Below are 61,736 nucleotides of genomic sequence, written 5' to 3'. Positions count from 1 at the left end.
TCCAGCTTTGCGTCGTAGTACTCCGTACGCATACTAGCTACGGTAGCCATAGACAATGAAACCAAACAGGACCACCACACAGCCAGTCACCTCATGTCCTCCGCGGTGGCCTGCAGCCGGCTAATAACGCGCCGATGGGGAAGCTACAATTAACTCGCGTGGACGTGTACGCGTACAGCGTACTACTCTTCTTCGAAAATTGTCTACACTCGTCTAGGTCGTCCTTACCTGTCAGTACTTGATTCAACTCCAACCATGCATCTCCCATCTCTTCCCGTAAGATGTACTCCTACTCTGTACAGTGTACTAGCAATCCACTAAAACCCTAAAAACCGTGGCAACATGTAATGCCTTGACGACCTGGATGGCAATTGACAAGTGCCTTAGAAAAAAAAAATCCTTGTCCAGCGGCAGACGTTCGTACGCCCGTGCTCCCGGTGGCACGGCAACTCGTCGCGTCAAACGCTCTGCCATCGCTGAGAGATTGTCCGGGCCTTTTTGAGCACCAGAAGCGCCACGGAGTTCGCTGCTTCCGAACCAACATGTCACATGTGAGTGACATGTCGTAGTCGCATCAAAATTGAGGCCCGTGCCGCTGTCGGCGTAGCGGCCCAGCCATTGTACCCGTACGCCGGTGAGGAGCGCATGCTTTTAGGTTCAGAAAATGGCTAGTGTTTTTTGTGCAGGCACTCGTGTTTGTGTTTAACTTTGGCCCTGTTTGAATCCAATGGCTATTTTTTAGCCCTCTCTCAAATAGCCTAAATAGCCCTAAAAGATCCAAAAGGGTGCTATTTGAGGGCTATTTGGAAATAGCCCACCCAAAAAAACTATCTCACCCAAAGGGTGCTAATTGGAGCTATTTTGAGTGGGGCCCACTGAAAAGTGTCTTTTCTCTCTCCCATAGGCTCACGGGATTAGAAAACGCGACCTCCTCTCTCTCTCTCTCTCCGCACGACCACGCGCGCGCAGGCGCGGGGCATTTTCGCCGCCGCCGCCTCCACTCCTCGCCGGCCCCCAGCAGCGCCGCCGCCCCCACCTCCTCCCCACCAGCGCCGCCGGCCCCGCTCCTTGCCGACCGTCAACCACGTCGCCGCCCTCCCCCACTTGAGCCACCACCGGCCCCCACTGCTCGATTTGTTTTCTTGTCCATGGAGGGTGGTGGCTTCGATTTCTTCTCCGAACCCCACTGCTCGATTTGTTTTCTTGTCCATGGAGGGTGGTGGCTTCGATTTCTTCTCCGAACCCCACTGCTCGATTTGTTTTCTTGTCCATGGAGGGTGGTGGCTTCAATTTCTTCTCCGAAGATCCAAATCCAAGCGTCTGGCCGTCGGTGATCGGCCCCGGCCATGCTCCTCCTCCCCATGCCGGCGTGGATGCGTTGGATGGATCAGTGCTTATGCAATGGAATGAGCAGTACACGCCTCCACAGAGCAATTTGATCTCTCTTTTTTAAAGAAAAAACTTTATTGTTTTCTCCCTTTATGCTACAAGCATACGAGATAGAGCACTGTCCTAGTGATAGAGCACAACAGCATGGCATATGCAGCCGGCCACACCAAGACACATGCACAAAAGATCTAGTGGAGAAAGAGAGAAAATGGGTAGTTATGATTGGGAAAGTGTACTAAAGGTCAAGTAGCTCTTGCATCCAAACAGCTCAAGGGCTATTTCATTGAAGGGCTATTTCTTGAGCTAAAAAAATAGCTCTTAAAATAACTCTCGGCTACTCCTCCAAACAGGGCCTTTGTGTGGTTTTCCTTTCTTTGGTGCTTTGCCAATTCGTCAAAGCTAGTGGGGGCGATCAAAGGATGAGGAAGATGGCTACTGCCTTTGTGTGCTTTATCAAAAGCGATGGATCCAGTATCCACTACGAATCTAGTCTAGGAAGAAAAACAAGGCAGAGCAAGTCAATTCAGGAAAGGGTTAAAAAAAACGAAAAGAAGAGCAAAGAACATACCAAAGCCGGTAGGTCCAAAGTGCAAAGTCCAAACTTTATGTCAAAGGTGGGCGCTGCTTTTCTTCGCTAGTGCAGTTTTTTCAGCGTGACAACTCTGTAATTCTTCCACGGAGAAGAATTACGGGTCCACAGGCCGTGCCGATTGGGATAAGCAACCCAATGCGCTTAACAGACCAGTCCGCGTATCAATTATTGCATGATTCTGTTCAATTTTGCGCACACTTCAACATTTTTTATCATCTTATCAAACCATAATTCAAACACGAACTGAAAAGTCTACTTGTCTTGGCATTCAAAACTTACATATGTCATTTGCATGTACAGTGGCGTCTTACTTCTTAGGTGGTGTTTTGCAAATGGGAAAGGGAAATGATTTTCAACCCATCTTTAAATTCTAACCATTCATTCTCCCTCTTATATTTAATCCTAACCCTTCATTCATTTTCCAATCCTAATCCCACCCCCCATTTCCCATTATTCAAACACGTCCTTAGTGTCCAAAACATCTTACGTATAATAAGAAAAAAAAATTATCTCACCTTGAGACAGAGTTTGTCACCAAATTATAGAGGGGGAATAAAACAGACAGCATATGTCAAGTTGTCGACCACCAACGAGTGAATTGGCAGTTTGACACAGCATGAGAAATTTTAAGCTCAGCCCATGAGATCAACCTCCCTCCCCTGGGCCTGTATACTTTGCCTTGGGCCGTCGCTTGGCGTGAGATCAATGAAGGCCCGCTACAAGTAATGAACTCAGTGTTGCTTGCTTAAAGTTTTTTTTTTTTGGGACGCATGGCATTAGCACCCGTTAAACTATCACCATCGACGTTCCACGTCAAACCAACACAACTTATAGGCCCTCTGCAAGGCTGGTACACACTCACTCTCTTTTTAAGGCAAATGGAATAACATTATGGTGCACAAATTGAATCATTTTCATTAATAATTTGCATGAAACATTTAAGATTTTTCATAAAATAGTATGAGATTTTTTACAACGTTGTAAAAATATATACATTGACTAACATAAAAAATATCAAAAACGAAAATTTCGGAACAAAGCCTTGATACTTTTTTTATGTTCCGGTATTACCGATATCACTATCGTTTCCATTTATGTTATTTCGATTCTATTTAAATAGTAATAATAGCGTAACTGGTTTGAAGATTCCTATTACCATACTCGACAATTTCCATTGCCTAGAAAAATGATCCTAAAATGTTTAAGATTGAGCATTCGACACAAGATGGAATATTGGGTGCATTAGGGACTCCATGCATTTCATCACCATACAACCTCCAATCTTATCTTCTCTTCCCTGTTACCTCGTGCTCCTCTTGCCCTAAAGTTTGCTTGCGCAGCTCCGTCACTAGGAACGATCTCACAAACGACGCTACAAAGGGAGAAGGAGATGCGGAGGGATAAGGAAGATTGAGCGATGGCGGTGGCTTGGCCATTGGCTCAAGTGCGATGAGGCGAAGCACAACGATAGTTGGCTACGATCGAGGAGCTTGTCGATGAGGACCGCCATGAGTTCCAAGAAGGTAGCATGACCACTGCTTCCTGTGGGTAGACATGCGAACCCCCGTGCCCCTTGCTCCACGGCTTTGCCGGTTGTCATGTCAACAAGATGTTGGTTGTGACCTCCTTGATAAGGCCCAGATACGACTCTGGTGGGTAGAAGAAGAAGGTAGTGTAGCTTTTTTTTATATAGTTTGACGATGTTGTAATCCATTATTTCCTTTTGTTGCACCTAGCTGCGTTAAGATGTTCCATTTTGTTCTGAATGAATATTGAACATATTGATATATTTGTGTTGTAATATATAGTTTTCAAGTGTTACACCTAGTGAAAACTTTTTTATCCCAGCGATGAAACATTTTCTCGAAGTGATGAACATTGAATTTTTTTTTCTCCAAGATACAAACATCTGAAACATTTTGTTAAAGGGCCTGTTTAGATCCATTTGAAATGGCAAATGGCAAATGGCAAAAATTTTGGTGGCAAAAGTTTTGGCATTGCAAAAGTACTAGTTGGTGTTTAGATGCATGTTAAAGTTTTGCCATTCTAGCACTAAAGTGAGAGAGAAAGAGAGAGGGAGTGGTCCCAAAGCACTTTTTGGCACAATTTGCTATTATGGGCTAGCAAATGCCAAATGCCAAATTGCCAACTTTTGCTACTAGTGTTTAGATCCAAAATGATAAAAAGTGCTACAAAATGGTAAAACTTTTGCCATTTTGAAGGATCTAAATAGGGCCAAAGTAATTTTCACTGAGCGGTAAAACACGCACCTTACACCATACGATATTTTGAAGATCCGACATACCGTATGTACCATCCGTTTCATCACGCTGTAAACCAAAGGTTAAAGTGTTAAACCACACACGGTAGGGCTGCCACGTAGTCACGTAGATATATGCTTCTTGTCCATGTAATCCCCGGCACGTCTCGGCCCACCGAGCACGAGGCGACGGGCCTCCATCCGAGGATCGTCACGTTGCCTTTCAGATTCCGTGGCCCACGCACCACCAATGAGCCCACATCACCGCACGGAGAAAAGGACAGGAGACGGAGGCACTGCCCCGGTGGTCTCTCCCTGCCCGTGGGACCCACCACCTCCCGGGCCCACCTGGCACTGTGGTGGATAGCCGCTTGATAGGTTCCGGGCCTGACGTGGACTACCAAATACCAATTGCCATGGTCCAATATGGGGTCCGCGATCTGGGCCTGCATTGATTCGGCCATTAAAAAAGGTTATCGTCTCGTCGACGTTTTTCATGGGGGCCCAATTCGCTAGTAGGTTGAGGCTGCTGTCACGCCAGCATGGCCTCGTCCCTCTGGTTGACGGTCTCAATTTTGTCACTTTCATGTTACTCAAGAAGAAACCCAAGTTTTCGTTTTTGCAAAAAGTTCACTTACTTTCCTATGTAAATGAGTGTTTATTGAAATGTTTAGCAAGACTAGTACAAGAGGTTATAGACACTTACAGTCCAAAAAGGAGAGAAAAATCCGTCCATTAGCGTCCGGATAGTGAAGTACTACCACAAACCTCGCTGAAAATGATCCTGATTCTAGGAGATTGCTGACAGTACTCGACTATACAAAGCATAGGATAATCTGTCCGTCTCTGTTACCTCCTTTTAACTATGATAACGTTGCTTTTGTAAGGTTCAGAAAGTCCTCATGTCTGTATCCTTAAAATATATATCGTATGGTTTTGCTAATTTTATATCGATCGGCCACAACCACAAGTATATCATGGCCACAATAGTTTTATATACTATTATATCACTGTTTATTTGGTTCAGGTTCTTAATCGGAAGTCACTTCAACGTCATGCGACCGTGCTTCACGCGAGCTCTATAAAATACTACTGCAAAGCACGATTGTTTATCCATCTAGGTTTCACATAGCTAATCTATATTTCTGTGCACCGAGATCTAAAATATTCCAATTATAAAATGCATGGGCCACAAGAAATCTAATGCTGGTACCTTGAAACCAGTAAAAATGTTTCTTTCTTTTTAAAAAACATATGACCGGCTTGCAGATGTAGTATAACCGGATGTACATCTCACAACTTGACCTGGTCCGTTGCACGAACGTCGCTGCTGAATTGCTCACCACGTCTAGCTTTCACCAAACTCGTACTTTCCATCCCCGTTTGTCTTCTCTATCGCGATAGCAAAGCCCGTACTCCGTGAAGAACAAGCAAAACGAGATGAGTATATCGCGATCGCCTGATACAATCACAGTGTACTACGTGACACTGTGACAGGTTCAAATTCGTGCGGAGCAAACTGAAAATGTCACTGTTCCTTCCACCACTAGTAGTAGAAGGGTGTGTTTACTTCGCAAATTTTTTTTGTCATATCGAACGTTTGACCGGATGTCGGAAAGTGTTTTCGGACACGAATGAAAAAACTAATTTCATAACTCGCCTGGAAACCACGAGACGAATCTTTTGAGCCTAATTAAGCCATCATTAATACATGTGGGTTACTGTAGCACTTATAGCTAATTATTGACTAATTAGGTTTAAAAGATTCGTTTCGCGATTTCTATCCAAACTGTGCAGTTAGTTTTTTTATTTATATTTAATGCTCATGTATACAAAAATTCGCTGTGATGTTACTAGAAAAAAAATTTAGGAATAAAGCAGGCCGAAACCACAGTACGGTACTAGTAAGTCTGATTATTACTCCATGCTGTTACAGAACCGGGAGGATCTGCTTCGAGAAACGAACAAACGCAGTGACGTTCAGATCAGCGAGTCTATTTTACTCTCTCTGCCGATAATTATGCCGACAACCGCAGTACATTCTACCTGCTACAATTACAAAGCCAGGCAGTAGCAGCAACAATCGTCACCGGAATATTCCACTCGGTGTGGTCGGTGGTCAGGAGCACCAAGGCAAAAGTCGCGAGAGAATATTCCGGCAACCATATCGATGATTTTTTCAGTTTTCCACTGCACCACCTACCACTAGCAGAGTAGCAGTAGCAAGTAGAACACATCGCAACACATTCATCAACCTTCTCCATGCACTTCAATGGCATGCAAGCAGCAAAGCTTATACAACAACCCTGACGAATCATCGAAACAGATGGCACTGAACGCTGCACGAGCTGCTGTAAACACAGGCAGTTTATGTCGTACTCTCTGGTGTTCCGGCTCACAATAACTAGCTCACCGTACCGGTTGTTCCTGCGTAGTACTCCTACTACAACCAGCTGCAGTAGTATTGAAATCTACTGGGAGTTGTGCACAGGGTTTGTAAAACCCCCGATAACAGCATGGTTACCGTGCTTATCATGGGTTAAGTACGGTAAAAGGTAAAAGAAAAACCGTAGTAACCTTCTTAAATTCAAATAAATTTAAAAAATAATTAATGATAAATTTTACACGGTTTCGTGCTGTTACCGTCCTTACCGCCGGGGCGCGGTAACTCTAGTCCCGGCGGTTTGGGAAACTCTGGTTGTGCTCTGATCCCATCACATCGCCATGGTGAAATCACAAGCTTTTGTTCCAAGTTCCGAAAGGGAACGACGCTTTCGCGGAGGCGGCCGGAGCAGGCGGCGCCGTGGCCGTGGAAAGCGCGAAGCCAAAGCAGGTCGACGTCGTCGGATCGCTGTCCGCGAGGCGAGAGTCCCGGTCAGTGAGGAAGAAGCCAACGGCTGCTCCTCGTGGCCGCCGGGCCCACCGAACAGCGACACTGTTCAGGCCGTGGGCCGTTCGTTGAGTCGTCCCCTTCCTTGCTCAGCCAGACTTCCTCAAAAAGTCCTAATTACCATCCTACTGCTAGTGACATATTTATGGTCCATTTTGGATGGCATATGCTTACATTAGAGCTCAGATGAGTTTAAGTAGGGAAGTGAGAGCTAGAAATTGGAGAGGTAATGGAGTAGTAGGATTTTACTACACTGCAGTGCTACAGCTAATGTGCGCGAGAATTGGCAAAAGAGACTAGAGAAGTACGTAGAGGTCCATTTTTTTTACAAAATTGCAGATAAGACCCTGCTTTCCTGCAGAATTCTTTATTCCCCCAGGCATAGTGTTTTCCAACTCTCTCTCTCGGCTGCGGTTACGCCGGATTTGCTTCAGTTCCAGTGCTCCGTGGGCTCGGCCCACCACGACGACAGCGGCGGGGGCTGATCGTCGGCGAAGAACCCGCCGCACGGCTCGTCGTCGTCGAGGAACCCCGTCTCGTCCTCCTCCACCTTGAGGAAATTGCCGTGGAAGAACACCTCCTCGTGGCTCGCCGCCGCCGCTGCGCCCGCGCCCGCGCCCGCGGCGGGCGGCGCGCCGAGAAACGTGCACGCCTCCGGAGCCAGCGCGTCCGTCGCCGCGGGCGCGGCGCCGGCCGCGTCCACGTCGTTCAGCACCGCGCTTGAGTCGCTGTCGGACGACCCAAATCCCGCCGCCGGTGGCCCGTCGGAGGCCGCCGGCTCCTCCTTCACCGACGTGAAGCTCGCCGCCGCCTCCTCGTCCCCGAGCTTCGCCTTCAGCTCCTTGATCTGCCACAATTCGCGCGACCAAGAAGCCATCAGACATTATGCGCGCAAACGAACGACTGCTCGACGCAGTCACGCAGAGCAACAGCTCAGGCGGCACGGCAGGGCAGCGACTCAGTCGGCACGTACCTCGGCGAGGAGGGCGTCCTTGTCGCGGCGGAGCGCGTCGTGATCGAGGCGCAGGGAGTCGTAGGAATGGCGGAGCGCGGCGTAGTCGCGCTCGAGCTGCTTGGTCTTCCACCGCGCGCGGCGGTTCTGGAACCAGACGGCGACCTGGCGCGGCTGCAGGCCGAGGTCGCGCGCCAGCCGCGCCTTCCGCTCAGGCTCAAGCTTGTTCTCCACCTCGAAGCTCCGCTCCAGCGCGCGAACCTGCTCCACGCTCAGCCGCCGCTTCTTCTCCCCGCCGCCGCCGCACGCCATCATCTCCTCCTCCACGTCCCCCTCCGCCTCCATCCCAACCCCTCCATATCCATCATCTAATCAAAACACGCATGTACAATTACAAAACACTCAATTTCCCGCACATATCACACTACACCATCACCTCCAAAGAATGAATTGCCACAAAAGGAAAACCAAAGAACAAAGATTACCACTAGAATTAGCCATCGTGACGAGCGATGGGCTGCCTCCGCCGCCGCCGGCACCGCCGGGTCGCTTCATGCCGAGTTCTAGTAAAATTCAGTGAACGCCTGGTCGATCTCTCTCTCTCTCTCACTGCGAGAAGACGACGGGCACAGAAGCGTAGGAATGACGCGGGTGCCTCCGTCGCTGAGTCCTCGCCGGTCTTAATTCCACGCTGCGATCCATGGCCAAACACCACGTAGCCAAGTCCCCGGTCCAAATGCTGCCTAGAATTGCAATTTTGTTGCGCGGTTTCTCATGATCCAAGAAAGGGACCAGGGGATGAGAGTGTGGAGTGTGGAGTGACTCTTCTTCCCTCCCTACCTCTCTCTCTCTCTCTCTCTTTCTCGGTTTCCTTTCTGTTTTCGCAAGACGGCGCGCTGTACCCTGTGTGTATTAATAAAGGCGAGAGAGACCAAGAGAGAGGAGAGGAGAGGAGAGGGGGGCGCTCGGGTTAGGTAGAGAGGGGGTGGTGGTGCGGTTAGGAGGTGACCAGGGTTAACGTGACGTGCGTTTGCATGCTCATGTGCAAGACAGTACGAAGAGGCGCGGCCGTTCTTTGCGTTGAGTCCAGTAACAACCGAACGAACTAGCGCGAGTACGACGACTGACTGTACTCCCGGCACTGAAAAACGACTGAATCGACGTCTGATCTAGCGTCCAAAGTCGAATGGATTTTTCACCTTTCGTAGGCATTAGCTTCACTCACCAATGGTGGGGGTGCTTCCTGCGTTGGTCATGGCCTAAAGTTTATCAACTTTGCTATACGTCCAACTCATGTGTCCGACGCATGTACGACTGAAACGGCAGAAAAAACGAGCAATGACAGCGTCAGATATGACTACGCGTCGCTGAGCCTCGTTGTTGTTTGCTTGCGTACTGTGCTTTCTATACACTGAGGCCAGAGGCTAGTCCGGCTGAGACATGTATCGATATAGCTTAGGTTGCTATTAAAAGGATTCACTCCAGATGTTAGATTAGTTTAGGCCTTCAGGATATGAAACCAATATATTTTCACAGCCATAACATGCAAGTCCTCTTAAAAAAACCATAACATGCAAGAAAAAATGATTGACCAGACTTGATAGAAAAACAAGGCACCATGGCTTCAATTTCCATATTTATGACCAAAATCAGTTGAAAAATCAAATATGGCCATGTATATGTTTGCAAGCATGGAAAAACAAGAGATGTTGAAAAACGAATTGAGATAAAAGATTAATAGAATTGTTCATGGGGCCTAGAAAATCAGAGCCTAAAATACCTTCTGTTAGCTTCAACCTGAATACTCTGTTGCGGTTGCCGCAAAAAAAAATTCTGATTAATCTTAACTGATTGGTATGGATAGGAGACGAAGGGGATTAGAATGAGGGTTTAGGGTGAGAAAGGAAATGTAGAAGATGAAAAGTCATGGATGTGTATAGAGTAATATCGAGAAGAGGAATCGACGTCGGAATATGGAGCTTCGGCTGGAGTTGGGCTTTTAAAAGGCCCAACAATCACAGCTCACGCTCACAGATAACGCCGTCGACTAGTCGTATGATGGTCGTACAAATCCGTCGTGTGTATAGCATTTTCGAAAGTTTATATAGCCCTACGAGGACTGGAACGAGGCGGTGGTCAAGGTTCGGTCACGCCCATGCTTGCACGCACACACCGTCTCACACCGAATCGGTAGGAGACTAGGAGGCGGCAACCAAGACGAACTACTCCTCCAACCGAATGCTAATCCGCGCGTAGGCAAGCGACGGCGAGGCGGTGGCGGTGAGAGATGCGCGGATTCGGCGACGGATCGGCGGTGGAACGGTTCGGCCCGCGGCCCGGCGAGAGGCGTGGAGAAGAGCGCGCGGATGGTAGCGGCAGCGGCAGCAGCTGCTCTGCTTCTGCTGCCTGCTTCGGTTGGTCGGGGCATCAAAAGGGGGAAGTGCCGGTAAAAGCCAAGCGATACGGAGCGCAGCTTTCCTGGGGAATGGTGGAGCGCGCGACTGCGGAGCTGCAGGTGCACAGTAAAAATCCTCGCGGAATTGCGGTTTGGTCCCTAGATTCTGCGGTAATACCCCTACTGGTGTAGGAGTAGTAGCTCCCAGACCCACAACGAGGGACGACGCCTCACATGTCGGGTGCTGAGAAAGTGGCTTTCGTGTGGATTTGAGGGAACAATAGCTGTGTTTGCACGACACATGGTAGAGAGATTTTAACGTGGCTTAGTCCCAGTTTAGTAGAGCTCTAACTTTAAAATTTAGCTCTAGAAGTTGGGTTAGAGTGGAGCTGTGGAGTAGCTAAAATTCAGCTCCACATCTGTAGTTCATATTGTGATAGCACTCTACCTAACTCCGCTCCTATTTTAGGTGGAGCTGAAACTATTTGTCTGAGCTCTAGCTCTAGGAGAGATTGAACTGGAACTGGAGCTGTGCCAAACAGACCCTTAAAAAAAGGTGAAACCACATACTTTCTCCGTCCAATAAAAACCAATCTAGTACCAAATATGACACATTCCAGTATTAGAAATCTGGACATACATATGTCCAGATTTATAGTACTAGAATATATCATATCCGGACCTAGATTTCTTTTTTTTGGCGGAGAGAGTAGGAGTATGTGAACCAGTGTTGTTGCCTCCTCCTTCCTATAATAAGTTTGTTTATAGATTCTCACATATATCTCTAAAAGTTTTTACTTTTAACTATCATATACCTGAGTTTATGAAAGTAGAGAATAATTGCATTTAGAGTTGAACAAGGGTAAAGTAATTGTGTTATGATTTGATAAATTAGAGATATATTGGTCTTTTTTATTGGTATGTGTGGAATGAGTGAAAGATGAACTTATTTCAGGACACTGGAGTACATGTATATGTTGTTATACCAATCGTGGTAGGGAAATGTGTATGTTCTACACTACTAAAGAAAAGATTTTTGTGTACGAGGGCCTCTATAGAATGCAGGCAGACCGTAACTACTCATGCCTACAAAAATCGACCTACTTTTTTATTTTTGCATACGACTTCTTAAAATGCCCACATGCAAAAATCAATTTTCGCAGACGAGCCTCTTGACATACCCGCATACAAAAATAAGTAGGTATGTTAAGAAGTGGGTCTGCCACATTAAAAGTCCCTTTGATTTGTAGGAAATACATAGGAATTTTGGACGATTTTAATCCTATACAAAAAAAACTCTTATGAAGGCCTTTGAAAGGATTGAATCATATCTTATCATTTGAAATTTCAATGGAATGGACAATTCGATAGAGATTATGAGCAAAAATTAGCAAGAGCTCTAACCTATTGAAAAATTTCTTTTGAGTCTATCTCTTTCATCCGGTTCGTATGTTTTTCATGCGGCCGAATCAAATAGTCATTCCTATGTTTTTTCTGTGTTCTGTAATCCTCTATTTTGCATTTGCATTCCTATCAATATTCTGTGTTTCTTTTTTCCTATTCCTTCGTTTTTCCCATTCCTGCGATTCAAAGGGGCCCTAAAATATCTAATTTCCTCCTCCACTCCTCACTCTCTCCCCACCCCTCTATTATCATCTCCTTGTCCCACTCCTCTCCTCTCCTCACATGAGCTCATCTTCTAACCCCTCTCCTCTCTTCCCATTGCGGTGGGAGCGGCATCACCCCTCGCCTGCCCGGAGGCCCGTGGAGGAGGCCCATCAAAGACGGAGTGGCGGCCATTCCCCACGTAGATCCACCGGCTGAGGAGGTGCGTTGACGGCGACGACGACGACGAGCTGCGGGGAATCGGTGACAGCGACGGCAAAGACGACAAGCGACGACATACTACGACGAGTTGGCGATGATGTTACTGGCAGACCGCACCTAGCTAAGGTTTCGAGTATTTATTTTTGGGGATTTTTTTCTAGATTTTTTTTGTGTGCAGACAACATAAGCATCCACACGCAACAATTGAGTTTTCGCGTGCGGGTGCACCGCCCGCATGGAAAAATAGCGATTTTTGCAGATACTTTTGGGCAAACGGGCAGCTCAACCGCATATAAAAATAGATTTCGAGTTTAGATTATCGGATTCACGCCAAGATTTGTATTTGGACTCCTCTTCTCCGATGATGGTGACACCACTACTCCAATAGAGGACATGCGAATTAGGGTTTGGGGTTAATTAGGGTAGGAGGAGGAGTTAGGGAAGGAGGGAGTTTACTTGGGGCTTAGCACGCGAGATGGCCATAGACGGTGGAGGATCGGGGGTGGGTGGTGGATACGGGCACATGGCGAGGTGCCAAAGCTGTGGGGTTGATGGTAGGCATTGGGCCAGTGTTAGCGGAGGAGGTAAATAAATCAAGTGGTTGGTAACAGATTTGGCGGTGGAGAGCCACTGGAGATAGAGAAGACGACAAAGAGGGCCTCGCCACCATCGTCTTTAAGGAGGAGGAGTTAAGGGTGGGGTGAGCGGGGGTGTTAGGGGAGACTTGACATCGTCGTTCGGGCCTTTTGGCCAACCGGCGAGGCTAGGGAAGACTGGGAAGGGAAGGTAAAAAGATAATGTTACTGTACACACATATGATTTAGGATGGAAATTTTTATTACAAGTTGTGTAGACAGTCCTGAAATCTATCTATCTATTATATTATTAAAGGAATATAAAAAGGAGCCTCCACGTTCGCTCTCATGGCCTAGAAATTCTCACATTAATCGGAGAAAAAGAAAAGGCGGAGTCCATATAGAAATATAATTTAGAAATAGTTGAAATTAGGAATTAAAAAATAAGGAATATTAGAAGAGGAGACTAGAGTCCATATACAAATACAATTAGGAAATAACTGAAATTCGGAATTAAAAAATGTGGAATATTAGAAGTAGAGTATAGAGTCCATATAGAAATACAATTAGGAAATAATTAAAATTCTGAATTAAAAATAAAAAATATTAGAAGTAGAGTATAGAGTCCATATAGAAATACAATTAGGAAATATCTGAAATTCGGAATTAAAAATAAGGAATATTAGAAGTAGAGTATAGAGTCCATATAGAAATACAATTAGGAAATAATATAAATTTGGAATTAAAAATAAGGAATATTAGAAGTAGAGTATAGAGTCCATGTAGAAATACAATTAAGAAAAAAAATAGAAATTCGGAATTAAAAATAAGGAATATTAGAAGTAGAGTATAGAGTCCATATAGGAATTTAAAACTAACTAAAATTTGGAATAAACATAATAAAATTAAAACTAGAGTTTAGAGTCTGTATAAAAATACAATTTACAAATAACTAAAATTCGAAATTAAGAAAAACATGGGAAGAAGAGTTTAAGATCAATATAGGAATACAATTTAGAAGTAACTGAAATTCAAAATTAAAAATTAAAGAATATTGAAAGATGAGTTTATAATTAGAAATAATAAAAATTCAGAAAAATAAAAGAAATAATATTGAAAGAAGAGCATAGAGTCTATATAGAAATACAATTTACAGAAAATTTAAAATTAAAAAAAGAAATATTAAAAGACGAGTCTAGAGTCTATATAGGAATATATATAATTTATAAATAACTAAAATTTGATATTAAAAATAATTAATAACTAACATGTATAAAAATATAATATGAAAATTCAGAAATAAAAATAAATAATATTAGAAGAAGAGCATATAGTCTATATAGAAATACAATTTACAGAAAATTCAAAATTTTAAAAAAAGAAATATAGGAATATATATAATTTACAAATAACTAAAATTTGATATTAAAAATAATTAATAACTAACATGTATATAAAATATAATATGAATATTACACATTAGTAGTTTTGTAAAGTTATTGCAAAATTTAAAATTATGTTATCATTTTAATATATTTGAATAATATAATGAGAAAACATATATGCTATTATATGTGAGAAAATATAATGATGCTAGCCACGCAATCTGCGCGGGCCACCATGCTAGTTATATTATTAAAGAAATAGAAAAAGGAGCCTCCACATTCGCTCTCATAGCCTAGAAATTCTCACATTAATCGGAGAAAAAGAAAAGGCAGAGTTCATATAGAAATACAATTTAGAAATAGCTGAAATTCAGAATTAAAAAAAAGGAATATTAGAAGAGAACACTAGAGTTCATATAGAAATACAATTTAGAAATAGTTGAAATTCGGAATTAAAAAATAAGGAATATTAGAAAATGAGACTAGAGTCCATATAGAAATACAATTAGGAAATAACTGAAATTCAGAATTAAAAATAAGGAATATTAGAAATAGAGTATAGAGTCCATATAGAAATACAATTAGGAAATAATAGAAATTCAGAATTAAAAATAAGAAATATTAGTAGTAGATTATAGAGTCCATATATAGAAATACAATTAAGAAAAAGAAATAGAAATTCGGAATTAAAAAATAAGGAATATTAGAAGTAGAGTATATAGTCCATATAGGAATTTAAAACTAACTAAAATTCGGAATAAACATAATAAAATTAAAAGTAGAGTTTTGAGTCCGTATAAAAATACAATTTACAAATAACTAAAATTCGAAATTATGAAAAACATGGGAAGAAGAGTTTAAAGTCAATATAGGAATACAATTTAGAAGTAACTAAAATTCGAAATTAAAAATTAAAGAATATTGAAAGATGAGTTTAGAGTCAACATATAAATACAATTAGAAATAATAAAATTTCAGAAATAAAAATAAATAATATTGAAAGAAGAGCCTAGAGTCTATATAGAAATACAATTTACAGAAAATTCGAAATTAAAAAAAATAAATATTAAAAGACGACTCTAGAGTCCATATAGGAATATATATAATTTACAAATAACTAATATTTGATGTTAAAAATAATTAATAACTAACACGTATATAAAATACAATATGAATATTACACATTTGTAGTTTCGTAAAGTTATTGCAAAATTTAAAATTATGATGTCATTTTAATATATTTGAATAATATAATGAGAAAACATATATGCTATTATATGAGAGAAAATATAATGATGCTAGCCGCGCAATCTACACGGGCCACCATGCTAGTTAAATTATAAAGTATCGCGATGATTTGTTAAAAGGAGTGAGTTAAGTGGGAGAAATTGTTATATTTTATGATAGAATTTTAAACATTAGAAGTCAGTATATTTTGTGTGGGAGGGAATCTCAACTTGAGTACACTATACGTCCCAAGAGAATTAAATTCTGGCGGGTAACGAGGGTGCAGTTGCTTAAGATATTAAAATGTGTGTTCCCTCAAAAAGAATATTAAAATGTGTGTGTATGCATCGGAATTCAGTGGAACGCAAGGGGGTGGAGGATTATTCTTGTTCTTGTAGCAAGTTCTGTAACTTAATGTAATCACCGAAGATTCTCTGTCCCATTTCTGCAGACGGCGACCCGAAATCGTTTTCTATGAGCTTGTCGTTGTGGAAAAAGCAGTAGCGGCTTTCGTAACACCTCATTTTTTTATCTGTTTAATTGCATTTTTTATCCTCCCAAATCTCCATCGAATCCCTGGACGCAAAAGACTAGGGACTTTTTTAATCGATCTGCGCGACTATAGAATTCGTCCCGAAAACGATGAATCGTAAAAGCTGGATTCCTTGGATGTTCCATTGGTTCGTGCCCTTTGTGAATTGTGATGTACGATCACGGTCACAATTGTAAAGCTAGCAAAAGGTTCTTGCAGAATTTCAGCCATGGAGTTATTTTGTGATCATGCGTCTTTTGTTTATGTTTGTTCATTGATTTCTTTGAAGTTATATATGTGGCCTTATGTGCCTATAAAACCAACCACATCACATCAATCATATTAGAACAACTGAAGAGTCCAGGCCTTGACACATGCCACTCAACATGAAGGTACATGGAGTAAAATGTTGAACTAGTTCAGACATATTTACAAGAAGAATAGATGACCACTTTGTCAAAATTTGGAATAGTTAAAGGCATTAATTTCTTCTTTGCAAAAAAAAAAAGCATAAGGTCCAATAAGATGGGGGGCATGTTTGGGGAGCTTCTAACAGCTGCAGTTTCTACTAGAATCTTCAGTTACCATAAACTCTCTTAAATAGTCCAGATTTTCATCCAGATTCTGAGAATGTATTTGTAGAATCTAAAAAATAAGCTAGAAGTTGAGTTTCCCACATTTTTCAAATTCTCACTAGATATTTCTCAGAATTTTAAGCTTCCCTAACATTACCCTAATCACCTTTGTCAAAACTAGGAACAGCTGAAGGCAAAAATGGTATAAGTTCCAATAAGATTAAACAAATAAATTGTAGCTTACATCAGCTAGATTATAAAAAAAGGCAAAATTTGCTACAGGATACCCAAAAAATGTGTAATTAGTTGTGGGACAACGTAAAGACGTGAATTTGCTCGAGGACACTTCAAAAAATATGATAATTTGCTACAGGACACTGGACACATTAAAATATAATATCTAGTCAATTGATGAGAGAGAAACCACGTAAAATGACAGTTTTGCTCTTATCTTCTTCTCCCTTCTCTCGTTCTTCTTCTGAATATCCTCTTGCGTGCGTACCCTGCTGCGAGTGCGGTCACAGGCCACGCCCGCCGCCACGGACTCCTCGCCGTTGTTGTGGTCACGACCGCCGCGCCAGACATCTTTTTCTTCCACTTCTTTTTTTCGGCCACTAGCACGGAACGACCGCTATCCGTCGGTGCGCTAGCATGAGAGGGTAGTGGGGACAGGAAGAATGACTCGCACGCATGGCCGGCTCAGCGGCTTACCGCAGAGCTGGAGGTTGTCGGCGAAGGACTCCGGCGAGAAGCGTGCGAGCAAGGTGTTGGAGCACCCGTGAGCTTGGCGACGTCAGGCGGGACAGAGCCAGGAAGGGAAAAGAGGTCACCTGGGACATCACCGAAGAGGTGGTTGCATCGAAGGGAGAGCACCCGGAGGTAGAATCCGATGAGGCTGACGCCAGGTAGGCGGAGACCAAGGACAGTGGCGTTGGCAGCGTCGCAGGCGAAGCGGACCCAGTCGTAGGCCGGCGTGGAGGAGTTCCAAGCGATCGGCCGCTGGTGCCTGTGCCCATGCGCGCTCCACACGACAAAGCTGTGGAGGCCCTACTCTAAGTTGGGCAAGATCGAGAGGAAGAAGAAGACAAGGGCAAAATTGTCATTTTACGTGCTTTCTCTCTCATCCATTGACTGAATATTATATTTTAATGCGTCTAATGTTCTGAAGCAAATTACCATATTTTTGGAGTGTCCTCGGACAAATTCACGTCTTTGCGGTGTCCCACAGCTAATTACATATTTTTTTGGGTGTTATGTAACAAATTTTGCCTAAAAAGAATTCTTGAAAAGAAGAAGATTGCAGATAGTAGTATCTTGGGATGACAATAGTCAAGGAAAATGCTCAAACCGTTTTTCTCGGAAACCAAATTGGGACGTACACCAATAACGATATCAGTAATGCTGTAGTATACTATTTTTGAAACGAAATTATCGAAATAAAGCCTCAAAAACAACATACTGTCATAAGGATAGTCACAGTATGTTTACATTTTAAATTAGCGTCATATACAACTACTAGTAAAAATTCAAAGTATTAATTAAGTACTACTTAATACTTTTGTGGTTAAGTTTTTTTTTAAAAAAAATGATAGGTTGACGATACTCATGTTAATTTCTTCCGAAATTCCAGATGAAAACGGTATAGCACTTATAAAAAGGTCAGAAAAAATCAGGATCCCGGTTGGGTCCATCACTTTGCATATTTTTATTAACGGCCTTATTTGGATAAAATAAATCACGTATAAGTAGGGCCACTGATATAGGTGTGGAGTGTGGTCAATTTGTTGGCTGAAGCTGGATGGCTAGACAAACTTATATTTATATATATCTAGGTAGGTAGGTCCATCGTATGGCCTACACGGTTACTCCCTCTTGCTAGTATTCAGGATAGGATCCTCATCCTCTCCCAGCCTCATGCGGCTACGGATAAGAATGGTGCGGAAACAACCAGGTTTTACGGTGGCCGTTGTGGTTGATCGGAGCCTCGGATAAGAATGGTGCGGAAACAACCAGGTTTCACGGTGGCCGTTGTGGTTGATCGGAGCCTATTTCGTTCGAGGTTACAGTGTGGCGTCCGTCGCCGTAGGTCGTGAGCATCTACGTCACGCTGCGTAGCTACTAACGCTAGCTGAGGACGACGATGATGCGCGGGGCTTGGCTGCCGTCGCTGAATCAAAGGGAGGTGCCGCGTTAAGGAGCAACGCGAGCTTGGCGTCAGAGCTGATGGACATGGGTTGTCGCGACAGTCGGGGATGGTGCTGTCGTCGGAGTGGATAGACGCGGAGCAAGGACACGGCCACTGGCGACAAGCTCTGACGTGGCGTGGAAGGTGGAGGATGCGGCCATCAACGACTAGCTCCAGCGTGGGGCGTGGATGGCGGAGGACGCGGCCGCTGGCGACAAGCTCCGACGTGGCGTGGACGGTGGAGGATGTGACCGTTGTCGATGAGCTCCGGCGTGGGGTGTGGATGACGGAGGACTCGGCCACCGCCGCCGAGCTCCGATGTGGCGTGGACGGTGGAGGATGCAGCCACCGGTGATGAGCTCCGGCGTGAGACGTGGACGGTGGGACCACCGGCAACAATACCTTGGTGTCCGGCTCCTGATACCTTGCAAGTATCACCTATACGTGGTAGGAATCGCCTGATATCTGACAGGTATCACCTAGCGCGTGATACCTCTCAAGTATCACCTATATGTGGTAGGAATCGCTTGATAACTGATAGATATCACCTGATACGTGATAGGAATTGTCTGATATCGGTTAGGTATCAGGACCTAATATCTAACCGGTATCATCCCATCTCATTAGCAGCTCTCAAGTTTTGTATGCCCAATGCCCTGCAGCACTTGTGCACCATTGCAAGTTTGCAACTGCTGGAGACCTGGAGTAGACTGTAATTTAGCAGCTAGATGTGCTGAATGATTCATAAATTTGCATGACTCGAGAATAAAAATTTGGTATACTTACTTGATCCAGTACTAATGTACTATACACGAATGCACGAAACAGTGACGGCCAGGGTCTGCTACTTAGTTGTACACAAGCGCAGTCGCAGCCTCGCGCAGTCCCACTCGCATAACAACACGGTGCAGGTTGCCGTGAAATGATCCCTTCAGGTCGTCTCGATCTCTCACGGGCAGCGTACAAGTAGTAGCAGTACACGCACCTGTTGGCGTTGGGCACCGTCCGCTATACCTCCTCCTGACCTCCTGCCTGCCGCCGGAGAAGACAAAAGTGGAGCGTCTGGGATGTCTGGAACCGTACGCCGTGAGATTCCGGAAGAAAACAAACGCAATGATGTGACATGCTTACAGCGACAAACGGAAACAGGCGGATGCTCACCGGGATTGGGGAAAATACCCTGTGTGCTGCGTCGCAACGCAACTTGCCCACTTCACTCGTCCTGATGATTTTTTTCTCTTTATCCCCCTCCTGTCTTCCTCGTTTCTTTGCGGCTGCGTGCCGTCGTCATCGTCGCACCTTTGCATTGGATCAAGTTGGTGACCCCCGCGCTTTCCGTTCCACGATTGGGCGTGCAGGTTTGGGCGTTTCTGTGTGCGATGCGAAGTGCGGTACGTGCTCCTACCACGCGACGCGAGGGGATGGGCGTGAAGTTTTTTGCGTGGAACCGGAAGGGTATCGATATTTCGATATCATCTCGCCATCATTCCGGCGTACTACGTGGATTGGGTTGGGCTAGGCGCGGCCTGGCCGCGTGGTGGGGGGCGGGTACGTACGTGGTGGTGTACGCGCGGACGGCGCCTGCGCCTGCGTGTGTGCCTGCCTGCCTGCGCTGATGACATCCGGGCGCGGGGCAGAGCCTGGTCCCCTTCCGCGGTGGTCAGCAGCTGAAAGCCGCAGGGCCCCCGGCCGCTAGCCTTTTTCTTCTTCCCCGGCCTCCTCTCCTCGCGCCGTTGCCGGCGCGCCGCGCGCGCCCGTCGACCGCGTCTACTCGCGGAGCATAGCCATATTTCACCGTGCAAACTTTCACTTGTCAGCTAGTTTTGCGTGACATACACTACTCTACAGTCTACACATGCATGTAGTAGTGGCTAACGTATTGACTTTTAAACAAGTGGATTTGAGGCTGCGTTCGTTTTAGGTGATAGAGTGAGAATACACATCCGCGCGCACACTTTCCAAAGTATTAAATGGTGTGTTTTTTAAAAAATTTTCTATATGAAAGTTGCTTTAAAAAAATCATATTAATCCATTTTTGAAATTTAAAATAGTTAATACTCAATTAATCATGAGTTAATGGCTCACCTCATTTTACGTATCTTCTCAATCTCCTTAATCCCCTTCTCCTCAAACACACCCTGAGTCGATTCTGTACATGCGTTTTACTGTGCTGGTGAGATAGCAGCGGTAAGGTTAACTCGATGCGAAAGGGCGCCCGGCCGGCAGAAGGGACCGGGTTTTTACTGTAGTGCAGCAGCAGTGTTTTGGGCACAGTAACAACCTTACAGAACAAAAGGACCGGGGACCAAAAGGTGATTGGTGATCTCACTGGGAAATGGAGAAAACCCAACAGCAACGAGGAAAGGTTGTGGGGGCCTCCACCACACACATGTTCTTCTCCGGTAACACAAGGGTGGTAAACGTGTTGTGTAGCACCTCAACTTTCTTTCAACACCTTCTCCATTTACATTTACTGCATGACACGGTTCATGCTCATGTTGAAGAAACGGACTGGTGAAAGGAAGTGGCAGCAGAGTTAGGAATTTTAACTTGTAATGTAAAATATCGTTGCTTTATGTTTTAGTGGGTCATGTTTGTAAATTTCAATCGATTCACCACTGGTAGAGAAATGCTCTTTACTCCCGGTTGGAAACCCCCCTATAGTCCCGGTTTTTCAATCGGGAGTAACAATCTGGGACTAAAGATAGCAATCTTTAGTCCCGGTTCAAATACCTGGGACTAAATATCGATCTTTAGTCTAACACCAACCGGGAGTAAAGAGGAGAATCTTTAGTCCCGGTAAAGGGTTAGTCCTAGTTTTTTTTTCATTGTTCCTTTGAATATTGATTTCACACCAATCTCTCCAAAATCATAAAATCAATCACAAATTCCAAATCGAAATCGAGATGGTCCCAATATCCCCAGATCAAATAGCAACATCACAAATCATAATATTCACATCACAAATTATCAGAAAAAAACATCACAAATTCTAAAAAAATAAATACATCACAATCACAATCACAGATACATCACAGATCACAAATACATCACAGATTAAATAACACAGATCTAGATCCAATGAATCACAAGTTATTAAAAAAGAAAAACAAGAAAAATCCAGCCGCCTCCTGCCACGGGCGACGGCCACCACCTCCTCCTGCATGGGCGGCCGCCACCTCCTGCCGCGGGCGGCCGCCACCGCCGCCTCCTCCTGCGCGGACGGCCGCCACCACCTCCCGGTACGGGCCGCCAACCGCGCCCGGGTCCCCGCCGCCGCGCTTCGGGGGCGAGCTCCTCGTCGGCTAAGTGTTGAGAGAGAAGAATAGAAAGAGACTGAGAAGAGGATAAGGATAAGTGTGTGAGAGAGGAGGAGGAATACGAGATAGAAATTTTTGAGGATAGCAGCAAGGGATTATATATATATGGTATATTTGATTTTTAGTCCCGGTTGGAAACAACAACCGGGACTAAAGTTAGGATTTTAGTCCCGGTTGGTAATATCAACTGGGACTAAAGAACTCTAGGGACTGGCATCCTCTGACATGACTAAAGATGATCTTTAGTCCCGGTTAGTGTTACTACTCGGGACTAAAAATCATCTTTAGTCCCGGTTGATGACACGAACCGGGATTAAAGATGATATAGTCCCCTTACAGTTATAAACTGGCACTAAAAATACTTTTTAGTCCTGATTTTTAATGGAACCGGGACTATTGTGAATTTGGGTGAACCGACCAAAGATGGTTTCTCCACCAGTGCACATATAAAAATTTAGTCTCACGAGAGGGTTTACGAAAAAGTTATGCCTTCTACAGTAAAGTGTGGTTAACATATAGTGTAGCGCCTTGTCTTTCTTTTTACGGCTTATTCATTTGCATTTTCATAATAACACGGTTGAGCTGGTTAGACCAATAGATTGATGAGAAAGACAAAACCGATTAATGATCGAGATAAAACTCTCTATGATAGTCGATCGACTCGACTGACTAGGTTAAACTCTAGGTATTGTCATGGAGCTCTCGGGGAAACACTTGTGGAAGGGATAGAAGACAACTCAAGAATGTAGTTGCTCTAATATCATACTTCCTCCGTTTTATATTATAAGACTTTCTAGTATATATGTGTCTAGATTCATTAACATCTATATGAATGTGGATAATACTAGAAAGTCTTATAACCTGAAACGGAGGAAGTATTTAACAATAAAAGATGAGATCATACTAGTTGAATAGTGAATGTAGTGTACTGAGATTCGCGTGACAATATATATCCAAATTATGTGGGTAAAATAAAAAGGCACATAATCAATACAAGTGAATTACATTTTGCTCTAATTAACTATCATATATATACTCTTAACAAGCTGTAGTAACGGTTGTACACCCACAGCTAGCTAAACCGAGCACGCCCTACAATTCGATCGTGTCTGCCTTCATTATAGCTACTAGCAAATTACCTTTTGAATGCAAGCCAGTTAAAGATCGTTATGTAAACTAAAATCTCCACGTAATGACACAAACAGTCCAACAGGGCAGTCAACTAAGAGAGGCAGTCATGCCTGCCTACCGTAAAGATTAATGAACCTATTCATGACAGGTACATATGCATCCAATGAATTTTTTTAGACATATTCAAGGACCAGGGCCCCAATTTTTCAGCACACGTTAGCTACCCCGTCCGTCCGGAAGAACTACCGGCACACCGCCGATGGGCCTCCCCCCCCTGTCGCGTCTCGTTAGTCCACTGCCGTGTTCTCTTTCCAACCTGTCAGGGAATCGTCTAGTAAACCTAGAGAAGAGAGAGAGATAGAAAGAGTGTGTGTGTGTGTGTGAGAGAGAGAGAGAGAGAGAGAGAGGAGAGGAGAGGGAAGGGAAATGAAGGGGACGTGCCGGGCCACGCCACGGAAACGACTCGGCAAGGAGCCAAAGCGCGGCACCTGCTGCCCCCAAAAGGCGTCGTGCCGCGGTGCATCTAGCTAGGCCGGACGGGCTAGGAAAGCGATGCATGGTGTGGCCCAATATATTGAACACCTTTTTCTAGCTCCACGTCCATCCATCCGGGTACGTACGTACTACTGTGCTAGATAGCTCGGCGCTCGGCGATGCCTGCACGGACCGAACAACCGGTCCAAACCCCACACACGCACTGACTGCACGCACCCACCACCGAATAGCGAACGGATTCCTTCGCTTTCTTGCGTGTGTGCGTGCCTGCATGCATGCACACGCACAGCCCGGCTGGCCGGCGATCCGCGCAAAAGCTCACGGCTTTAAGTAGCCTCTCTCTCCTCTCTTCTTCCTGCCCGATCGTCGATCGATGCGATGAGTTGGCCTTCATTTGGTCACCCGGTCACCCACTATGGAACTCAGGGTTGGCGTTACGGCGCGATAACCGTAGTTATCACACTTACAATGAAGGACGGTAAAAGAAAAATCACGGTAACCTATTTAAATTTAAGTAAATTTAAAAAATAATTTAAAATTTTGATCAATTTTACACGGTTTCGTATAGTTTGTCATAGTTACCACGGTTACCTTGCTTACCGCCGAGGTGCGGTAACCTGGTCCTGACGGTTTGGGAAACCCTGTAGTATGGATTCATCTGTTAGAGTTAGTTCTTTTTTCGTGAGTTTCTTTCACTGTAGATGACTGAAACTTTACACGGTTCAGTGTTGGGGCCTGAATAAAACTCTGTCAGGTGAGTAGGAAAAGTTAGCGAGAGGATGCTAAAAGCTCTTTTGTCAAGGGCGACCATACTGTCAAGTTGGAGGAAAAGTTCCTTCCCTTTCACGCTTTCGGACGATAGACTGTGCAGCATCGTGCATGAGAGTGGCGTTCGGTTTCCATTAGCAGTTAACGCGGTTGGAGAGAGCTAGTGTAGGGTAGTGGAGAGACATATTTGGCGTAGCTAAGCTTAGCTAGGACACCTCTCGGTCTCAGTTGTCACGGTCGTTCGTATCTCTCTCTCTCCCTCTCGGTTCTTTTTCATGGTCATATATGTACAAGCGAGGATTGATCGATCGGAGCAAAAGTTATTTCACTTTGGGTACTGTTCGGTAGCGTCAATTCAACACCGCGAAAAGGAGCGCGGAAGCATTCCATATATATGCTCGCGTTTTCCTTCGTCCGGCATCCATCCGTCAGGTTACTCGTGCGTATGTACTGCGGCACATACTACTCCTACATATACAGGGTCAACACGAGAGAGCAGCGCGTAGGTGCCCCCTACCGCCCTACCCAGCGACCAGCGTGACGCCAGTTGCGTTCGAATTGAGATGCATGCATATCGCGGTGGTCCTGTGTATTGACCCTATCTCAACTTCATGGAGCCACACCAGAAGAGAGAAAATTACGGTACATGTACCATTCAAGCCGTGGAGAAACCACGCCCCGGTCGGGGCAGCCAGCCATCGCCATGCACGTCGGTCTCGACGACATCACGCTCCGCGTAGTTTTCCGCGCGGGTGGGCGCGGTGGATGCGCGAGACCCGGACGGGCGAGATATTTTTCGCCGGCGTCGCGCTCGCAGCCACGCACCAACGAACACAGTACCAGCGCGCGCGCGCGGCTGGGTTGGGTAGCTAGGTTGGACCGGGGAGCGGGTGCGTGCGTGGCGGCAGCAAGCGAACGAGCGAGCGACGTCGCGTTCCGTGGAGAAAGCGAAGGACGGGCGGGTCGCCGACGCGGACGGACGCAGGGGCGGGACCGCGCGGTTTGGCTGCTGCTGCGCGCGTCTGCTTTTGAGTTGGTTATGATCAGGTGGTCCAAGAGCAGAGGGGGGAGGGGCTGGGACCATGCGGCTCGGCTCCGCTTTCGTCTCGAACAGTGCGAGCGTATCGTACATGTGATGTGCGTGGTGGTGTGCATGCATCAGCAGCATTCAGCGCCGACGGAGAGACGTACGTGCCGGGGTCACTGATATGGCTTTTTCCGATTAACTGTGCTGAGGTGGAATAGGTTTTTGTTTCGACCCCAAAGCAAGCAATGGCGTTATTTTCATTTATTTTGGGAGCTGCGGCGCGACATATTTTCTCGGCCCAACAACGGTAGTTTGCATGAGGGCCTATTTTGAGTTGGGTTGGTTCTAGGCCCAAAAACATTACAAATGGAGTAGGGCACGAGTAGGAACTGGAGTTGGATTGGATTATGGCAACCGTGCTCCTATAATCCGGCTTCTCGCCTACGACCATCACCGGCTCAAACCATTCGGTGTGTCGTGTCTGCAGTGTCCAAATCCTGCTGGATCCCTCGTAGCAGCTATCGTACAGTGTCCAAAACCTTCGATCGTCTCCTCCATTTGTCATTGCCATCCGACCATCCCTATCACTTACTTTGACATGAATCCATGGCATACCGGAAATCGCATACACAAGCTGCGGCCGTCTCCTCAGATAGGCGTGTCCCCATGTTGTTCTCAGGAGCACCCTTTCCTCGATGAAACACCCGCTCCTTGCACTAAGACCATTCACACCATTCGCGGTGCAAGACCCTCCTACAAGGGGTCCTATATGCCACGTACGTAGATTGAGACCACACCTCTTCAAATTTCTTCTCCCACAATGCATTTGAGCCTAGTTGGACCGCCGGGGGAATCACTTTGGACATGATCTGAAGTGTACGTACTGTAGACTAACTGACTAAGCAAGTTCAATCGTTGCAAAGGAAAGACACAGAACGGTTATAACAGAATTCTTTAAAAGAAGGCATAGCTAAGAATTTCGCATTGAGGTAATCAGATTGACCTGATTTTCCATTACTCTCTTAGTTCCCTAATTTACATTTACTATACAGCTGAGCTAACCGAGCGGCCGAGCTGATCATTTTGAAGGAACAAAGTTATTCTGTTATTGAACTCTCATCGACAGGCCACAAAAGAAACATCCCTTCCGAATTCAGTGAGCTCCAATGGAAAACTTTGGTCAATTTACAGGCAGCCGCTATCAATAGAGCCCCAAAAGTTTCCACCAGAAGGTTCCAACAACACCCCAGATCAGAATATTGATCAAGGCTGTTACGAAACCCATCCTGAATACATCTGGAAGCTCAAGATACCCCGCTGCAGATAGAAAGCAACAAATTACAGAGTAGTGAGAATATGAATTTGGAAAGACTAATTATGGAACCAAATATAAAAGGAACAACAGCATAGAAGGAAATAACAGGTTTTCTCATTCTATATCTATATGCCTTATCTGTTATAGCATGTTGTTTTTGCTTCCTCTGCTCTTTTTTTTTAGGGTAACCCGTTTGTAAATGAAAATAATGAAATGAAATCCAGAAAAGTAGAACATGAATTTACCTCCAAAGTACACTGCAGCCTGTCCGCTACTATAATGAGTTAGTGCACCAAACAGATTTGTGTTGAATGCCAAAGCAAGAGCTGACAGCACTCGAGGAACACCAGCTGCTACATGCATGGCCAGAAATGCCGAGTATAAAGCTCCAACATGTCCGGTTTGGCTTGCAAATAGATAGTGAATCAGGAAGTAGGAAGCCTCAAGAACACAAAAGGCTGCAGGCCAGCTCAGCGAGAAGGATTCAAGCAGCTTGGCAACACAGCTTGACATCCATGACACAATTCCCAGGTTAGTGAGCTGTCCTGCCATTCCAACTAGAACTGCAAACCATGCCAATGTATCCCATGCAGATTTCTCATTTAAGCAATCATCCCAGTCTAGCACACCTAGCAAGAGAAGAATAGAGAGTCCAAGCATCGCGGCAACAACACTAGATACACCGATAGCATCCCTACACAGAAGTCATTTTACATGATATTTAGGGAATAGTTGAATAAATATGCAAAAAAACAAGAGCATGATAGTAAGGGCATATTATCTATGTACGGTATTCTGAAACAACTGCCTGATTCATAATGCTATTGTCTTCACTATATTACCCTTTAGCATACTAAAAGTACAGGAACACAGGTGATCTGGATGCAAACTAGGATTGGTACTAGGAATTGGTCGGAGTTAGCTTTTCTTCTTTTTATTTTATTTTATTTTTTAAAAAAAACTACAAGCTGCAAGACAGTTGCAGCTACAGATTAAAGCAAATGGTATCATCAAAAGAAAAAACACTCATTTTCTATTTGTTATCAAGATCATATGTTAGTTATATGAAAAATCCTACTAATAATTAAGGAACATTTAAAAATCTGACAGACTCTTGTAAAAAATGGTGAACCATATCAGAATCAAAAGTTGAAATGAAATGTGATTAATACAGGAATACTTGACCTGGTGTCTACAGGGAAAGGAAAGCTAACTGGAACAAGCTGCTCCCTACTCAAATATGAATGAAAAATCACACAAGTATTTTAACGATGCAACTATTAAGTATCTTGCTAGCAGGAGGCAATTAGCTGCATTCCATGGAAAGTTTTAGTCAACCAAAAAGCAACAAAGAAAATTATGTCACAAACTGCAACATTGTATTGATATCAAAGTCAACATTATACGTGGGAGCACTTGTACTAAAGGAGGAGCTTGCCCAAAAACTCTTCATGGGACTGCAAGGATCACTAAGGCAGCCTAAGGATGCTACTATTAAGTACTCTACTATGGTATATCAATATAATCAAATAAAGGGAAACATTTAAATGCTGCAAGATTGGATTAATGTGACAACGTAATATTAAGATTGAGGATGATGTGTAGTGGAGAAGCTTACCCAAATACCCATAATGAAACTGCAAGGAGCATTGTACCAATCATAACCCATTCATTCTTAGTCACTGGACCCATGCGCTCAAGCTTCTCTGCAGCTAATGCTGGGGCATCAGGAGTATCCTTTGTTTCAGGGGGAAATATTTTGTATAGCAAGTATGGTGTTGCTAGTAGAGAAGCAATGGCTGGCAAACTAGCAGCTTTGAACCATGCTACCCATGGATTTGCAACGATAATACCAAGCTCCTCTGCTAGCTTCAAGCACAACAAATTTTGTGCTGCAGCAGTTAGGAAGAGCGCACTTGAGTTACCAGCTGCCTGTTAAAAAATAGGAGAAGAAAACTAGATACTCTGTAAAAACATTTCTGAAGATGATGCGTATACAATGAATAACAGAAGTATAGGATGCACAGAAACATCATGCATGACACACCACATGACATTAAACACGGCAATGGTACTAAACCCAAGAGAATTATAACCGGCATTCTGCATTCTTACTGTTTAATGGAAACGGTAAGAAAGCAAAATGCACAAAGTCATTCTGCATTCTTACTGTTCGATTAGAGAGGGACTATAAAATATCGTTGTCTTATGACCAGATGAATCCTCTCTTTTCCAAAACCTTCACCCTTCTGCTAGATTGATGATGAACTCAGTCACATAATATTACGACCATTCATGCATCAATGGTGGCATTATGATTAAAAAATACATCAAATTGTAATTTACCCTGTAAGCAGGCTAACAAAACACTAGGTTGATCTGACAATGGCCTAGCTGGTTGCCTGATTTCAACCCAAAATTACTAGGTAAGGATGTTCTGCTTGATTGTACCAATGTGCCACCCAGTTCTCACTCCCACTCCACTTGTGCAGAGCCCAACGGCAGGACACAGTAATAGTCAATGCAAGTAGCAATCGTCCCTTGCTAAAACCAAAATTTGGTTGCTATGATCAGAAAATCCTGGTTGCAATCGATCTATATGAACAGATCCCATGCGAGTATGAGAAATTTTATCACTTAATTACCTGGAATTGCGACATCACAAGATAGGATCCAAGCTTCCGCGACGACGGGTGGTTCGGCTTGCTCCCTGCCGAGAGCGAGAGCGACTTGATGATGGGCAGGAACACGCCTCCGGCCCTCGCGGTGGTGCTGGGCATGGCCGGCGAGATGAACGCCTCGCTGATGGTGAGCCCATAGGACAGCCCCAGCGTGCTGCCCCCGAGCCACTTGACGAAGTAGGTGGCGATACGGTCGCCGAGACCGGTCTTGACGAACCCCCTCGCGAAGAAGAAGGAGATGACGATGAGCCAGATGACCTCGTTGGTGAAGGCGGAGAAGGCGGCGGCGAAGGGGAGCGTGTGGGTGGCGACGGCGGCGGTGAGCCCCAGGAAAGCCCAGGCGCCGACGGGGAGCGGGCCCAGCACTAGCCCCGCGATGGTGGAGAGGAAGATGGAGAGGAGCTGCCACGCCTGGGGGCTCACCTCGGGTGGGCGCGGCGCGAGGAAACGCACGGCGAGGCCGACCGCGAGGGACACGAGGAGCGGGGCGAGCTTCGTGCCGGCGGGGGCCGGGCTGTCCGCCTCCGGGTTGGGTGTTTGCGAGGCGAGGAGAGGTGGGATGCGGCGGCGGAGAGGCGTTGGGGCGAGGCGATGATGATGATGATGATGCGAGGAGAGGGAGAGCGAGGTGTGTGGGAGGGAGAGGGAAACGGCGGCGATGTGGCGGCGCCGGAGCTGGTGCGGGGATGGGAGGAGCAGAGGCGGGCGGTGGGAGGCGGCGATCCGGAGGCTCTCCATCGGCGTCGACGGCGACGGCGAGGGGAGTGTGGGGCGGCGGAGTGGTCGAGGTCCTCGTGGAGGCGGTCTCAGGAGAACGACTTGTAGTGCGGCATTTTTGAAGGAAAAAAAAAATCATAGATACTAACGGCTGGTTTTATATTTCTATCGATACGAACGTGGTGCGAACCCGACCCACTGACATGGGAGGCCACGTCTCACGTGTCCTACAGGGGCCCACCTGTCAGTGTGTTGGGGTGTGCAATGCCCAGGTTGTGATTGCTCAGTTCCAATGGGATACTCGGGATCGGAGTGGGCCCCAGCGGCAGCCGGAGGAATCGCGGCACCTATGGGCTACCTGAGGCTGAACCGAGCGCCGGCGATGGACCCAGCGAGGGCGTCGCGGTTGCGCCGAACGCGTCGGCGGCAGCCAATGGCAGGGCGACGCGTGTAGCCCCTAGATATACATGCTCGCGAGTCCCCTGCCGTACGATGAAGCTCTGACGATCTGGATGGTTCTCACACGTCCCGTTCGCGATTTGGACTCGCTGCATTCTGCCGATCGCCACAATTCTCACGTGGCCCCTTGCTCCAGCGCTCGTGGGATAGTCACAGGAGGCCTGCTCCATCTCAAAATATAAGAAATTTAGATAAATATGACACATAAAGGAGTCCTAAAAATATTTTAATATAACACATAAAGGAGTCCCAAAAATATCTTAAAATATAAGAAATTTTAGGTGGATATGACACACACAGAAGTCCCAAAATATAAGGACACATACAGCAGTCCCAAAAATATCCCAAAATATAAGGAATTTTGACGGAGATGACACATAGAGTCCCAAAATATAAGAAATTTTAGGTGGATATGACACAAAGATTTTTGGGTGGATCTGATACATCCTAGTATAGAGATTTTGTGTGGATAGAACACATCCTAGTACAACAAGTCTATATGTCTCATCCACCCAAAATCCCTTATGAGATGGAGGGAGTAATGTGGTAAACCAGCAGGAGTGGACCCGTTTGTCAGTGACAAGACTAATACTCCGTCACCATATTCCTCAAAAAAATAGACATCATATTCAGGCCTACTAACAAGAAAAACTAGTGGATGCCCCGCGCGTTGCAGCGGGATTTGAGAATTCTTACCGAGAAACATTGTTGATCAATCTTCACGTGTTTCCTTTTTTTACTCATTGGTTGCGTGTTTTTTTTTCCGACAAAATAATGTGGAGTACTCCCTCCATCCTAAAAAAAACTCTACCTTAGGAGGGGATGTGACCAGGGAGGATGTGACCCCTACTAGTACAACGAATCTAAATGAATCTAGACAGTTCTTAGTTCTTTGTCCAGATTCGTTGTACTTAGGTTAAGTATTTTTTGGGGACGAAGGAAGTACTTGTACTTAGGTTAAGTATTTTTTGGGGACGAAGGAAGTACGTGTTTATCAAGTGGGCCGCTTTCGTCCACTGGCTGCTAAGAAAGAACGAAAATATTTTCTTCTGTTACTTGCTAGGCCAACAGCCCACTGGGCGGAGAGGTTCGTTCCGGTTTTTTTTTTTTTTTTTTTTTTTTTTTTTTTTGCCAACAGCAAACTGAATACATGCAATGTTTGAAGGCCATTCGATCAAGATCTGACTGTTAATATGCGTTAATGACGTGGCGAGCTGTGGGTACTAACTATATAGGAAGAAGAGATGCCATCTTGTATGGAATAGAATGTTCTTCGTTAACAAAATGAGTAGATAATGCTTCTACATTAAAACCAGTAGAAATCATTTTGCAACAGCTTACACTACAGACGACATGATGCATATTCTGATATTCATGCATCAATCCGCATAATAACCCTATGGTTCCAAAAGATAGGAGTACAAAAACCTTTGTAATTATCAAAAGTTCAAAATCCAATCAGCTATATTCAGCATATACTGTTGGAAAATTATATGCTGATGAAGCAGTGAGGCCTACACCTATGATGAGTTGATGACCAATAAGATTCTTGTGAAAACTTGACTTTGTTAAAGAAGTGGGATCACCTTCATGCGACAGCACTCCAATCGCGCGTGTCGTGGTAAACAGTTATAAGGTTAGTCCCTTAATTCTTGGTTCTCTGCCTCAGGAGCACTTGGTAGGAGGCAAGAGCTCAGGTATGTCAGTACCCGGAGCATCCATTGCATCACGAGGATACTTCGCGGGGGTGCAGCACTCCGATATGTCAATGCCAGCAACAACCATTGCGTTGCGAACCCACTTCGGAACATCGCCCTTTGGGAACTGTCACCAATTGGTTTGAGAAACGACCAGCCAGTAAGATAATCATCAAGGAAATAGCAAAACAGATTGTAATTTTGGTTTTGTAGATGGAATGGGTAGCACATATTATCAAGGAGGCAGCTTAGACATCTCAGAGTCAGGAATGACAGAATTTACTTGTGGTGCTGATAGTTTATATATAATATTAGGGAACAAGATATACCTGCATCCTCAAGAATCCTCGCACGAATCTACAATATGGCATGGAAACTTTCTTATTCACCAACACAGTGAGAAAACTGACAAATGACACAAAATTTAGCTGGATGATAACATACTCTGGGAATCGTCCTTCCAGAATTGACATGTGGAGGTCTCTACTTAACTGAAATAAAAGTGGATGATCAAGCGGTGACACTTAAAAAGAAAAGTTATGTGGAAATATTCATTAATATACCCGCATCATAAATGATAGATTGTGATACGACAGCAGTTGGGAACCCATAGCATCTTTTGTGACAAGACAATGCAAGTAAGCACGTGTATAGTTTTTGCAGACCTGAAAAGATAGTCAAGTTATAGAACACGAAATAGAAACAGAAAAAGAAAAAGAAAATTTCGAAGCAGTTTAACACTTTGTTCCCAGTAGAACGAAGCCTTACCATACATGGACAGGTCGGATCTATCGGTCGTTCATCAGTTGCCATTGCGTTTTGTTTCAACTTCAGAACACCCTAGGAGATATCACAATAAGGTTGCAAATGCTAAGATTAGAATCAAACTCAGAGGAAAAGAGAAACAAAATTATTGTGAGCTTGCTTCCATATGTTAATACTCTCATAGATTATGCTAACTGGAATAAATTGTTCAATATCACTAAGACCATCAAATCATTCCATGTAAAATATTAGTGGCACTAGTTATCAGTGCGAAAAGAAGATCAAACATAAATATTTTCTCTAGCTTGAATTGTATAGTTGACTTTGATGGATAGATAAGTTCCATACCTCAGGAACAAGTGCAGTCCCAAAGCGAGCAGTACGAGTTGGATAAACACAGTCATACATGTCTGCACCCAAAGCACTACATACTACAATATCAAGTGGATAGCCAACACCCTGCAAATTAGCATAACAGCAAGGTCAGCCAAACAACCCAAGGAAGCTACATGGTTCAAATTGTTGTGAATCATAGAAGACAATATCACTTTTGGCTTTATGAGTACTTTGAGAAATTTGAAACTATACCATAACATATCGTGGTTTATCTTCAGGCAGTCCAGCAGTGCACTGGGCAACAACACGCCAGAACGAGTCTTTATCTTCACCACCTGCAAGACCACCAATGGCATATCTGGCAACAAAATATCACGGTAAGTGGTATCAGCCATTGAATTGTAGATCAGATATGAGATAATATAGCGTGCATCCACCGACAAATAAATAAAGAGTGCATATAAAGCAGGCACAACATCTGAAGATCATGCATCAATCACAGAAAAGACAAACAATTTGTTTTTGGCTGCATGTAAAAAACTTGCCTACATATTTGCTACCCATGGAAAGAAATCCTGAGAGAAATATTAGACTATGACATACCCTGGAAGGTTCCGCTCAACCAAGCCCTTCACGCAGATATCTCTGGAATTACAAAAAAAAAAACACTATTGATTATTTCAATTATGCCTTAAAGGATTGATATATTACATGATTAGATGGATGAACTCACCTAAGAACTGGATCTAATCCTCCTTGTACAATCCCAAATAAGTTCTGGACATCAGGTTTCTTATGAGCTATATGTATTGACAAAAGAAAACACCAGACCTTAGCTAAACATGCTTAGCATTATTGTAAATGTTCTTTTCTTAACGCCAGTAAAATACATAGCAGAATTAGAGTCATAATCAAAATGATGCTAAGCTCTAACTTAACGACAAAAATAGTGAAATTAAACGCCAGAAAAGTATGAAATACGGGCAGTGGCAAGTCATATTGATAACCATACCAGCAATGCACCTATCAATCCAACGAAGGGTACGATACATAGCTTCCTCTATCCTTGGGCCAGTAATTGTGGTCTTCACAACATCATCAAGAGCCATTATTATATCAGCTCCAATGTTGTTCTGCATTCATGTTCAATGGATAAGCATACACATGATAAGATGTAAAACTACCAAATCTATTGGCGCAAAACTCTAACTTTTACAAGTACAAATCTTGTCTAGAAAAGGATGCACCTGAATATGGATAGATTCCTCAGGTGTCAAGAGCATGGGCTTCCCATCAACAGGTGACTGAAGATTGGTCAAGAGAAAAAAAATATATAAAAGATACAGAGAGGGAGGCATTTTCAGCAGTTGTAAAATTCCAAGGAAGAAAGTACAGGATGCCTCACACACATAATTAAGCAAAAGAACCACCAAGAAAAAAAATTGGCTTCTATTACTAACATCATAGATATGATATGATACCATGCCACAACACTTGACTATGCAACATCTGCTAGATCAAACGGCAATATATATCTGTTCATTCAAGAAATATTTATATGTTTGTCGAAAACCATCAGCTAACCGTGTGGTTCTCATTAGTCTCACAAGTTCACTTAAGAATTTTTGGTTCATCATTGTAATAAATAGCAGTTTACAGGGAAATAACAAGACTACAGGGGATGCCCAGTACAATCAGAAATATTATCCTTGCTCAGTATATTTTCCATTAGTTTTGAACAGTCTCAATTCAGCTTTAAGAAGATTAAAAAAATCTTATAAACCTCCACAGTAATACAAGCATGCCTCCTGATTATTATATGATAACACATGGACAGCTGGACATTGTTATCAATAAATAATTATAAACTGTGGCACATTTGAATAATTTGATTTGGAAGTATGATAAACATCAGTGCACAAGAAGTTGACATCTGTAAAAGAAAGAAGCATCACAAAGTAGCCTGCACAAATCTACCTGAAATGTAACTCCTTCCTCAGTAATGTCAGCCAAATGTAGCAAAGAAACCTAAAAAGCATGTTTCCGATCAGTAAAATTTCAGCAGGGAATATATATTAACATTGGAAAGGAGTAAGCACTTTGGAAACAAGTATGTGCTCATGTTGATAGAGATCTTGAACAATTACTGTCTTCTTTCAAATAAAACAGAAATTTGATTAAATCTGCTGTTAAGAAAAAATACCAGTGATATTTAAGATATTGTCATCTCATTTTTTTTCCTTTAAAGCCAGCATCAATAGGTTTCTCGTCTTTTAAAAATCAGCATTGTATTTTACATCAAGTGATCAAATTAAGTGCAATTCAGATTTCATGTGTGGAGCAACTGGTTGTTGGGATCACTATAACAAAATGGTACTCATGGGAAAACATTATCAAAGCAACAAGACTTGACAATTACCAGTGATGTATTTAAACTAATACAGCAGAAGGTATTTACATACAATGGCAAAACATTAAAGTTGATGACTTAGTTATTTATGTTATAACGATCCACATAGATATTCAATGTCTTAAAAAAATGAAGATTTGGAGCAACCATTTGGAAACCACCAGAGTCAGTCAGCAACGCCCTTTTCCAATTCATAAATTTGTGAAGGCCACCCAAGTCGTCAATAAGTTGAGAACCTGGACGAAGTTCAAGGTGGTAGGTGTTTCCAAGTATAATCTGGCAACCTATTTCCTCTAACTGGTCAGTAGTCAGGCCTTTTATTGTACCTGAGTAGAGAGAACAGAAATTAAAATGCTATGAGATACAATAATTCAGAGAACAAGAAACATTTTGAGAAATTTATCATGAACTTCTGTGAACTAAACAACATGAAAACTCTGCTTCTTTTTTTTTTTACACAAGAAAAACTCTGCTTCAGACTGAACAAGTGTTAAAGCAACAGACACAATACCTTGAGTTCCAACAGGCATAAACAGTGGTGTCTGACAAGTAAAGTGGGGTAGTGTTAATCGAGCTGCACGAGCACGATTGAATCTTCCTAATACCTGCAAGCAAGAATAATTTTTACTTCAGGTTTCGTCATTATGCTCAATGCCTCATATAAGATCTACCGCTATGTCAGCCAGCCACCTTCCATCAGTTGGACAATACCGACGATGAGGCTGGACAGAAAGACCATGATGAGCTGACAGAGTGACAGTGCTAGAGGTACTAGGCCACTCTAACAGGACGTGCCACGTGGCAATTACATATGCCCACATTCATGCTTTTCTATTATTTTCCTATTACATGGACCACTAATAGGACTATAGGTATATTAGCTTAACCTTAGTGAAGGGTAATAAACAAAGAAAACTCAAGAGATTTAATCAAACAAAGTACAGGATTAACAGGAATACAGTATGTAGCACCAACTGTAGAGTGTAGAGCTAGGCAATGACAAATTACAACACTGAGAAGGCACGTGCCTATGGCAGCATTGGTCAACTACCTTCTTTAACTAAATAGTTACTAATCCAGAGTACTAAACGCAATCTTAAAATAAAACAGTATCAGCTTAATTGGGAATCTGTACTCCCAGAAGATCGTATGAGACAAAAATGATTAGAGTGAAAATCACATGTAATGGCTTGTCGACTAAAACTACAGACAGAAGTACAAATCTTATCCACTTAATCACCACAAACTTCAGCCGGACGCCTAGTTTGCGTATGCGCAAACCAGAGAAACCGTTGAGTTTGCTTCGCATCTCAGCAATCAAACGCACAAGCAAACTAGGGAAAAATCATCTAGAATCGAAGAAAGAACATGCACCCATTTGGAACTTCAACAAACCTCGAACCGAAGCGCCATGGAGAACAAATAAAAATTAAACTCCAGCCACCGAGCTGGAACCTGCGCGTCCGTATTAACAAAATCAGCTCAGAGATTAGCTCGAAGCAACGGAAAGAACAGCCGAGACGCGCTTCCCGTTTGGCGCCAAATACGATATTGAACGCGATACGGAAGGGGAATCTGGCGCGACCAACCAACCTGCGGTGCGGCGCTAAGGCTCGTAGAAGGGGATGAACAAGGCCGCGGGGAGATGAGACGAAGAGGAGGCGGCTCCGAGGGGAGTCAAAGCCCACTCTCGCCGGCGGCGGGGGAGGAAGCCCTAACGCGGTTCTTCTTCGGCGTGACTTTGGTGGCGGCGGCCGGCGGAAGCCCAGCACCGATTTAAAAAGGGGAATGGGAATTTTGCATGGAACACCCTCATCTATGACATATTTCATTCGATGCCTTCCATTTTGCATCCTCCTGCTTCTGGGCAGGCTAATGAACCATGAGGAAATAAACATAGCAAGAAAAAAACATCTATGGGTAATATATTTATATTATTATTGTTTTAAAACCACAACTGAAAAACAGACCGATGAAAAAAATCCAAAGTCAAAATCACATGTTGGCTATTGCTAATAAGTTAACAAGCACCAAATTTTCTCATATGGTATGTGTCTTGTGTTTGGTTAAATGTCATATTCTCTTTATTATAAGCATTTTAAGGTTTTCAAATCCTATTCAATCGTGTGAGGTGTGAATGGGATTTTTTCTTATAGGTGTGGGAATAATATTGGAAATTTAGATTGTAGAAAGCCTCCTGTCATGTGCTAACTAAGAAATACGGAGAATTGGAATAATTGGATCATGACTCCCGTGTCGCCTCTCTGGTGACCCGGGAGGCGAAAGGCCGACGCCCAGCTCCAACCCCGCCACGCCCCGTCTGCCTCACCGCCGCCGGCAACGCCACCGTCTGCGGTGGTGGCCGGCGACGGCAGGGCCGCCCTCCTCCCTCTCCCCTCTTTCTCCCTGTCTCTTTCTTCCTTTCTCCTTCCTCCCTCCCTTCTTCTCTAGGTTTGAGGCTTCCCGGAGGCGTCGGCCCCGGGCTTGGTTCCTCCTCCTCCACGTCTCACGCCGGCGACCACCAACATCTCCTGGGCAGGTGGTGAGGGGGACGGCCAGATCTGACCTCCCAAGGTCCAAATCTGACGCGACTCTGGTGTGATCCGGACTTTGAGGGGCCTAGCGACGACTGTGAGGGCTACACGTGGGCGAGCTCCGCAGTTTCCCGCGTGTCCTAGCGTGAGAGACTGGCTGGTGGCAGCGCTGCAAGATGGGGAACGGCTAGATCTGGCCCTCTAGGTCCAGATCTGACGTGTCCAAGCTGGGGTTGGGCGAGGACCGGACCTCAATGGCGGTGGTGACGACGGGTGGGCCTGTGTGGCGCCGATGGTCCGGTGGTGCCGACGAGCTCTGCAGTTTAGTGGTGCTCCATCAGTCCGGCGAGGTGGCTGAGCAGGTCATCAATGACGTTTGTCCGGCCATTGTGCAGGTGGTTGTGTGCATAGTACAGGTACCCCGTGTGCAGGTGGCATTTGGTGGCTTCCGACGCAGACGCTATATTTGGATGGGACTCTGAGGTGAAAGCCTTGCTCGGCTTGCCGATGCTACCAACGACGACTCCCTTGGGTGACGTTTACCTTTTTGAAGGCGTTGCTATTGGAGCCCTCGTTCAAACTCCACATCAAGGGATTTCTCCGGGTGAAAACCTTAGATTCGTTAGGATCGAACGATGTCGTCGTTCTGTCGGCGTGTCCTTCTTGAAGGCTTCGTTTTAGGAGTTTTATCCCTTGCTGGACTGTTGTTCTTAGTTTTAGGTTCAGTATATCAATGCTGGGGTTTTCGCCGGTTTTCCATAAATTAACCATGCCGTTGTAAGGTTTTTGGGTCCGGTTTTCCTTATAAACTGGATCAACTCTCTTCTTCTATAGTAAATTGTACTAACTCCCTGCTTGTCCCCTTAGAAAAAAAGAATTGGAATATGATATAGAGGAGAAAATAAGGCTTTGTTTGACACAACTCTAGATCTCAAATGGATTTGAAGTTTTTATGTTAAATTGTAATTGTTTAAAATTTAAAATTATATTAAAAATGATATAAAATAACTTATCAAAATATTATCAACGTAATCGTAGATATAAATTTATGAATTTATATAGAGCTACGGACATCCGGCTCTAAAAATTCTTACATCAGGAGCTATGAAAATAGAGGACCAAAAAAGAGTACAAGAAGTAGACTTTTGAAGCCCATGGTACTACTATGGTTGTGTACGTATAAACCATTGCTCCCCACCGGAAAAAAAAAGCCCGTGGTTGGCGCGGCCGCGGAGCAACACCACGTCAGTGGGGTGGAAATTTTGCCAAAAATACGATTCATAGGGCTTGTTTAGTTCACGAAATGAAAATTTTTGGATGTCACATTAGACGTTTAACTGGATGTCGGGAGGGGTTTACGGACACGCATGAAAAAACTAATTTTATAACTTACCTGGAAACCGCGAGACGAATCTTTTAAGCATAATTAATCCGTCATTAGTACATGTGGGTTACTGTAACACTTATAGCTAATCATGGACTAATTAGGCTCAAAAGATTCATCTCACGATTTTTCCCCTAACTGTGCAATTAGTTTTTCTTTTAATCTACATTTAATGCTCTATACAGGTGTCCAAAATTTTGATGGGATGTTTTTTGGAACTAAACGGGGCCATAGTCTCAAAAACAAGGTTGACGTTGGCTAAGAAATGAAAGTTCATGAGTAAAAGAAAAAACACTCACAAAACAAGGTGCCCATTCCGGTCCAAGACCAGGTACAATAGCATACTATAAACCAGTTATAAACACGTATCGAGAAGATAAAAGATAAAAGAGAAGAGCAATGGACTATCACATCTCATTTCATAGATAACATATACCATTAAATTAAGAGGTAACATATACAATATGTTATATTTATCATACAATCCCCAATATTTTTAACACTCTCACATGCTTATTGAAGTTTGTGTAAGGGTTACCTCTTACATGAGAGGTGATTATTTCTCTCTCATCTTTCTTCTCTCCCCCACCTCATCGTGTAGTCCTACGCAGTATCTTGGAGTTTGTGCTTGGATAAACATAGTATATTCCCTTATAGTACGGACTTTAAGACACAATGTGTGTATGATAGGTAAGACAAAGTATTAATAGTGTAATATATATTTATAGGTAAATATTGTATAAATTGGATATTAATTGACTATGGATAATTTGAAACTTGTAATTTGCTATGTACTAAACTGCGGTTGAGTTCGGTTATTAACTTTCCCAACTCACATATCTCATTTTCCGAGTGCACGTTTTTTTTTCATCTTTTGCAAATAATTTTATATATGAAAGTTGATTTAAAATCATATTATTCTATTTTTTTTAAAATAACTAATACTACTAAATTAATCATATGCTAATAAATTACTCCGTTTTACATGTGGGAGAGTGAGTTCTCAACCGAGAGAACCGAACACAACAACTCTGGGGTCTGTTCGGATGCCCCTTTTCCTAACCCATCTCGCTCATTTTCCACGCGCACACTTTTCAAACTGCTAAACGGTACGTTTTTTTGCAAAAAGTTTCTATATGAAAGTTGCTTAAAAAATTAAATTAATCTTTTTTTAAAAAAGGTAACACCACCACCGAACACGCCTGAGACAATTACCAACGCATGCACCGACCATCTCGGGAGTAGTTCGGAAAAAAATATAGAAAAATACAGCCGACTCGATTGCCGTGCATTCAACTCTTTGATCGAGCCATATCTTCGTGTCCTGTTGCATTCACTCCCCTCGGCCTTTTTCGCACAGACCAAATACGACCACCTAAAAATGGTTGGGAATCATAGTAAAAAGAACACTACTACTGATTGCAAAATGAAATTAACATAGGTTTATTCCTAGTGCAGGATTCATTTGACCTTATTTGACAGAGATCCAGTTATCAAATCCACGGTATATTTGATGTTTGTATATTCATAGTGGTTTAAAATTTAAAGTTTCATCTAGAATAAGAACAAATTTATTTATCCAATTGCTATGCATGTAATAGTACATCGGAGGGTGAACTCCTCAAGTGGGGGACAGTGAGGCCCCCCTTGTTAGTTCGGCTGGGGCAGCGGGTGAAAATCGAGAACTCGGTGAGATGTGTGGTGTAGAGGGCCTCGGGCCCCTCGAGAGCGATGAGACAAAAACGGTTTATACAAGTTTGGACCGCTAAGAAGTGTAATGCCCTACTCCTGTGCTTGATTGATCGACTAAGAAATTCAGGCTTTGAGCCAATGAGAACCAAACGTGAGTTAGCCAAAGAACCAATCTCTCTTCCCCCACTAGGCTTGGACCTCCTTTTATATCTTAAGGGGCTGCTACATGGGCCTATAAATTTGCCTAGGGGAAAGGGAGGATAATCACGTTAAATGCACGTCTTGTTGCTTGCCTCAGAAGCCATTCGCACGTCCGCCACGGCATGGGGCCCGTCAATTCTATTTGGCTGACATGGGGGGACACGCATGTCATTCACCATTTAATGGGGGAAGACTTTTGGGTCCTTACTTGCACCGGGAAACGAAAATCCTGCTCTGGCTGGGTTAGATGAATCAACTCTGGCTGTAATGAGAGGCAAAGCAACCTCTCATCATCATGATGTGACAGGAGATGTCAGGCGGCGGCGTGCCACCTGACATGCAACCAGTGCGCAGGCGCACTACCCTAGTCGTATCGGTCATTCGACTCGTCACAGACCAGTCATAGATCGATCAGGTGCACTACACGTTGTATTTGATGCGGCGTAGCATGCCCGCTCACACCACCTTAAATGTGGTCAGGTAAGCATTGGGGTCGTCCGCCTAACCCTGCACATGCGGCGTCATGCGACCCTTGGCATGGAGGGGGCGGCCGCCGTCCTACCTCGGGGGAGTGCCACGTGGGTACCAGGGGGAGCCTTCTCTCTCTGAGCTTGATACCCCCGGTTCCGTATCACTGACATAGTAGATTCAGATATAAGGATTTGTGGAACTAGAAATACCTAGCTTTATAAAATCTTGGATCTAGAATTATGCCAAGAGTTTCAATCTCATTAAATGAGGAATCCTGCTATATGTACGATGGTGCCATCTGATTACTATCTGGCCGTGTTACGGCATAAACACAGCTAACAAGCGTATACGAAGATTTATCATGGCGTGAATCATCTACCGTGTGAGGCTTTCTTTGTTGCTTTGGTCAACGGCAACGTCATATGTATATCATTTTCATTAATGTCACATATGTTAAAGTGACAACGTGTCATGAAATTTACTAAGGCCCCCTTTAATTCAAAGGAAATTTATAGGAAATTTAGAGGAAATTTATAGAAATTTTAGAGAATTTTATTTCTATAGGATTTTTTCCTACAAAGCCCTTTGAATCAAAGGAATGAATCCTATGAAATCCTATAAAATTCCTATGGAATGTCTCTTCTCATACAAGTTTTGGAGGAATTTTAACAAGAGATTCTACCTCATGGAAGAAATCCTTTGAGTCTTTATCTCTCCTCAAATTCCTGTGTTTTTCAACAGTCATTCATATGTTTTTCCTGTGTTTCGAAATCCTCTGTTTTACACTTATATTTATGTCAGAATCCTATATTTTTTCTATTCCTCCTTTTTTCATTCATGTGATTTAAAGGTGCCTTAAGAGAGAGAAGGGAAAAGTTTTATGTAAATAAATTTGGTTTACTAACATGACTTAAATTTTCTAGACACTATTTCTAATGTCATCATCGGCGTGAAAATTCATACCCCATCAGCCCACCATTTTGTCGAGTTGGGGAGTTTGAGGATTGGGCCTGTGTACAAGAGGCAGCGCAACCATGGGCACGGCCCATTTATCGCACCTCCAGTACATGGGCCGCCTCCGTGGGAAAGGTGACGTCCCAGCTCACACGTAAAGCAGCAACCGCGTGTCACGCGACGGGGAGGGGCAGTCGAGAAGCGCATGACGAGATGACACATTGAAACCGTCTCGCGGTCATCTCGTCCATGGGGATGGCCGCGACCGAGAGAGAAACCGTCTCGTCCGTCCACTTCTCTATCCACCACTGTCCACCGTGGCCGCTCCGCTCCACCGCGTGTCCCACTCCCACCACCCCCGCTCTCCCGTCCGTCCGCGCGCTTCCCCCCATGCGAGATCACCGTCTCCTCCGCCTCCTCCTCGTTGGCTCGTCCTCTTCCCCCATCCGCCTCTCTCTCTCTCTCTCTTTCTCTCTCTCTCCAGTCTCCTCCACTCTCCTCTCTTCGAGAGCCGCTCGCGACGCGAGCCTCTTGGAGCGCGCGCCCTATAACTAGGCACCCGTGTCCCCGTCCCGGATCTCCCCCCCACCCGTCGCTCCGCCCCGTCCCCATTTTGGATGGATTCCATTGGTATAAATCGCGCCCCGCTGGGTTCCTCCTCCTCCGCCGCCGCCGTGACAGCTCGTCGAGGCATCGCGCTCCGCCCGGCTCGCCGCTCCGTCGCGAGTACGAACCGGTGAGCGTGTGTTTCTCCCTCGCCTCCGCATTTTTCCCTCGGTTTTTGAGGCGGCGGCATTCTGATTCTGCGCATGGTGATCCTGAGTGCAGTGTGGGTGTGGCGACGATCGGCTTCGGGGACGCGTCTGGGCTCAGAGCGTGTTCTGAGAAGGCAGGTGTCTCTATCTCTGTTGCGTCGATGCCTCGTTTCCATGTTGATTTGGGTGTAATGATCCGAGCGTAATTGGTGGCTGGTGTAGGTTAGGCGATTTGATTCTGTACGAAGCACCACGGCGAGAGCTCAGAACGGGAACGCTGGGAGAAGCATGACCGAGGTATCTCACCAAGCTTGCAGTTGCTGGCCTTTATATTATGATTTGATCCATATGTACGTTTTTAGGGATCGCAATGCTTGACACAATCATGGTATGTTTGTATGTTCCCAGCTCCATGCAAACATGTTCTGTATCTATAAACTGGATCATGCCACATTTTGCCATCTCTTTTAATTTTGCTTCTGATTCTAGGATGTGCCATTTTGTCTTGTTTTTCTAACTTTGTGTTCACCTTCTCCTTTCCTTATTTTTAATTATGTAACCACAGGAAAGAGGATGTACAATGTCTGATACTGAAATGCCATTTAAATATTCCTCTGGTAAAGCCTTCCCATTAGGAGTGTCTCAAGTTGAAGGCGGGCTGAACTTCGCACTTTTCTCTCAGCATGCTTCTTCTGTCATTCTCTGCTTAAAGCTTCCTGGGAGGTATAGCTTTACCTTTTCCTAAAACTGTTGTGACCTTACTGGTTTTTCTTTTTCTGATTATATGTGTACCTGTGGGTTCTGGTCTCTTAAAGTCTCAACTATGGCAACTGGCAGTTTTGTTGCATGTCATCTATCTCCTTGCTGTCATCTTTTTATGAACTTGCTCAACATACTTTAGGTCTCATACTCTTACGAGATATGGCAAACTTGTTTTTCATGACCTTACTACACGATATTAAGCAGTTGTTATGCCTTTGACATAGAGTCTATGAAATTTTGAATTCATTTTTCAAATTTGACGCTCGAAAGGAAAACTACTTTTCTGTTTTTCAGACTACCATATCGTGAGTTGATTTGGAGTGTAAGCCTGGTTGAAAACTTGAAATAATCTCTTACAGATTAACCTGTAATTTTAGCTTGTCCTTTCCACGGTAACATGTTACATTCTCTATCTAATATTCTCACTCTAAACTGTTCCTCAGGGGAACTGAAGATGAGAAAGGTGCAGATGTTGTCGAGTTTGTTTTAGACCAGCAGAAGAACAAAACTGGGGATATATGGCATGTGATAGTGGAGGTACTGTCATAGAATTTTTGTGGGTACATTTTAAAGTAAGAGTATCATTCTATATACATCGACAAATCACTGTGGATAACTTTCTTGCAACAAGTTGAATTGAGTATTCATCTGATACATATTTTGATTATAGTTACAATGTTTCATATTCTTCAAAGTGAAACTTCATTTTACAATGTGTTCATGGTATGGAGCCCTTCCACCGATTTGAGTCCTAAAGGACTGATTTGGGTGCTCATCTCATTTATTTATTGTTAGAACTCATGACCATTCTTTTAAAAATGCTCAAATTTGAGAGGAACAGTACTGAAATAATATTCCTGATTTGGCCAAAACGTTGGCTTTGTGATGCTAACTTGTTTATCTCCACTAAAAGGAAGAAGTGCTGAATGGTAATCTTGGCTAGTTCATTGCCTCACTTCTAGGATGCTTTCACCTCTGTTTGTTTGAGTGCCTGACTCAATATTTTTGTCCATCTATTATATAGTAGTCATGGAAGGAATAATCTTCACCTGTTTTTCTTGTATGTAATTTGCTATGCATATATGCTGCATTTTTTTTTGTTATTTCTATGCTTCATTAAAACTGTACAACCTTAAAGAAATCTTCTCTATGACTTCCAGGGCTTGCCTGCTTCTGGTGTTCTTTATGGGTATCGTGTTGGTGGCCCTCAAGGATGGGACCAAGGCCATAGATTTGATAGCAGCACTGTTCTTCTGGACCCTTATGCAAAATTAGTTTCTGGTCGAAAGTACTTTGGGGTTGCTGAAGAGAAGTCAAGCCAGCATTTTGGAACATATGATTTTGATAGCTCTCCTTTTGATTGGGGTGATGACTACAGGCTTCCGAATTTGCCTGAGGTACTATTATCATTTGGTAGGATTGACAAGATGTTCCAAACATGAAGTTCTCAATTTTTTGTTTCTTTAATCTAGGCAGATCTAGTCATATATGAAATGAACGTCCGTGCTTTCACCGCGGATGAGTCAAGTGGCCTTGATTCGACTTCTCGTGGAAGCTATCTTGGTCTCATTGATAAAGTAAGTACCATTTTTTGTTTGTTTATGAACACAACTATTTGTTTGTATTTAGAAGATTTCCCTATTACTTTCTTAAATTTCTTATTTTTATCATCGAGTTTAGTTACCCTGTCCACTTTAAGAGGCTGATTTCCTTCGCATTTCTGTGACTATTGCTTGTGACTTACACATGAAATAGTTTTGGTTTCATAGATCCCTCATTTGCTGGAACTTGGCGTTAATGCAGTGGAACTACTTCCTGTTTTTGAGTATGATGAGCTGGAATTCAAGAGGTACCCCAACCCAAGGGACCACATGGTAAACTTATACACTTTATCCATGCTTAATATCCATCGTAGTCACCATCAGAGTGACTTTCTCTCTTCTCAATTGAAAGGTCAATACATGGGGCTATTCTACGATAAACTTTTTTGCACCCATGAGCCGTTATGCTAGTGCCGGTGGTGGACCAGTGGCTGCTTCCAAAGAGCTCAAGCAGATGGTCAAAGAATTGCATAAAGCTGGCATAGAGGTATCCAAACTCAATATATACCAGCAGATTTTACTGATCATTGTTAATTTCATGCACCGCCAGGATAAAATACATATAATGGCATCACCATTTTGTGCAGGTTATTCTGGATGTTGTTTACAACCATACAAATGAGGCGGATGATGCTCACCCGTATATGACTTCTTTCCGTGGCATTGATAACAAGGTGAACTTTCTAATTGTTTTGTTGCCAAAAAGAGCATCTATATGCTTCCACCTGTTCTTTCGACCAGACTGCACTTAGGGGTTAAAAAACTAGGTTAGCTAATTCCAATGCAGCTAGGTTAGCGTAGCCCGACTTTTTTTGTTGTTCTTGGCAAGTTGGCAACACCAGTCATGCCGAACAACTGTTTTGGCTTGATGACGTGGTTTACCTAGTTAGTTTAATCCTGTTTAGGACTTAAGATGCTCAAAGTGCTTTCACCAGGTTAAATTATCACGGGCACCACCTAACCACCAGGTTTTGTTGGGTTAAATTTGCTTATCAGGTTTTTGACGAATTTATATAAAAAGATGTCCTGTTCTTGCAGGTCTATTACATGTTAGACCTGAACAAAAATGCTGAACTACTGAACTTCTCAGGCTGCGGTAAAACCATGGTTCCTGTACTCGTATACTAATTTATTTGGGACTTTACTCTATATCAATAACTGTTTTTACTGCAATCTAATACTAATTCTGCTTTTGCTTAAGACCTTAAAGGATGTAATATATCTCAGTTTTACCTATGGACATCCAAATACCAAATTATTAATTATATTTTCTGTTAAGCCTTTATTTATACAGCTTTACAGCTGGTTACTTTTAAGAAAAATGCTATGATTTATTTCTGAAATTACTGCTTGTGTATCTTGCTGATCTAACATGTTTAATGACTAGATACTTACATATCACATGATTTGTTCAAAATTTTGAAAGTGTAATTGTTTCACTTTTAAGTCTTAACGGTATGTTTTGGTTCAACCTAGGGAATACACTGAACTGCAACCATCCTGTTGTCAAGGAGCTCATTCTTGACAGCTTGAGACACTGGTATGGACAACTTGCAGCTAAGATTTTTCTCATAAATCCAATTGTGTGTAGATTCATCCATATTTCTTTGTTTCATCTTGACTATGTCGGCATTATTCATAATCAAGTGTCAAAAAATATCTATATCGATTTGAGCTTTCATGTTGGTATGATCAGACCAAGATGATGTATCGACAGCCTAAAATTATTCAAAATTTCCTCTAGGCTATAGCACATGCTTGTAGCTATTTGGCTTGTAGCAAGACAGTTGATATATGAGAGATAGTTCATGGCTATGTCTTATTGTGAACCTTGGAAAACAAGATAGCCAGAAACTGCAACAAAAACAGTTATTTTTATACAAATAACTGAATTATAGCATGCATTTTTATTTTCTCTTTGACAATGGTTTTGTCATATTTCAAATGTCATTTCTAATCTCCATGCTTGTTTTAATGCATCAAGGGTTGAGGAGTATCACATAGATGGATTTCGATTTGACCTTGCAAGTGTTCTTTGTCGTGGACCAGATGGTTGTCCTCTTGATGCACCTCCACTCATCAAGGTATAATGTAGATGCAGACTTTAGGTTTGAACACTAAATATGTATGGCTGCTTACCAAGCCTGTGCAGACCGAATTTTGTTTGTCTAAATAAGTGAATTTAATAGATTTCATGTAAAAACAACCCGTACGTTACATTATATGGATGATTGGATGCAAATTATGATGTACTGAAGTACTGAACTTCCAGCAATCAATTCTAATCAACTTTGCACTATTGTTGATTGTTTTCTTGTTTGCATGGTTTTGTTCATTGAATACATATCTAGTGCAAGCTCACAGGAATGCAATCATGAAAATTTGCAATGTGGGCAGCTATATAAGATACAGTATGGACTAGATGTAGGGCTCTTGAGGTTCATTTGAAAGTTTTTTTAGTGACCCCCCTCAAACGTTAGAAAATTGTATTTATGACAAATTCCACCTTTTCAAGACCATCTAAATCCTAATCCATCAATCTCTGGTCATACAACTCACGTTGATGTATCGAGACTAGTGGCTTTTATGTTTCTTCATATTAATTTATTTGGTTGTAGGAAATTGCCAAAGATGCTGTATTATCTAGATGTAAGATCATTGCTGAACCTTGGGATTGCGGCGGCCTTTATCTCGTAGGGCGTTTCCCTAACTGGGACAGGTGATTTGAACACTTCTATATTTCTATAAAAAGAATTTGGTGGTATAGATGTTTTATCCTTGCTTCTTTTAGGACTAAAGATTTGGTGATACAGTAACACAAAACAGTAACTATTTTCTGTTATGGATAATATCATGCTGAGATGCTCATTCCTAAAGTACTTAACAACTGAATTCTTGAAATGAGAGAATTATTGCTAGTATCACTTTTCTCATTGGACTTGGCAAACATGCTTCATTGTGCGGTTCAGTGACCTTTCCCTACCATGCATACACAGATCAGTTATTCTATAATGAGTTTCATTTATTTTTAAAGGTATGGTGATCATGTTTAACATTCCTCTTGCAGGTGGGCTGAATGGAACGGCAAATACAGAGATGATCTTCGAAGATTTATTAAGGTAATATGCCGGGAGAGAAGATTTTTTAGAAAATACAGATAAGAAAAATTGTACTCACCTGCAATTTATGGTAGAGATTTCATCATGGCAGTATATCAGGAATTACTGCTGAGGAATAGGATTGTTATGCCCTTATGCTAATCTATCATTCCCTTGCCTCATCCCTTTCTGCCAGAGTATTTTAATTAACCATGCCATAGGATAGTTATTTTACTGAGCATGTTAATGAAGTTTAGCTTCTCACTGTACCTATATTTAGTTTTAATTGTCCTTGATGGTGTATGAACATTAGCGGCAAACTTAGGTTATTGTGGAACAGCCAATGGCTAGGAAACATGGAGATTTTGTTAAATGTTTAACTAGATATAGGATCAGTACCCTTGCAAAATCAGTATTTTATTTAATTTAATGGGCAATTCTGAAGCATACGATCACAGTTCCGCATATTATTTGAGAAAATGGCAACATACTTTTATGCAATAGCTCTGTACCAGTTGTGTAAAGATTACCAGGTTACTGAAACATAGGGGTAGAATTAGGTGGCTGCAGTTTCCCAAACTCTGATCTTGGCTATCCATAACTCCATTCTTGAGCCAAATATTTAGATGATCTCCTTCAGAACTTGAGCATAATTTTTTTTAACCATTTCAAACATCAGTGAGTTTTTTCAACTGAAGATCTGAATTTACTGAACATTCTGCATTTTATCAGTGCTTGCCTAGCATAGCCATGAGAATTCTTCTGTTTGTGTTCTTTTATTCTTGTTTCTATAATAACGACCGAATGACTGATTGGATGCTGCTAAACATTTGGAGTTGTTTCTCAGGGTGACCCTGGTATGAAGGGGGTGTTTGCGACTCGTGTGTCTGGATCTGCTGATCTCTATCAGGTCCCCCTCTTTTAGATGTTATTTTCCCTTTACTGTTATTTTTTATCCATTTGCTTAGGATATCGCTTGTTTTTGAACTTTGATCCCCCCCCACACACACAAAATAAATAAAATAAAAATCCATTTCCAAACAAGAGCGGCTTCCAAAGTTATTGCTAATAAGTTTAGGTTTAATTACATGCTTGTTACTTTTGTATCACTGTTAGAGCATAGGTCATTATCAACATTTAGCGTGCCCCAAATTCTATCATGTCAATTGTGTTAGTTCAGTAGGATTTCTCCAGTATCCAATTGTTTAATGGATATAAATGTATTCAGGGTCTAGTGACATACCATTTGATAGTGCAAAACACAGTATGGTATGATGCCACCTATTATTTCATTTTGTGAGGATGTGTAAGGAACCTCTGTGGACAAATTTTTAAGAACTACTGTTACACTGAAGGGGTTCAGACTCAGTTATTTTTTGTCAAGAAACAAAAATATGTAAAATAAAATTCACCTGATGTGGCAGGTGAACGAGCGGAAGCCTTACCATGGTGTAAATTTTGTGATTGCACATGATGGATTTACTTTATGTGACCTTGTTTCTTACAACTTAAAGGTAACTGGAGTAAGCTAAGCAGTTTAGTTAAGATCATTTATTTATACTGTGAAGTGTATGCTAATCTGCCTTCTTTTTATCAAAATCATATAGCACAATGATGCTAATGGAGAAGGTGGCTGTGATGGATGCAATGACAACTTTAGCTGGAACTGTGGTGTTGAAGGTACCTGCTTTACCGAATATCTATTTTCTTTTGTACATTGAAATCATGATTCCATGAAACTGCAAAAAGATGCTTATTTTCATATCCCATCAAATTGATACATCTGACTGATGTAGGGTACTGTAAAGATAGAAAACTTGGTCGAGTTTATTATTAAAACAACCCTTTGTATGAATTAAAGGTATAGTCATAAAGAGAATGACATAGTTTGATTTTGTTGAAATTTAGTGTCTTGTATTGATTTTGTTGAAATTTAATGTCTTGTAATTCAACAGAACTAAAAGATTGCCCCTAGTAGTGAAGCTTCAATGTCAAGATGGATCCAAATAGCTCTATGAGCTGTGCAGAACTTTCCAAATGCAACCATAGATGGCTATCCCTCTTTGAATCAGAAATAATTATTTTTAGGGTTAATTGGATCCATGCCACTGCAAATGTGGCAAATCAAAAAAATGCCACACATATTTGCGTTATCGGCTGGATGCCACTGCAAATTTTTAAAATAAGAACCATGCCACTCCATCACGATTTCCGTCCAATCCGTCACATTTTCCGCCGTCTCCGTCTTCGTCCTCTCGTCGTCCTCGTCTCGACGGCAGCACCAGCACGGCAGTACGAAGGCGGGCGCGGATGGCAGCACGGCGCACGGCGGCACGGCAGCACGGTGGTGGATGGCAGCACGGCACCGGCGACGGTCGTGCCCGCGTCCGCTCCCCGCGCCCCTCCGCGACCTCCTCGCCGACTTCCTCTCTCTCCACCGTTGCAGCCGTCGTCGTTGACCATTTCCGCGGTGGACCCGCCGCCGTTGACCTCATCTGCGCGGGAGAGCTCGGGAGCCGCCGCCGCCGTTGCTGTCCTCGTCGTGGTCGTCGACGAGCCGCACCGCCTCCGCCCAGATCTGGCGAGGAGGGCCGCTCGTCGTTGCTGCCGATGGAGGAGGCGTCGAGCCTCGAACTCCGCCGCTGTTGGCCCCAAGCTTTGTCACTAGTGCTGCCGACGCCCATCTCCTCTCTCCACATGACCATCCTCGGCAGCAGCTGCGCCCCCTCCGCGACCTCCCCGCGAAGCGTCCTCGTCGGCGGCGGCGGCCTCGCTCGCGACCGTCCTCGCCGGTAGTGGCTATGCCCGCGTCCGCCTCCACGGCCGTCCTCGGCAGCAGCTATGCCCCCTCCCCGACCTCCCCGCGAGCGTCCTCGCTGGCGGCGGCTACGCCCGCGCCCGCCTCCGTGACCTTCCTCGGCGGCGGCCATGCCCCTCCGCGACCGTGCTCGTCGGCGGCGGCAAAGATCGATGGTTGTATGTTGATTGGTTTAGTTAGCTAGCTAGCTAGCCTCGCGCGCTGCATCTGTAGCAGCTAGCTAGCTACTCCCTGAGCTTGTTGGGTGTTTCTGCCTGAGCTCCATTCCGCGCCGAACCCCGTCAGGCCCGGCCGCGACCGCGCCGGGCTGTCCTCCGCCCGTGCCAGCCGTCGCGCCAGCTCCCCATCCTCTTCTCCGTTTTGCCGCGTGAAGCCGATGCGTTTTGTCGCGTGCGCCTCATCGGCTTCGACTCCGGTGGTTGAGCTGCTCACACGCGTCCGGGGGCAGCAGAAGTGAGAGAGAGAGAGAGGAGGACGGAAATCGTGATGGAGTGGCATGGTTCTTATTTTAAAAATTTGCAGTGGCATCCAGCCGATAACGCGAATATGTGTGGCATTTTTTTGATTTGCCACATTTGCAGTGGCATGGATCCAATTAACCCTTATTTTTAACCTAATGCTATGCGAAATGTTTGATGTTAGAATTGATGCTCTTGTTCTGTAACAGGAGAAACAAATGATCTGAATGTGTTAAGTCTGCGTTCAAGACAAATGAAAAACTTCCATGTAGCTTTAATGATTTCTCAGGTAAACATTGTGAAGTAACCTACAGTTTATTTTATGTGTGCATCATGTATAAACTTATCACATAATCACCATTTTCATATATCAGGGCACCCCAATGATGTTGATGGGCGATGAATATGGTCATACACGTTATGGGAACAACAATAGCTATGGACATGATACTTGCATTAATAATTTCCAATGGGAACAGGTTGCATTACCGTAACTATTTTAGTTTTCAACCAGGAATATGTTTATGAATTTGGCAGATCTATATATAATTTGTTTTCTCCGAATCCATGTGAATATAGTTGGAACAAAGAAGAGATGGCCATTTCAGGTTTTTCTCAGAGATGATAAAGTTTCGTCACAGCAACCCAATATTAAGACGAGACAGGTTTCTTAATAAAGTAAGTAATACCTAGAAGTGCTATCATTGCAATTAACTGGTTTATTGAAGACAATCATTTCATCATCTTCTCAAAAAATAGCTGCTGGTGTCTGTCGAAATTCCAAGTATATTTTCTCAGTCAAGTCTGATTAGAATAGTATAATACAGCAAATATACACTTTGCAGCTTTTGCAGTTGCATCTCTTAGTTTTTTTTTCGTCTCAAATGTTCTTCATTGTATTGTGATCTTCCTTGTTGGTAGAACGATGTCACCTGGCACGAGGATTGTTGGGAGAACCAGGAAAGCAAATTTTTGGCATTCACGTAAGTTTGTTGATCACTTTCGTTTATGCACCTTATTATGGTATTTGTTTATGATGCTCCAAAATCCAAATTCTTGGCTTCTGACTTTCATTGCCATTTTACTGTAGAGTACATGATCACAACTCTGGTGGAGATATCTATTTGGCATTCAATGCACATGACTATTTTGTGGACGCTGTAATTCCCCCACCACCACACCATAAATGTTGGAACCGTGTGGTATGGATACTTTTCAGCATTGCTAAATTTCTTACGTATAGTAAAGTAAATTCCTACATAATCCTAGCATGGTGTGGTTGTAATTTCTAAATATGTAGAAGTGCTGCCAGTACTCATTCTGAATTTTACTACATTAGACGCTCGGACAAATACCAACTCTTAAAAGAAGATATACAAGTTTCCACAAAATTTCTCAGGAATAGACATAGGTAGTACTGATACAGTTCTACAACCAAAAGCTGTATACGGTTGTTACTTGTGCTAGCAATCCTGCTAAAACTGGTTTGGAGTTTATTGCTCATTAGCTACTTTTAATTTTTACAATGATTGGTCTGGCTGGATTTGATCACTCTTTTCTCACACCTTTCCGCTCCTATTGTCATTCTAAATCTGCTCTAATAATCTTTTTGTAGGTGGATACCAACCTGGAATCACCAAATGATATTGTACCAGAAGGGGTGCCATTTACAGGACCAAAATACAGAATTGCTCCATACTCTTCCATTCTGCTCAAGGCAAAGCCTTAGAAAAGTTAGTAGTTGAGAGCATAAAAATAATGCCACCAATGCTGGCTTGGTTGGTTAATAACAGGTTGATCACATTAGCAGTCTGCACTTCAAAAAGGCAACAGGTATAGAGAATGTCTAATAACAACTGCCGAATCATAGTTGGCTTTGGCAGATGAGGCCACTTTTGGCATTCAGGAATTTCTTCCAGTTATTACTGTAGGAATGAATGGGCTAGGGCTTAGGGCCCTCTGGGGGCAGCAAAGCTCGAGGTGTCGTCTCGGTTTCATGTGAGCGTGACCTGGCTATGGTCACCCTATCATTTATCAAGGTCCTGTTTCGTAATAATGTGTCATCAAACACTCAACTCCCATGAGAATGTATGCCAGCATCTATTTTGCTGGAAATTCATGAAAAAAAGGAACAATGCTATTAGTCCCATGAAGTATGAACATATGTCAGTGTGTATTTCTTGCATGATGCAGAGGCTGCGATATTCTGCGCCTGCACCTCCCGGTACGGGCTGCGGCGGCAGGCTCCCGACTGACGGCGACCCCGGTTGGTACGGAGGGAAAGCTTCCACATGTGCAACGGCGGCAAGCTACAGTGTTCCCAGGCAGGCACCAACCTGTTCTCCAATGCAGCCAAGAGAAGAGCCAGCTTCGACTTGACAAGATAACATGGCCATTTGACAGAGCTGGGCCAGCCGGTGCTGCTCTTAACCAAGGCATGTGAAAGGTTAACTCGCCTCTCCTGCCAATCTCACCTGAATATCAAGCGCCTACAGTGCAGCCTGAGCCAGGTAAAAATCCCTCCTATCTCAATCATTGTCAACCACCTTCTATCAGCTAGGTTCCAAACAGAGGGGAAGGAAATGAACGGCCGGTGTACTTAGCTCAGCTGTCCTGTTGCTGAAGGGCCCAGACCCTGGGGGTGGGACATACTACTCCTTTGCAAGCTGTGGGCTGTCCTTATGATTTGCTAGTTATATATGTCGAAGGGCAGCCGCTTTATTAGTGCTAACCACCTTTTAGTTTATGGAGTATGGAATTTGGCAACCTCTTTAGGAAAATATTCCTAATCATTCATCAATGACCAAGGAACCACCCTAGTGCATAATTATGTCAGTCTGGTTTCCCAACTGGCTTTCAGGGGGAATATATAAGTCCTTCATAATCATACCAACTGCTAAAAACTTTACACTGCTAGTAATAAAATTGATAACAAGCTTTACACAGCTTAATTTGCTGGTAGAGGTTGAACCCTGTCTGGTGGAGCCCGGCCTGAGGTTTTAGGCTCTAGAAAATAGCTTAATTAGGTACCGAGTCAAGGTGAAGATAGTGTGGTTGATCCAAATCCAGCCTTGCTCCCTAAGTTCCTCAAAATTACTAACCGGCGCCAAGCAGCTGAACTCAAGCTTTTTCAATAAGAATTTAGTGAGGTATTTGAGGTCTCAATATACCTTATGTCAGATAGCTGCCAAGAAATACAAGCAAGAAAACATAACATATGCCCATGCATGTCACACCTTCATAACTCCAAGTATCTAGATTCGGTACTATTCCTTTTGAAATACTCGAACCACCCAACGAATTGGTTATTCCTAAACAAGTCATGAAAGGAATGACGAACATACGGATAAGATTTACTATCAACCTCTCTTTTCGCGTTTTGTTAGGGGCACACTCACAGTCACAATTCATCTTCCGTATAATCGAGAAAGAAAAAACACTATGCAAATCACTAAATAGAGCGACTCAACATGCTTGGGGATAAAGATACTCTAGTGACCTGTATGCTGACCTCTACCAGACTCTAACATCCGCCGTCCACGCGTCATCGCCGAAATATTCCAACTGTACCACACCATATACATACATACTACAGTCAGGACTTCATGGGCGTACAGGCCATGGACAACATGTTGGCACAACTTATATGATCTTGCAGAGACTTTGTGGTTGTCACGTAGCCGGCTCGGCGCCACGAAGTCGTACGTTCACCTGGTAGGATAGTTGGTACATCGGTGTCACGTAGCATGCACTGGACATCCCTGCTGGAATATTACACCCTGGGCATAGCCCACGTTGATAGAACTGATCGAACGAACTCGTGCTTTTGAAGATCGATCTGCTGTTCTTAATTTGGTTGTTAAGTTGGACAGATTGCGATGTCGATCATTCCATGGACGATATTTTCGGATCATTCTGAAGAATTTGTTTTTTAGAAGGATCATACCGAAACATTTGTAGCAACTCATCATGTGCGACAACAATAAAATTGTGATTTTGTTGTCGAATCCGGAAGGTTGGAAGCGATGCCAAATTGCGCGTGATGTTCGTTGCTCTGAAATGCAAGGTTTCTTGCAACGGGCCTGCTTGGAATAAGGACGACCTTACGCTGCTCAGGAATATGAATATTGTGATGGAGTGGAAGTTTAGGTTTAGTATGGTTAGGCTGGAAATCACTGAAATTATCTTGTGGATCAAGTTGAACATTGTGAAAGAGTAGAGTTTTAGGTTCTGGAAGGATTTAGGTTGGAAGAAACTGAATAACACTCTATACCTTCCCTTTTTTGAAAAGCTTGGATATACTATATACTTTATGGGTTGAGTTGAGTTTTGTGTGGGAGTGGAACTAAAGGTTTTGGGAGGGTTCGGTTAGGTTGGAAAGTGGAAACAACTGAATTTATCTTTGGGATGAAGTTTTTAGTATTGCTAACACAAGAAATGTTATGAAAATAAATACACAGCAGATACATGATTCTTTTACATGGGAAACTCTTACGAAAAAACAACACGTACCAATTAGCAATCATCATTATTTAGGAGTTGGTTACAAATGCATGAAAATAATTGTATAACAACACTCCTCCCGTACAACATACAAGAATATATATAAAGAAAAAATCAATTATAATTGGTAAAGATTTGAAGTTCTATTAAAAAACTAATCTTGTAGTACCACTGTTGTAAGAACACATTCTTCATAAGGGGAAAAGGAACTTTTTAAAATCTTGGTGAACACAAATGAGAATAGAAGAACTTGTAAACCAATCAAGGTGCATGTGTCAACTTGGTTAGGAAAGTACATTATTGGGAAATAAGTTTGGTACTAGCAAGATACTCAATTCCTTCTTTTGAAATCTTGTAGGAGTATATGTCGGTGTGTTTTGTGCATCATTTTGTTCTCTCGAAGAACCAAATTATTTTGAGAGAAGGGCAATAACAATCAATCATCTACAGATTCATCAAATAAAAATTAGAGAATGCATGCAACATGGGGCTTCATTGATTAGTTTCCAAGCCAATCATGTCCTTTCAAAGGATTTCGTTAGGCAACTAATCTTAGCTGGGATGGTGCCATCATAAACTAAGCAAACCTTGACTGTTTTATGTTATCTGCGAGCAGTAGCAGTACGTGCCAGCAATTTGTCAAGCCTGGTTAGTCTCATGAATGTTTTTCCCGATATTATCAGTATAAAGATTTGTTGGTATGAAAATAATCATTCAGGCTTTCCACTAAAACAAGTGTTGGATCAAGATCATGCATACTACTATAAAACATGCGCACTGTTTGCCCCTCATGAAATTTGAAAAGGTCCACCTATTCGTACTAGAATATTTCATAATCGGCCGTGAAATTTGATGAAGTCCACATATTAGTACTCGAATATTACAACACCGCTGGTACTATAATCTTTCAACGTTTATCATCATCAAAAAGGAAAACGGTCACATGGCTATACAATTGACGGTATGATTTTTTTTAAAGTTTCGACTTGTAAATTTTCTTTAAATCATTGGATCGTGTTGAGATTCATGGAGGGAAGGGAAGAAAAATTCCCATGTCACTTGTGAGGCTAAGAGTGTCAAACCAGCAACCTCATAGGTAAAAATGTGCCTCGCTAGCCAACCGGCTACGCATGGTTTGGTTTTTGTTTAATAATATGAGAGTTTTGTAGAACTTATATTGTAATTATAATATATTTACAATACAATTACATTATGATTATTATATAAATAGTTACTTTTAAAAGTTTTTCACTTGAATATTATATAAATAGTTTCTTTATCTAAGCTTCAAAAACTAAAATTAGGTCCGACCAAACGTTTAGTAATTCACCCATATTCATAATAGGCAACCCCAATAATCACGCAAAAATATATAAAACAATTTTTGAGATAGAAAACATGTGAGAAAGATTTTCTACAATTTTGAGGAGCTTCCAGCCTCATCTTTTTCTTATACTTAAATTTGACTTTTTAATCTTAGATTTGGAGTTAATTTTAGATGTTTTTTCATCGTAGTTTATTTTTTAAACTTTGTTTTTTGTTTTTAGATCGCTAAAAACAGTATATAAAAGTTTTATATACAAATTATTTTTTATTTGTAAATATACTGTTTGGCTTATACCCCCAATAATCCCAACGATGGGGCCGTAACACACTTGGGATGATTCGGATGAAGCTTCCTGTCTCCAGGAAAAGAAAGGTTTAAAAGCTTGCAAAATCCAAACCGACAATCTGCAACAAAACTGCATCTCGACCGTCAAATTCCGATCCAACGGAGAGTGTTGGAAAATTAGCACTAAACCCCCTGATAATACCTGTATTTTTCATGTAGTAAACCACATCTCCTACAGTTCTACTTCTTTATAAGCTCCCCTACCTCTACTGTCTCGGACACCATTACAGTACACCACCTCAAGCTAGTAGCCACCTTCTCCCCAAGCACACACTCTCCTCCCAAACCCTAGCACCAGCTAGCTCTCTCACTCTACTCCAATGGCGCGCTTCCAGATCGTGGCCTTGGCCATGGCGATGCTCTTCGCCGCCGCATCAGCTCAGGCCCCGGCGGCCACCCCGACGCCCGCTCCCAAGGCGTCCCCTCCTCCGGCGACGCCGCCGCCGACGCCTGCGCCGGTGTCAGCGCCCCCGGCTCAGGCCCCGGCCACTCCTCCCCCGGCTCCGGCTCCCGCCCCCAAGGCCTCAGCTCCGGCTCCCGCCCCCAAGGCCTCGGCTCCGGCTCCCGTGCCCGCGGCCGCGGCTCCCACCCCGGAGATCAGCTCGCCACCAGCCCCGTCACCGGCAGGCTTGGCCCCGTCTCCCACCGCCGAGGTGACCCCTCCCCCCAGCGCCGCCGCCGGCGTCTCCCCCGCCGCCGCGTGGGTCGCCGCCGCCGCCGTGGCCGCCGCCGCCGCGTTCTACTGAGATCGAGGCTGATGAGATCCGCCGACCACCTCATTAATTTATTACCCGTCCATCAGAGGGACCCACCATTCCTCCTCCTCCTCTCCTGATCTCCTCCTTTTCCTTCTTCATCTGTGGTGGTGGTGTTGAGCTGTTTATTTTATTTCTCTCTCTATCTTTTTTTTCTTCCATTTTTTTGGGCATTTTTTTTCCATTCAGGCATTCGATTCAGTAGGTGTGTGGGCGTGTGGCGTGGACAGATTGGTTGGTTGGGTTGGTGTTGTGCTGCTCCTCCATTGTACTATACATCTCCCGTTGTTCAATATTCCTTTCACTTTGGACTTTTTACTCTCTTTTATTTTCCCCAAGCGCACTCACCCCATTTTTTTAATCTTTCTCCATTACCCCTTGCAGCATCATCGTACCAGCAGATCAGATCTTTGAGCCCCCGTTTTCGTTTGGGTTATGTACACGTACTGCAGCCGATCGATCCGTTGCTGTACCGATGGATCTGAGCTGATGATGCACTCACTGTGCTCCAGATCTGGTCGATCTCCTTTAATACTCCCATCTAAAAATAAGAGGAATTATTGGTACGTACGCTGGCGCAGTATTTCACAGCATTTCCGGTGGGATTTTCGCTCAGCTGCGTCGATCCCGTGAGGTGAAAAGGCCTGTAGCTAGCCAGCTGGGGAGCAGCGAAAGGCAGCGATAGATTACGGGCACCGGGTCGGTCGGTGGGGGCGCCGCACGATGGCGAGATGTCGAGACGAGGCGAGGCCCGCGCGGCACGTGCCGGTGGTGGTGCCCGATCCTCGCGGCAGCGACAGCCCGCAGACGGCAGAGGCGGAGGCGCAACGCGAGCGGAGGCGGACGCGACGCGACGCGCGCGTGGGTTTCCCGGTGTTTTTGCTGTGTTTTTTCTCCCGTCCTTTTCGTGCGGGCGGCGGTTTGCGCGCGGTGCCGGCTTGCGGCTTTATTTAGCTGTAGGCAAGCAAAGGGGGGGGCAGCGTCACGGACGGCTGCGTGCGGCGCGGCAAGCAGCAGCACAGCAGATGCAACGCGGGGTCGTCAGCTGTTTAGGTAGTTCGTTCTCTCTCCTTTTCTAACTTTTACTCACTCACGTCCAAAAAAAACAATCGATGTGAATGCGATTTCAGTTTGGTTGTACTAGCTAAAGTCACATTTTTACCTAAATAGTTTTATTTATTTAGGGATGGAGGGAGTACTCGTTAGTTTTTCACACGCACGATTCTCCAAACAATCTAAATAATACTCCCTCCGTTCTAAAACTTAGGTGGATGTGACATATCATAAAACCATGAATATGGAGAAACAAAATCCCTTATATTTTAAAACGAGGTGAATACTTTCTTTTAAAAGTTATTTATAGAAATGTTGGTTGAAAAAAATCATATTAATTAAGTTTTAAGTTTTTTAAGTTAACTTCTAACTAACCATGCTGTAATTAGCCACCCACGACAAGTGTAATCGAACACAGCCGCGGAACGGCGGAAGCAGAGTGGTAGAGCGCGCGGTCTGATGAGATGTGTGATCCGACGACGATGGTACAAACGACTCAACGAGCCAGGTTGGTGGTGAAAGGGATGGTACGGGACGATACCTTGGTACGTGTGCACATGCCATGCCATGTGTGTGTCGTGATCGCTGTTTTCTACTATCACTACTGATCACGCAAATGATTTCGGAGGAAGGGAATGCTGTGCAGGGCAACCAATACCATACATCATTTCACTAGCTTTGGCTTCTGCCCGGTTAGAATCCGGGATCCAACTGTGCCGTCAAATTCATGCGTTCCAAGCTAAGTAATGCCCTTGTTTTTGCAATTCATGGGCTAATCGACGTTGAGGGGAATGATGCCAATTGTCTGGCTGCCTGAATGCGATCCACCCACGCCATCTTTTTTTTTTGTGACCTGACAGCTCCTCGCCTTTTAGTGCGAGCGGTCCTTGTACGCTCGCTTTACAAGCGTAATGCATTTGCTTAAGCTAGCCACACAGCTCGGACGCAACGCAGGGTGACCTTAGCTAGCATATCACGCGTTGCTGACTTTGGAGCTGTAAAGAAACATAAAGAAGCAGCTGATTGGGGAATTGGCTTTCCTGCCGCCAACGACGATCTCTCTCACATTCTCACTCAGTGATGAGGGGGGGGGGGGGGGGGGGGAGAGAGAGATTTCAGC

At 43.6% G+C, this 61,736-nt stretch overlaps 5 protein-coding genes across 5 annotated transcripts; 2 read left to right on the top strand and 3 right to left on the bottom strand.

Annotated features, from left to right (window-relative positions):
- Positions 1 to 7,264: 7,264 nt before the first annotated feature.
- On the bottom strand, positions 7,265 to 8,968 carry LOC4347333 (homeobox-leucine zipper protein HOX4-like). The gene is made up of 3 exons (NM_001422790.1): positions 8,569 to 8,968; positions 8,105 to 8,451; positions 7,265 to 7,978 (listed from the first exon to the last, which is right to left on the bottom strand). The coding sequence occupies exons 1-3, from the start codon at positions 8,636 to 8,638 to the stop codon at positions 7,562 to 7,564; spliced, it is 834 nt and encodes a 277-aa protein (NP_001409719.1). The 5' UTR covers positions 8,639 to 8,968; the 3' UTR covers positions 7,265 to 7,561.
- Positions 8,969 to 26,509: 17,541 nt separating this feature from the next.
- LOC4347332 (dicarboxylate transporter 2.1, chloroplastic) lies at positions 26,510 to 30,329 on the bottom strand. Its single transcript, XM_015795817.3, has 4 exons — positions 29,486 to 30,329; positions 28,459 to 28,772; positions 27,086 to 27,534; positions 26,510 to 26,842 (listed from the first exon to the last, which is right to left on the bottom strand). The coding sequence occupies exons 1-4, from the start codon at positions 30,257 to 30,259 to the stop codon at positions 26,727 to 26,729; spliced, it is 1,653 nt and encodes a 550-aa protein (XP_015651303.1). The 5' UTR covers positions 30,260 to 30,329; the 3' UTR covers positions 26,510 to 26,726.
- A 1,657-nt stretch (positions 30,330 to 31,986) lies between these two features.
- On the bottom strand, positions 31,987 to 37,654 carry LOC4347331 (uncharacterized). The gene is made up of 16 exons (XM_015795832.3): positions 37,499 to 37,654; positions 37,301 to 37,360; positions 36,417 to 36,510; positions 36,053 to 36,231; positions 35,473 to 35,523; positions 34,743 to 34,799; positions 34,508 to 34,628; positions 34,229 to 34,295; positions 34,099 to 34,140; positions 33,748 to 33,853; positions 33,508 to 33,618; positions 33,163 to 33,234; positions 32,958 to 33,059; positions 32,839 to 32,885; positions 32,724 to 32,751; positions 31,987 to 32,521 (listed from the first exon to the last, which is right to left on the bottom strand). The coding sequence occupies exons 2-16, from the start codon at positions 37,316 to 37,318 to the stop codon at positions 32,363 to 32,365; spliced, it is 1,254 nt and encodes a 417-aa protein (XP_015651318.1). The 5' UTR covers positions 37,319 to 37,360; positions 37,499 to 37,654; the 3' UTR covers positions 31,987 to 32,362.
- Positions 37,655 to 43,420: 5,766 nt separating this feature from the next.
- Positions 43,421 to 54,782, top strand: LOC136351927 (isoamylase 3, chloroplastic). Its single transcript, XM_066304388.1, has 24 exons — positions 43,421 to 43,877; positions 43,970 to 44,030; positions 44,119 to 44,193; positions 44,462 to 44,619; positions 45,102 to 45,195; positions 45,819 to 46,055; positions 46,131 to 46,235; positions 46,428 to 46,532; positions 46,612 to 46,746; positions 46,847 to 46,933; positions 47,298 to 47,355; positions 47,736 to 47,799; positions 48,244 to 48,343; positions 48,878 to 48,978; positions 49,327 to 49,378; positions 50,205 to 50,267; positions 50,782 to 50,871; positions 50,965 to 51,037; positions 52,843 to 52,922; positions 53,008 to 53,112; positions 53,213 to 53,311; positions 53,555 to 53,616; positions 53,724 to 53,835; positions 54,249 to 54,782. The coding sequence occupies exons 1-24, from the start codon at positions 43,759 to 43,761 to the stop codon at positions 54,360 to 54,362; spliced, it is 2,349 nt and encodes a 782-aa protein (XP_066160485.1). The 5' UTR covers positions 43,421 to 43,758; the 3' UTR covers positions 54,363 to 54,782.
- A 4,246-nt stretch (positions 54,783 to 59,028) lies between these two features.
- On the top strand, positions 59,029 to 59,881 carry LOC112936410 (arabinogalactan protein 1-like). Its single transcript, XM_026020296.2, has one exon. It carries the CDS (start codon positions 59,129 to 59,131, stop codon positions 59,552 to 59,554), a length of 426 nt encoding a protein of 141 aa, XP_025876081.1. The 5' UTR covers positions 59,029 to 59,128; the 3' UTR covers positions 59,555 to 59,881.
- Positions 59,882 to 61,736: the final 1,855 nt, after the last annotated feature.

The sequence above is a fragment of the Oryza sativa genome, chromosome 9 (genome assembly GCF_034140825.1).
Source record: "Oryza sativa Japonica Group chromosome 9, ASM3414082v1".
NCBI classification, from domain to species: Eukaryota; Viridiplantae; Streptophyta; class Magnoliopsida; order Poales; family Poaceae; genus Oryza; species Oryza sativa.
Note: the sequence above shows the minus strand (reverse complement) of the source record. Positions and strands in the feature narration are given on the sequence as shown.

Coding starts and splice junctions, on each gene's coding strand:
- LOC4347333 (NM_001422790.1), bottom strand. CDS start 8,638: ATGAAGCGACCCGGCGGTGCCGGCGGCGGCGGAGGCAGCCCATCGCTC. Junction 8,452..8,568: donor CACGATGGCTAATTCTAGTG/GTAATCTTTGTT, acceptor TGTTTTGATTAG/ATGATGGATATGGAGGGGTT. Junction 7,979..8,104: donor AGGACGCCCTCCTCGCCGAG/GTACGTGCCGAC, acceptor GAATTGTGGCAG/ATCAAGGAGCTGAAGGCGAA.
- LOC4347332 (XM_015795817.3), bottom strand. CDS start 30,259: ATGGAGAGCCTCCGGATCGCCGCCTCCCACCGCCCGCCTCTGCTCCTC. Junction 28,773..29,485: donor TTGTGATGTCGCAATTCCAG/GTAATTAAGTGA, acceptor ATTTTTTAACAG/GCAGCTGGTAACTCAAGTGC. Junction 27,535..28,458: donor GTTTCATTATGGGTATTTGG/GTAAGCTTCTCC, acceptor ACTTCTGTGTAG/GGATGCTATCGGTGTATCTA.
- LOC4347331 (XM_015795832.3), bottom strand. Junction 35,524..36,052: donor ACTCTGGTGGTTTCCAAATG/GTTGCTCCAAAT, acceptor CATGCTTTTTAG/GTTTCTTTGCTACATTTGGC. Junction 32,522..32,723: donor GAGGATTCTTGAGGATGCAG/GTATATCTTGTT, acceptor AATTGGTGACAG/TTCCCAAAGGGCGATGTTCC.
- LOC136351927 (XM_066304388.1), top strand. CDS start 43,759: ATGGATTCCATTGGTATAAATCGCGCCCCGCTGGGTTCCTCCTCCTCC. Junction 46,934..47,297: donor TCCGTGGCATTGATAACAAG/GTGAACTTTCTA, acceptor CTGTTCTTGCAG/GTCTATTACATGTTAGACCT. Junction 53,312..53,554: donor GAGACAGGTTTCTTAATAAA/GTAAGTAATACC, acceptor CCTTGTTGGTAG/AACGATGTCACCTGGCACGA.
- LOC112936410 (XM_026020296.2), top strand. CDS start 59,129: ATGGCGCGCTTCCAGATCGTGGCCTTGGCCATGGCGATGCTCTTCGCC.